General features: G+C 42.0%; 2 protein-coding genes, 1 long non-coding RNA gene and 1 pseudogene across 10 annotated transcripts in view; 3 read left to right on the top strand and 1 right to left on the bottom strand.

Annotated features, from left to right (window-relative positions):
- Window positions 1-10147, top strand: part of MXI1 (MAX interactor 1, dimerization protein) — a 74536-nt gene extending 64389 nt beyond the window's left edge. For all 3 annotated transcript variants that reach the window (XM_045191415.3, XM_053923503.2, XM_053923502.2), the window contains exons 4-6: window positions 2496-2610; window positions 3760-3931; window positions 8015-10147. In XM_045191415.3, coding sequence (XP_045047350.1) covers window positions 2496-2610; window positions 3760-3931; window positions 8015-8178 — 451 coding nt within the window. In that variant the 3' untranslated portion in view covers window positions 8179-10147. The remainder of the gene's footprint in view (window positions 1-2495; window positions 2611-3759; window positions 3932-8014) is intronic.
- A 6359-nt stretch (window positions 10148-16506) lies between these two features.
- Window positions 16507-27049, bottom strand: SMNDC1 (survival motor neuron domain containing 1). 4 transcript variants are annotated; one of them, XM_024555640.4, is made up of 6 exons: window positions 26877-27049; window positions 25560-25679; window positions 21020-21162; window positions 20244-20405; window positions 18042-18195; window positions 16507-17578 (listed from the first exon to the last, which is right to left on the bottom strand). In XM_024555640.4, the coding sequence occupies exons 2-6, from the start codon at window positions 25677-25679 to the stop codon at window positions 17441-17443; spliced, it is 717 nt and encodes a 238-aa protein (XP_024411408.1). In that variant the 5' UTR covers window positions 26877-27049; the 3' UTR covers window positions 16507-17440. The 4 variants fall into 4 exon arrangements, with proteins under 4 accessions (XP_024411408.1, XP_045047439.1, XP_045047440.1 ...); XM_045191504.3 differs by lacking the exon at window positions 26877-27049 and adding an exon at window positions 26768-26788; XM_045191505.3 differs by lacking the exon at window positions 26877-27049 and adding an exon at window positions 26529-26545.
- Window positions 26591-62346, top strand: LOC139440841 (uncharacterized). 3 transcript variants are annotated; one of them, XR_011651100.1, is made up of 5 exons: window positions 26591-26867; window positions 42779-42907; window positions 52670-52844; window positions 57602-57771; window positions 60299-62346. It is a non-coding gene; the product is annotated as an uncharacterized lncRNA (long non-coding RNA). The 3 variants fall into 3 exon arrangements; XR_011651098.1 differs by lacking the exon at window positions 60299-62346 and adding an exon at window positions 58899-59127 and having other exon boundaries at window positions 26592-26867; XR_011651099.1 differs by lacking the exons at window positions 26591-26867; window positions 60299-62346 and adding exons at window positions 27270-27559; window positions 58899-59127.
- On the top strand, window positions 39722-40626 carry LOC112300454 (small ribosomal subunit protein uS2 pseudogene; annotated as a pseudogene).
- Window positions 62347-71681: the final 9335 nt, after the last annotated feature.

Raw genomic sequence — 71681 nt, 5'->3', positions numbered from 1 at the left:
CATTTTTTTAATAGAATTGCAACTCAGTTGCTTTCCCTTGAATGAAAAAGAGTAAGGTATTTTTAATTTTAGGATTATACTTGGTCCCAAATGTGAACTTGAATTCTTTACTCTTATATTAATTACCTTGAAGATCCTTGTTTCTTCATAGACAAATTCACTATCCCTGAAATCCAAGGTCAAGTTTCAACCTTTTATGTCTACCTCCTCCAGTTATAATCTATTTTTTATTAAGATTCTGTTGCCCTTGCTATCTGTATGACTTATTTCATTATGAACCAAATGAAACAAAACAATATATTCTGTTCTCCAGTCTAGATTATACAGTCTTAAAGTTTAATTTTTTTTTTTTTTTACTTCTTCCACTTAAGCAAGCATCTGGTACATTGCTGAGTATACAAAAGTCATCTAATAAGTATACAGCTGAATGATTAAGAGAGAGAGAGAGAAAATACAGACATTTTAATATTATGTTAGTTGATTTCTGCCCAGATTTTAATGACTTTAACTTATGTCTCACAAAATAGAAAATTGACCCACCCATTTTTTCCTTGATATAGATATCATTGTGAAGTTTCTTAAACTAAAAAGTATTTTCTATATATACACTGAATTTTTTGTTTAGAGCAATTTAAACAAAATTGGCAAGTTATTCTTGTGGCAACATAGTTGTTAACTTTACTAGTTACGTTGCTTTAACTTTTTTAGATGACTTAAGTCAGAGCCCCTTGGGAGCCTCTAATCATTAGTAAGGCTCCCAAGACAGCAGTAACTCTCTCTAACCTCCAGTCATGTCATCAGTGTAGTTGTTGGGTATGTGCTATAATAATCCTAATGAAGAGTTTAAAGGCATTTTTTTACTGTGGGTTTTCTTTTGTTTTTAGTCTGCTCAGCAAGAGCACTCACTCTGTGATCATGTGAGAGACCTCACCTAAGAGGTTTTCCAGTTAAAAATGAATATTTTGTCAAAGGGTCTGTTATTTGAGGTAGCACAGCAGGGGAGGAAAGCAACTTTTTAATTATCAAATCACATTAAGGGGGATCTGTTGATTTAGGGAAAATAAAAACTCTTTTATCCACATCAGGTATGTTAGGTTTCAGCCTGGAGCTAATTATTAGAGTTGAATTATTGAACTCAGTAGATTTGGAGTGGAAATACTAACAGACCTTTATAGCTAGGCTAGTGGGTACTGGAAGAATCTTAATGATTCATTAGCCAAATTTCTGATTTGACTGCCTTTAATCATCCTTGCTTGTGTTACCCCTCTTTCAAAATGCTAGCACTTGAGAATTTCACTTGACACTATTTTATGTGTATTAAGACAGAGAAAGCATAGTTTGGTGAGCAAGCGAATGAAACCATTTTTGCCCTCTTTGAGGAAAAAGTAGAAGATGTGTTTGTTCCTGGTATAGTTGAGACCGTTGTTAAATGTTCAGTTAATAGTTTTTTAAGAAGTTAGGGGTAAACTGTGAACACATTTGTGAATATTCTTTTCAGATATATTGTTAACTGCCGAATTGTTATGCCTTGTGAAACACAGGTCTGAAGATGTGGACTGGTATCATTTTAGGGTGGAATTATGTACCCAGAATTCTCATCATGGTGATCATAGTTCCTTTAGGGTACAGGGAAGGTAAATCCCGAAGGCTGCCTGCTAGCATTTCCAGGAGAAAATTCCCCTAACTTGCCCACAGGATAGGTAGATTAAAGAATGCAATGACTTTCAGTAAAGAATTTTTCACCTGGCTTTTTCCCATATGTAGAAAATTGCAAGTGGGTAGAAAGAGAGGGAAGAGGGAGAGAGATAGAAATAAAAATTAAAAACTAATGAGCTGGTACACTTAGATGTTAGGAAGAAGGGGCTGTTTTATAAGTTGTGGTTTCAGTGGCTAGAATTGATCACAGACCCATGTATTTTGCCTAATCCTATTTTCCTAGCTGGTCGCAGAATTTTGCTGTTTCTATTGTGTTGGCTCACATGAAGTTGTCATTTTTATAAGTGAGAAATGGTTGAATGTCATAAATTTCATATAGTTCATCCTGATACATAATAACATGTAACACTGTAGGATGGCTCTGTGTGTGTGTAAAAGATGGAAAGGAGGAAATGGAAATCTTGAGTTCAATAAGTCTACTTGTGGTACCCTACCAACCCCTATTCTAGCCTGTAGTTTTAGGCATTCAGGATCAAATACAATTGCCCTAGTATGCTTTCCTACTTCCATCTGAGATAGTTTATGGGGTGGGTTCAAATTAAATCATCTCTGACAGAGATTACCACCGGGATAATAATCTGAAGTGATCAGTAGCTGTAGGGCACACAGAAATGGCAGACTGGAAATCAGTAGGCATGTCTGCACTTGCAGGTATGAAAGAAGTAGGGGTGTAACATGGTGATAGACTAAATAATGTGCAGATTATTATTTGTCTTAAAATAGGTTTTAGGATGTTTCTAGTGGACTATTCAGACTGTGATTTGACTTTTTTGTCTTAGACGAGCTCATCTGCGCCTGTGTTTAGAACGCTTAAAAGTTTTGATTCCACTAGGACCAGACTGCACCAGGCACACAACACTTGGTTTGCTCAACAAAGCCAAAGCACATATCAAGGTGAGAATTTTAACTTTCATGTTTGCCCGGGATTCTTTCAGTCTTGATTTCATTAGAAACAATGATTCCTATTCATATACATCAACTAGCTCACCAGAGTCCTCCTTAAAAACTAACTCAAGAGAAATCTAAAAACTTGTTAGCTAATCTGATGGGAGGGAGCAACGTAGCCTGATCAAACGAAATTGTTTTGACATCATGGTCATTTGAAGAGCTGGGAAGACTAGAAAAATAACAATTACTCTGATGATACCCAGAAACAAGGCAGTTGTGCCCTCTGGTGGAGATGACTTCATTTGGCTGTGTCCCTTAGTATTTTTCCATCAAACTACACTGCAGAGCAGGTTCTCTTTCGTGGAGATAACTTTACAGACTTTGGGAATTCCGTACTGTTCTGGTAATGTGGCATTCATTATACACAAAAAAGGTGAAGAAAAACTATTTTTGATATTTAAAAATATGTATTTATGTATGTTTTTATATGCACATACACATATATATGTAGGGGGACCTCCCAAAAAACAGGTTATCTTTTGGAGGGTAGACCCTTTGTACTAACAGCTTCCCCCACTAGTTGAGTGTTCAAGTAACCCATCTGTATCAGTGTACCATCTGGCATTGTTGTGAGAGGCTGCGTTTGACTTCAGTGAATTTTTTTTGGAAGACTCCTTCAGTGAATTTGCCCGTTTTATGATGGGTGATGGGAGCGTACCTGCTCACACCGTGCTGAGTGTTCAGCAGTTTTTGACCCAAAAAGGCATGACCCTCATGCCCCACCCTCTCTATCCACCTGATCTGGCCCCCAGTGACTTTATTTTTGTTTCCCTGGATGAAAAAAGTCCTCATAGGGAAAAATTTTGCTGATGTGGAAGACGTGAAATAAAAAACAGTAGAAACACTAAAAGGCATCAAAATTGATGAGTTCAAAAACTGTATTGCATCAAATGGAAAGTACTTTAAAGGTGACAGAAGTTTAAACATGTAGAATAAATACACAATTTTTTACAAATAAATTCCGGGTTTTTTAGGGTCCCTCCTCATACTGGTATATTCATTCATGTTTGCCAAAGAAATCTTTTGAGATGTTAGGTAAAAGTCAGTTTTACTGTTTGTACTGGACTATATACACAAACCTAAATCTCATTTTAGAAACTTGAAGAAGCTGAAAGGAAGAGCCAGCACCAGCTAGAGAACTTGGAAAGAGAACAGAGATTTTTAAAGCGGCGACTGGAACAGCTCCAGGGTCCTCAGGAGATGGAACGAATACGAATGGACAGCATTGGATCAACTATTTCTTCAGATCGCTCTGATTCAGAGCGAGGTAGGCAGTGTGCTTCTTACCTAATAATATACTGAGAATCCCTGTATCTGGATTTAGGGAGGGTAGGTTTGGAGGCACTGTATTTGCTCTTTTCTCTTTGGCCAACACTGTAACATTCTAGGTTTTATGCAATCACAACATCTTCTAGTAATGCCCATATGAACTATAGAACTTTTTTTATTGATTATGTATATATTTTTAATTTTCTACTTTAAAACAGTTTTAGACTTAGAGAAAAGTTGTAAGTTTTCTGCAGAAAATTAGAGTTCTCATATGCATATACCCTTCACCGAGGTTTCCCTAATGTTAACATCTTAAATAACCATAGTGCAGTTATCAAAACCAGGAAATTAACATTCATGCAATACTGTTAATCTATAGATCTTACTCAAATTTCACCAGTTTCCCTATTAATATCATTGGTCTGATCCAGGATCCAAGGCAGGATGTCATGTTGCATTAGACAGTTCTTCAGTATTTCTTTCATGACCATGGTATTTTTGAAGAACATTGGCTCATTATTTTATATAGTGTCACTCAATTTGGGTTTGTCTGATGTTTACTTTTTTTTTTTTTTTTTAAGATTTTATTTACTTTTAGCGATAGGGTAAGGGAGAGAGAAAGACAGGGAGAGAAACATCAGTGTGCAAGAGATAGATACATCGGTTGGTTGCCTCTCACATGCCCCTAACTGAATACCTGGCCCGCAACCTACGCAAGTGCTCTGACCGGCAACTGAACCAGTGACTTTTCGGTTCACAGGCCTTGGCTCAACTCACTGAGCCACACCAGCCAGGGCTGATGTTTTGTTATTTTTAGATTGAGGTTATATATTTGGGGGAAGAAATATCAGGGGGAAGTGATATTGTGCCCTTCTCAATTTATTGCATCAGGAAGATACATGATGTTGATATGTCTTATTACTTGTGATATTAATTTTTTTACCTATATTTTAAAGTGCCACACCCTTCATTTCTCTTTCCATCTGTCCCAGAACACTTATCTTTGGCAGGATTTGAGAAGAAAAGCCAACCAAAAAGAAATTGTTTGAATTTTACTATTCATCTGTAGCTTCTACTATATCAGGCCTCACACCACAATAAAGGATCCCAGAGGTAAACTCTGGTGATTTTAAACTTTACATTTGGGAAAATCAGGCTCATGAGATTCTTGAGAATTCTAAAACAAAAAAATTTTTGCAAAATTTATTTTGACTTTTTTTTATGGAAAATTTCATACATCCACAAAAGTGGAATAGAATAATGAACTCTCATGTACCCATCATTCAGTTCGGACAGCTGTCAACAATTCTATCATTTTTATTTCATCTGTTTTCTACCACCTTCACCCTCACCGTTGCTTTTGGAATGTTTTAAATCAAATCCCAGATAACATTATCGTGTTTTCCCTAAATACTTCAGTATGTATCTTAAATAAATAGAACTTTAAAAAGCATAATCATATTATAATATCTCACAAAATTAATAAAATCAGATGATCTTATTTAATGTCATGACAGATTTTCTCAAAAATGGCATTTTACCAATGGTGTATTTGATTTAGAATCCAAAGTCCACATTGAATTTGTGCCTTTTAAGTACTTCTTAATCTATACATTTTCCCTCCCCACTTTTTTTTTCGGTACCATTTATTTATTGTAGAACCTGAAGAACTCAGTCATTTTTCTTACAGAATTTCTCACATTTTAGATTTGGATGATTCCCTCTTCATGGCGTATAATTTAACAGTACCTCATATTTCCTGTAAACTGGTTGGTAGATCTAGTTGCTTAATTAAATTCAGGGTGGTTTATTTTTTTGTTTTTTTTTTTGAGGTAAGAATAGGTGGTGTTATGTACTTCCTGGTGCATCAATATTAATGTCTAGTTGTCCTACTCTAGTGAAAACACTGGTTAGTAGGTTCAAGTGTTGTCATTTGGGTACTTTTATGCAAATATATAAACCTTTCACTTAATTGTTTTAGCAATCATTGGCGATTATCGCCCTGATCATTATTTCGTTAGGTGTTAACAAAATAGTGATTTTCTAATTCCATTATTCTTACATTTAGCTTTTTCTTCTATAAAGAAGAGCATTTCCTCAAGTTTTTGGTTACTCTGAAATAAAGTCAATACAGGGAAGATGGGATAAATGCTTGTTTTTGCTTTATCAGTTTTCTGAGTAAGTTGGTGCCTTGGCAACCTCCAGAAGTAATAGGGCTTTTTGTTCTGCATTTTCTTTGTGATTATCTTATGAACTCATGTTTTCATGTATTGAATGTGTTCAAATCTATTGTAGCCTTTCTTTTTAATATTCAAATTTCCTATGCTCTGTAGGAGCCTTTCATACTGGTTTTTGATCCCTTTTGACACACATCGGGAGTTCTTGGGTTTATTAGTTTTATTGTTGTTTTGCTTATATGAAAGTTTATTTTTATGTGGCATTCAGTTTTGAAGAACAGAACTTTACCAGGGGCAACAGCAAGGACCTCTGGGACATGCTACGTTTATGAGTGACAGTGAGGTGTAGCAGAAATACCCCTGAATTAGGAGGCTGTCTTTGATCCTAGTCTCTTTTCTACTGCTTACTAGCCATGCATCCTGTCAGGCCTTCAGGCATCAACTGCTCTTCCTGCTGTTATCTCCTCCTTGTACCTACCCACCTCCCAATTTTAGGGAGGGTATATCTTCATCACTATAGTTTTTTTGTTTTTGTTTTTAGTACTCCCAGTATACTAGTACCTTATCTAGTACTGTTATTGTTCTTATCTGGCAGCCTTCTTTCCCAGTAACTTTCAGTAACATCTCTAATCCATTTGGCTAGAACAGTCTTTCATTTTAGTTTGTTTTGATTGAGTTCACCATGCTCTATTAGATAGGCTGTCTTCATTTCATTTCTCAATTATAGTTTGGATAAGTGTTCTCTGATACTGGGAAACACTAAGTAGCCTGTGAAGCATTGTGGGTATGAAACAAATAGTTATGAATTCATAGGATTATTTGTACAGCTTGTTTGGACAGCTGCCTGCATTTTAAGAACATATTTCTAAAACTTTTTGAAACAACAAGCCCTTTTGAAAATTATACTCTTTGAACTAATCTACTCCGTCTTCTTGGGCTCAGCAAGAATCCACTTCTCCGAAAGCCATTGCGATCAGTGTGAACCCTTAAAGTCAGTGCCAACTATGAAACATCAGGCGTTGAGTTTGTTTTAAGAGAATTGAAGAACCTTGAGTTCTTTCTAGCTGTTATGGGAGAAAACAGTTTTCCAGCTGCTTTTATTTTTCAATTGTGTATTGATTTTTATTTATTATTGGTGATTGTGTATGTACTATTTAACAAGATATCTATTGATAGCTAGGTCATATGTATTTAGGGGTTTTTTATCATGTTTGATTTTGGAAGTAAAGTTAAATACCACCACTGAAATAAATGCCTTTACTATAATCTTTACTATAGAATTCACTACAGAGACTTAAGCATCAGGCCATCATTTCAAGCTATATTTGATGTGAGAAAATATATAGAGTTCACTTTATAGTGACTGGCTTATTTTGGTTACTGAATACTCAAAGATCATTTTGATGAATCCTAGAAGTCTGAAGAGCTGTCTGTAGAATGATACCACCAAAGGCCTGGATGGATAAATTTTCTAGTTTGCCTATATGAAGTTTATGCTTTTCTCCCCCTTACAGGCAACTCTGATTAATAAACAGCACTAAGAATTAGTTTCTAGTTTAATGCAAAACAGATGTCGTTAAACCACTTGGGGTTGGGATCTTTTAATATTAAGTACTAATTCCCAAATAGGCCAAGTGCTTTTGGTGGGAGGTCCAGACAGACTGGCGTCAAAGGCTTTAGTAAACTTGCTGCCTAAATTGAGACCACCACTGTATACCAGACATTCCCTTTTGCAAAATTATCCCTGTGTCTTTCCACCTTTGGTTCCTTCTGTTCTCTAGACATTACTGATAATAAGTTTAACAATTATTTTGTACTATAAAAAGTAATCACTTTTCCTCTGTTAGTTTTTAAAGTGCCTATATACTAGATTACTAATGTTCTTTCTTTTTCCCATTTGGCAGAGGAGATTGAAGTGGATGTTGAAAGCACAGAATTCTCCCATGGAGAAGTGGACAATATCAGTACCACCAGCATCAGTGACATTGATGACCACAGCAGTCTGCAGAGTATTGGGAGCGACGAGGGTTACTCCAGTGCCAGTGTCAAACTTTCGTTCACTTCCTAGAACCCAGCATGATATAACAGTGCAGGGCAAAACATTCACTGGGCCAATTCAATCCAAACAATCTCTTAAATTGGGTTCATGATGCAGTCTCCTCTTTAAAACTAAACTAAACAAAATCATACTTGAACAAAAAGGTTAGAAGACCTCTTTTTAAGCAAATACTTGGCAAAAAGTGGGGTAGAGCCTCCCCAGCAGAACAAATATTCATAATATTTATTTTTGAAAATCACAATTTCTAATGGCAGCAGAAAACCTGTGTGAAACTTTCTTGATTTGATTTGATTGGAAATTGGAAATTCCATCCTTTTTTCTTTTCTAGTTTGCTACTAGTATGTTGTGTAGACATATTTAAGGATGGGATTATGAACCAACCCTTCCTGAGCTTTATGGTCCTAAAAACAAAATCAGATCTCTAGTGATGACAAGACAAAATAATCAGGCATTAATCTTGCATAGCTAAAGAGCTATTAAAACTCAGCCTGGGCCATCTTATCATGAAGCCTGTGGATGATCAATTTGTTAATTAAAAAAATAAATAAAAGCTCATTTCATGCTCTGCAAAAGGAGAGACTCCCATGAAGCCTTTTGAAAGGGATCATCATGCAGCTCAGCTTTCTGTTGGATTCCATGCTAAGCAAGCTAACCTTATCCTGCCTTGTTAGCACTAGGACACCAACCCAACCGCCAGCTCCGCCGTTAGCCACCCTTTAGGCCCTTGGGCAGCATGGGGGCAGTCCATGCATGACAGCCTCTACCACACAGGGCCTATGCATTCGGATTGAGGGGCCAGAAGGGACAGTTCCGCGTGCCTCTTTGTCTGCGTGGGCCAGAAGAGTTGTGCACGCAGATTAGCAGGCCAAGGTCTGAGCCATGGCAGCATTTTTATTTCAGATTTTGATAACTGTTTGTATGTGTTGAAAACCAAAATGACATCTTTTTAAAGCTTGTCCATAAAAAAAATAGATGTCTTTTGTAGTGGAAAAACGTGGGAAAAAATCATCTATTTTGATGCAGCATTTGATAATGATAAAACACCTCACACCTCACTCTTTATAGTGCACAAAATGAATGAGGTTTGGGCTAGGTAGATAAAAGGTCAATGCTGTTTTTGTTTTCTTTTATAATCATTATCTTTTACCAGCTTTTAGCCATTTCATATCTATAGTAGACACACTATCATAGTTAACATAGTTAAGTTCCACACTTCTCATTTTAATGTAAAAATTTGCTTCCGTTTTCCTACAGGCAGTCTCTCTCCTTCCTCACAGTCCCAGTGTGCAGGTGCTATGGTTGCTCTTATTAATATTTTCATAAATGTTATTTTCAGCAAAATTTCTAGCCTGCACTTTGATGTCATGTATTCCCTTTGTCTTTCAAATTCCCAAGCTTTCCCCTTGGCCCTCTCCTCTCTCCCTTATCCCAGGAAGCCGCCTTGGAGACCTTACCCCTGGCTCTTTGAACTTTGTAAAACTTTAAATAATTTAACTACCCTTAATTACTTAAAAAAAAAAGCTTTATGATTTTCATAACTTATTGCTGATTTTAATGTGTTGTTAATTTCAGTCCTGTAGTTTTATTTTGTTTAGATAGGGCTGGGCAAGGAAAAAGAAAATAAAGACAACCTTATTTAGCAGTGCAGTTGAGTTGTGTGTGTCATGTCAGACTATCCTTTGTAAGTAGCACTTTAACAACTTCCACGGCTTCTATATATGAAGTGCACCATCTTGGTCATACACAATGCCTCAGCATACACTTACTTGTTCTTGTGTTCTTCCTGTGCCTCCAGAAATTTTATCCTTGACTGTGCTATGTTTGAGTGGAAGAAATTCTTTGAAGTAGATGTGTGAAAAACTGCATGCCTTTAGAAGCCCGTAATTAGAACTTGCTACTCAGGTGCTGGAGACTTAAGGAAAAACAAATTCATTTCTGTGGCCCAGGTAAATTATTTCTGGTTTCATTTAAAATTACTCTTGACTGGGTCAAAATATTGCTCTCTGTATTGTAGTTGCTTACTTTGACTTTCCCAAGTAAGACAGTCTGAAGACTGCTAACTACCGTGGAAAGTAAACAGAAGCCAGTGACTAAGCTTCCATTTTGTTATTCCCATGACATTCACTTGCGTCACTTGCCTGGGGCTGGAATTTGGGACTTCATTGAGGTGAACTTGAGGTGCTGCCATTTTGTTGTATATGTATTGGATGGTGGGCTGAGAAGCCTTTGTCACACACTTACAGTATCTATTTCAACTGCCCCCTAAATTACTCCTTCCCTGGGTTTGTTTTACTTGGGGGAGGGGAGGTGGATTGTGTGAGTAAGAAGTATTAATTTTTTAAAAGACAAATCGACTTTGAAGAAACAAAAGTTAATTGCAAGAAATAAAAATTGTGAACGAAGAATACCTGAGTGCTTTTTGTACCACCCTTCTCTATGAAGGAAAAAAATATATAAACAAGCATCCACACTTCGAGAGGCAACTGTCACCTACATGTCTGTCGATACTACTTCAGTAGTTCAGAATTAATGGCAATTTGAATCTTTGCCATGTCCCTTTCTAGAATTGAAACAGGTGCTTTCTTGACTGATAAAACTCTTCCTAACATAACTGCAGATGGTTTACTGTATGCGGTAATCTTTAACTGCTTCAGGTAGGACACAAAGCCATTTGTCATTCTTAGATGTTCTCCAAATACTTTTTAAGAGATCCCTTTAGTAGCACATATTCACATTGAAAGAAAACAAGTCTGAAGTTCCTGTTGAGTCCCAACTGACCTAATAGGTATGTATCCTGTATGTAAAACACCTGAGCGATGGTATAGGTAAATCCTATCTCAGTGCATATTACCAAAGATTCAGATGATGTCATTGTTTCTGATTAGAAAAGCTCTAACTCCCCCAGTGACAATGATAGCTTTTAGGATTATGAAGGCAGTTTTAGTGATGATTATTGAGGCAAAGCTTCTAACCTAAGGCCACACAGCTTCCTGGGTCATTTCTAATGAGCAAATTGTTTAGCCCCTTATGGAAGGTTTTCTGCTGAGTTTTTATTCTACTCGGAGCAACTAAGCTGCCTTTTTCTTTTACCTTCCACCTAAAAAATTTCATACTCTCTACCAAAAACAGCATAATATGGTAAGAACAAGGATTTTGGTCACTTTAATCCCCAGTTCTAGTATTTGCTAAGGACCTTGGGCAAGTTACTTAATTTCTTCATGGAGACCGTTTCTTCCTGAAAAGTTGTGATAAATACTACCTCTATCTCAAAAAGTTGTAAGGATTAAAATTGATATATGTAAATTACTACCCGCTCTTCAATCTAGGAGTTTGTAGCACCAAAATGATTATTAAGAGGTATGTACTTCCCCTACTTTCACTAATGAATGCGATCTTCTAATTTCCCCATCCTTGATCATGAATTTTATTCTGACTATAGGTCTTGCAGAAGACAACTGTCTACTAAATAAAATGGTTCATTTTCACAAAATTCCATGGCAGGTTATACTTTGTAAGAAGTCAAGTTTGATGTCGTATAGAATTTTTTAAATAAAGCCTTTATAAGATCGATGTATCATCGGTGTTAGTGATTACCTGGTCTTTCTAAAAGAGGGTAGAGGGGACTAACTTGAGCTTGTCATTCACTGATAGTAACAACTGCATAATAATTGAATGTTCCAGTTAATATTTAGTGCTCATCTTGCCAATGGAGGAGGCGGGGGGATCTTCCTGGTTTATGTAGCAGATCTAACAGGAAGCCAGTTTTCTTGTGGAATACATCTGATTCTATTAATCAATATAACTCAAAATATATGTACTGGCTGACAACTTACTTCTTGGTTCTGTTTTACCTTTATATAGAATCATACATTATCAAGGGAAATGGCTTTAAATGAAACTTTTAAAATAACCAGCTAATTTCCTAGAATTTTGCAACTTTTTTCATTTCTTCAATCTCTGAGCTATGGAAGAACGCTTAACATCTGTATTGATAGGGCAATACTGGGTTAGCCAAAAAGTCCTTTTACTTTCTGTAAAATAAAAGAGACTTTTTCCATTTTCACCAGTAACTTTATTGATTTGGGTATTGTGTGTTCGCTATTTCCCGCTATTGGCTTCTAGTGTAGAGGTCATTGGTGCTCTGAACATCTTCTAATGCCTAAGCCAGCCCCACAAGAAAGAATTATTTGGCCAAAATGTCAATAGTACCAAGAAACTTCACAAACCACTTTTGACATGTTCCATTAGTCACGGCACCTTCCCCACACATTGCACAAATCTTTTTTCCCGTTTCACTTGCATTTTTACCTTTCTTGAAATAATTAAGCATAATAGGCCAAAAATGTTGTATATTTTCTTCCATCTTAAATATTAAAATGGCTGCACAAAAATTCACCAATTTTGATGTTTTTTTAAAAAAAACACACTGATATGACAGTTGTTACAATACACTCTAACAGAACTATTTCAAAGTTAAAGACAACTAAGCACTGATCTAGCCATTGTATTGAAAAACTAAAACTTTTTGGCCAACCCAATACCTGGGACATTTATTTTAAACTTTCAAACTAAGGCACAGAATAGCACTGTGAGAACAAATAAATAAAATGTCTATAAAGTGTATATAAATACTACAAATTTAAGTCATTGGTTTCTTCTAAATTACCAGCTTTATCACACTTTGAAAGCTAGGCCAACTAAACCTGACAGTGCTTTGGGAGGGCAAAACTGGGCAAAAGGAACCAAAGGGATACTTATTCCCACTTCCTGCATACTTCTGAGCAATGAACAATTGGACAATTACCATCTATTAAAGACTAGCCTAGCTGCAGCTCTCAGGCTTCAACCCTTAGTATTCCAAGGACTTAAAAGATAAAAGAATCAAGTGTTTCCTCCAGGCCTAAATTCTTTCTCTGGTCAGAAATTCACTGCATCTTGCTAAAGTGAGTACAGGGCTTGAAAGGGGGCGGGGGGGGGGGGGGTGTGGGTGGACAAAAAGCACATCAGTTTCACCAAGAAAGGGAAATCATGAGCCAGCAATCATGACTTTTGCCCTCAAGCTGAAAAAGAGCTCTTCAAGCAAAAGGTAAACCTTTTCTCGTAAGTATAACCATGGCTTCTTCATCTGTGCTCTTAAAAAAGACTGAGGATACAAATTATAATTTTAATATATCCAGTAACTTAAGTCTGCTCTGGTTTCATAAAAATGAACTAGTGAGGTGTTTGGTGGAAGCAAATTACTAGTTTTTATTTCCTGCGAACTGAAAGATAAGTATCTGTAATTAGTTATTTTTAGCTAGTTCAGCTGTCAACTACCATAAGCCCAGTGTTACTCTCAGATCTACTTTACTCCACTCAAAGGCCACAAAAGAACCATCTGTGTATATATAAGCTGAAAGGCAGAAAAGACAATTGAACTTCACAGAAACCTAACACTTTCCATCTTGTGTTGTCTTTTACTCTTATTTTTAGCTACGCCAAAACAAATTCTTAGCATGCCAATATTGGTTTCTGAACCTAAGAACATATGTATACACAGATACACTTTTTAAATATAAGGGGATTCAATTACTTGGGTTTCTGTTCGTTTCAACTGCTGTATTACCTGTTATTTTGCCTGCTTTGCTCTTCTCCACTGCAGTAAAAATTCAGCTTAGCTTGCAATTCAGAAATCCTAAAGAATGTTCATGTTTACTTGTAAATTACCATTTATAGTAATTGGTTGCTTCATAGTATATTTAACACAAATTGGTCACATATTTACTGAACTCTAAAGATTTTAACTGTAAAACCTTGGTTTTAATTAATTTTCATTTAATATCCAAATTAAGGCAGAATCAAATCAAAGCTTTAAAAGTATTTTTTGGCTGAATTTGCAAATGATTATTTGTCACCTTTTATAATTACAATCTACAGACACGCAATTTATGAAGAACTATGATTTTCCTTTGTTACTTGATGGTTTTCCTTTGCTTTATTAAAGGCACACACACTCAAGTTAAAACTGCATTGTAATGGAAACATGGGCACCCTTGTGTGAAAAACATTTTTTTAAAATAAGTTACAATAAATGGGTGCATTTCATTTTAGTTTAATGCCTAGTGTTCATAACTGGGCTAAGAAAACTGCCACTTAAGGTAATTTTTCCTTCATTTCAAAACTTAAACTGCTTTTACATGGCATGGGCAAAAGTAGGTTTACAGTGTGTATGGAAAAAGACATCCAAATTATGATTATTACAAGAGCTTTATTAACTCAGAATGTCACAATGGCACAGTAAACTTACTTTTGCCCACACTTGTATTTACCCCAAAACGTGGATCTCAGCCAGGAATGCACATCAGAATCACCTGTGGAGTGACAGCTACACCTTTGCTGACAGGTCTGGGGTAGTACCTAGGAATCCCTCTTTATTTTTAAACAAATATAACCTGTACTCCCTTCCATTAAAAATTGTGCCCTAAGATATTCTAATATAAAATTTTTAACTTTTACTAGGATCATCTACTTAGAAGTTTGGTAATTTGACATTTCAGTAATGTTCCTAATTAGGGGCCACAAATTGTAAGCAATGGGTATTACTCATTTTAATATGAATTACTGTTCAAATTAAGGAAAAAAGATCAGATACTCACCATTAGTGCTTACCATATGCCAGGTACTCTATCTACTAAGCACTTACACATAGTAACTCACTCATTCTTACAACTTAATGAAACAGGAATTATTCATTTTACAGCTGAGAAAACTGAAGCAGCCAGGAATTAGGCACACAGGTAATAAGGGAGCCAGGGCTCAAACACAGCAGTCTGGCTCAAATCCTTGCTAATATGGCTTTCTACATGTTAATTTTAAAAGTATGTTATTTATGATTAATACAATTTTAAATTGTTTATTTGGGGGTGGTAGGACTGTTCTTTCCTTGAACTCTTCAATAACAAATGTCAAGTTTTGAAAAGATGCATGCAATCATAGCTACTTGGGGGCCCTAAGTGACTAACAATTGATCTGTCAGTTACCAATACCAAGCTTGTCTAGTCTCCTTTCTTAACAGAACTCTAAATTTTGTAACAAAACTTTGTTAAGACCAAGTCATACTTGGTTTCAGGACACTGAGAACTTAATCACCTTCATTTGTAAGATACTATGGGTATCATCAGATGCTTCTCATTAAGCATCTTCTCAACTTTAACACAAGACAGGTACTCTTATCACCCCAGGCAACTTCACCTTTCAGTCCAGACACTGTCATCCTGACACCTAAGTCTTTGACACAAAGGCTCCTGATCTCAATGTGTATATGCCTATTTTTTAAAAAAATTTCATAGAATATGATCACCTTTACTCCTTCCTGTCCTCTAAAAAAGCCCTCTAAAAAAATTAATATGCAGAAAAGGTCCATAGGGTCAAACAAGGCATAAGTCTCAACACAAGAGTCTTGCCTACACAAGCACCAGGTGAATGACAAACACATTACAGTGATCTCACCAAAACCCATTTTGTGTGGTCACTCAGTTATACCAAATGCCTGTCCTATACTTTTTAATTAAAAGGGTTCCACTGCAATCCTTCAAGGATATGATTATTAGCACATTACAACTAGTAACAAGAATAGTAGTATAAGTTTTTCAGGCGAAGTGGCCAATTTTTTTTACTGTAATTTGTACCTTGTATTTGAAATACACTTCACCTTTTATTCTATCCCTGTGGCCATAAACTAAAGTAAAAGTAATCTCCTGGTTTGGGAGGTGAAGGAGCACGATGAAAAATTCTACCTCTCACCACTATCCTCCTGAAAGTTTCAATTTACCAAAAAATTTAAATTCATGAAATAAAAAGTTCCTCCCTTTACCTAAAACTTATCAACTCTATACAAGGCTCAAGTCCTTGAAATAAAACTAGTTTAACCTTTAGAATCCAATTTCTAATGTCTAATGGAAGAGGAGTACACAAGGATTTATTGAAATCTTTATCATACTCATTCTCTTCTGTGGAAATGATGTATGCAAATACATTGAGGCTTAAATCATTATCATTGCTGGCAGCCAAGACTTCACCTTTCTGAGGACACACCCTGGAGATTTTTAAAACATTTTATTTAATAAAAGTTAAACGTACAAAAACTGAAATTAACACATCCTAAAAAATCACCATCTTCCATTAATAGGAAGATCCTTTTCTACGCATATATTTGGCTTAAACTCAACTCAGGATAACTGTGATGTTCACTTACACCAGCAAATGCTGACAACTTGATCTAGTTAACAAAAATTCCAAATTCAGCTAACATGAACATAATATACAGGGGAAATTATGGTCAGATTAATGCACAAGAAATACAGTAAATTTTTAATGATGAAACATTCAGTACTCTTGTTCATTAATTTAGCCTTGGTTTATGTTTTTTTGTTTTTTTTTTACAAAAATAGTATCTACACTGTATACAGGGCTATACATCAGCTTTTTGTTTTCTCATATAAACATTTCACATCCAAAAAATGGTACCACTACCGTAAGTGAAAAACCAACACAGGAAAAAAGCAAACGTACAAAAAAGAAAGAAAGAGAGAGAGAGAGAGAGAGAGAGAGAGAAGGAGGGAGGAGGAGGGAGAAGGAGAGAGGGAGAGAGAAAGACATTAGAAAAGGCAGCTGGTCCTAAACATGGTTTCTTACAGAAAACTCAAATGAAAAGAATAGAAGAGCTGGATCAATTTTAGAGATGGCCTAATAGGCTTGGGAAACAAGTTATTGAAGGAAAAACCTCAAAACAGACTTTGCCATTTATAAATTAATCTATTTTTAGGTTGAACTGGCCAACAGCTAAATTTAAGATAAGGAAAAAAAAAATCTCTGTAAAAGTTTGGTGTTTTGCCTTGATATTCCACTGAATTGCTAGAATATGTGGCAAGTTCAAAGGTTCTGAAAGTTTAAGGTTAGGACTTTACAAAAAGTATATGCCATCAGGTAAGTGGGGGCCTGATATTAGGAAGATCAACAATTCATTTAAGTGCTTTATTTAAGCAGCATCTGTCTAGAAGAGTTGCTCTACCCAACAAACTTTGAGGAAACTGTGGTGGTGGTAGTAGTAATGAAGAAAGTTAAATGAATAGCAGTTATCAAATGCAATTTCTTCAAGTTTCATTCTATTGAAGTCAAACAATGACAAGGTATCTTCCTTACTTATCTAACAAATAATTTACCTTTAGAAAAATATAAGGATAAAAAGGTAAATGTAAAGCCCTGCAGAGATGAATTCCAACAGTTTTTCTGATTATTGAGGCATCAAATGCCTGACATTATATTTAGAGGTATCTTGATACTGTGTCATAGGTTTATCAGCAATTCCACAAGTTCCTACTCCAACTTTGCCAGTTACACTCTCAGGTGAAGCAAAAATACTCCTCTTTACCTAGGGGAAACACAATAGAAATCATTCTTGATTAGTTTTGGAAACAGTAAAAATTGCAAAATACACTTAGAAGGAAAAGTATATCAAGGGAACCTGAGTGCTCTTTTAAATAAAATCTACCAGTGATGTCCAGCATAGGCATGCTAACAAAGCAGGTATGGTTCAACACACTCCCTTGTAAGTGGTAAGACAGCAAATAATTTTTCAAATTTTAGTTTACAGATTTTTAAAAAACTAGATCTTTTGTAATTCTTGATATAAACTCATTCATAGTGTTTCTACTGCAGACAGTGGCTAATGAAGATTTCTTCAACGAGCCAAACTGAAGATTGAAGAGGATTCTGAATTTAAGATCCAGTTATGTATTTTAAAAAACCTATGTACCTCCTTTTTCATTTTAAAGTTATTTTAATGACAGTTGCACTTTTCAAATTTATAAAGTATGATGAAAGGATTTACTAACCTGGCCTTTTTTGTTTTTAGAATAGGCTCTGTTGTTAAACTGTTGCCATTTCACTTTCTGGTCCTCTCTCTCCTGCTCAAGTTCTTTTATTCTCTGTGCTTTTTTCAAAGCTTTCTTCTTTTTATATTCACGCTGCTGGGCAATCATTTCTTTTCTGTGTGGATGTAACAACTAAATGTTAACTGTTAAGATTTAAAAGATGACTTCCTTGGGTATATTTAGGAGTACAAAAAAAAAAAAACCCAGAAAACTAAAAAACTTACACACACTTCTCCCCATGAAAAAAAGCAGTAATATCAGTGCCAATCACTCAGTGCTAACAAATGTTTTTTGAAATAGCATCTTTGGAAACTTTGAAATATAACTGTAATTTCTTACCCACTACAGATATTTCAACTATGACTTTTTACCTGATGTCTACATAGTTTTTGCCACTGTTTTACAAATGCTTGTCAACAGATGTCTTAAACCTTCTATCAATTTCTAAATGGACAGTTAGCAAATGTAATAATGCTACATCTGGAAAAAGTGTACGAAGAGATCAGATGAACATAAAACTCATTTCACTTAGATTGGAAGAGCACAGCAGCACAAAGGGAAATCACAGTTAACAATTATTAAAAACAATTGGGGTTTTCCAAAAACAGTAAGTAAGATCAGAGCTTAAAGCTCTCACAGTAAGTCTGCTCAGTCAACTGACTTCTCACCAAAAAAGGATGAAGAAAGAGGTCTGTAAAAATAGGCAATAAGCCCTGGCTGGTGTGGCTCAGTGGACTGAGTGCTGGCCTGCAAACCAAAGGGTCACCAGTTTGATTCCCAGCCAGGGCACATGCCTGGATTGCTGGCCAGGTCCCCAGTAGGGGGTGTGCAAGAGGCAACTACACATTAATGTTTTCCTCTCTTTCTCCTTCCCTTTCCCTCTCTCTAAAAATAAATAAAATCTTAAAAAAAAAAAAAAAAGGCAGTAAGATCTAGACTCTTTTGAATCATATAATCATCACTATGAAGCTAAGTGTGACTTTTTACAGATATCAAAAACTAAATATAGAGATGTTATGTTGTTCTACAACCTGACTTTCTTACTGGGATGCTTAATCAAATGTTATTCTAATAGACGACAATTTTCATAAATTCAAATACATTTATGTAGCAACTTAAGCTGTGAGAACTCTTGACAAATCCAAGACAGCCAATTGTGGCATATATGCAGAATTTAACCAAAATATTGTTAATTCAGCCTCTTGAATACCTGTCAAACTGTACACTTTGCCATCTTTCACTCTACTATTCCCTGGGTTCAGGCCACCACCTACACTTGGGGATTATAGCAGTAGCAGGCTTCTCTCTGCTGCCAGGGATCAATGGAAAGCTCTAATCTGATCACACTGTATCTCCTCTATCTGAACTGCATCAGTGGCTTTCAAGCTTTTTATCTTTTGGCTGCTACCTCTCTAACCACTTCTCTTGTCAAACCACCCATCCTCAAGCCCCAAGTTTTTAGCATAGGAATTTCTTTGTTACCTCTGTGTTTCCACTTTATTTTCCTTCTTTAAAAGTAAACATTACTGAGATCTTAATACATGTCAAGAATGCTGCTGCATGCTTTATTAATGCTATTTAATCTTCACAAGCCCATCTAGATACCATTGTCTGTTGTACAGATAAGGAAACAAGATAAGCAGCTTGTTCAAAGTCATGTCTTCTAGGTCTTTAGCTGGCTAACTCCTTTTCAAATCTCTAAAGTTCAGATGTCATTTTCTCAGATATTTCCTCTAATGACTAAGTGCAGTTTAGGGACCTTGCCTGTTTCGTTCCCTTGAAGTACCCACTGTGTTTCCTTCATAACTTCTATACTTTACTATTGAAGTTCTTTAGGTATTTTGCTGTCTAGACTATAAACTCAGTCAGAACAAGGCCAAAGTTGGTCTTCACTGTGATGGAACCTCAGCATGTGGGTTAGTGATAGTATACATAGTATCTAAGGAATATTTATTAAATGCCTAAGTGGGAACCCCAATGTCCTTACCTTACCTACCTAAGCACACAAATATAGAGAATGAATGACCTTATATTGCTAATTTTCAAAATAACGGTAGATAGTATTATAACCTTCTTACCCTAAACTAACCTGCATAGATTCTGCAGCCACCTCAAATACCTAATTGGGGAAGAGTACACTCGAAATGCTAAAAAGTCACTTACTTTGACATGGGTTTGCTGCCACTGTCCTCCTTTGCCTTCCTTCCTTCTTCTACAGGCTTGAGGTTCAACAGCGGAGTCACTTCAGCATTGCCATAGCCAGCAAAGGTGATTGCAGCAGTGCCGTTCTCTTCATCTATCTCCTCAATCTCCGCTTCATAACACCTGTAAAGATATCATGGCTGTAAGCAGGTGAGTAAAGGTTTAGTACTCAGCCTACAAGACTTATACTGCAGTGACTCAACTATTATACGTGTCTAAAACGAAAGTTCTATAATCAAACAGTCCTTAGACAAAGCTAATGCAGAAGAGTGGCTGGAGTTAGCCATCTGCTACCCTGAAAGGAAGTCCTAATCAATGCTGCCAGGGAAGTCTCCTACATGTCTACTAAACGTGCTTTAGTCAATGTCTTTGACAAAAGATATTTCTTTATAGGAATAATTTCAGTGTATGTACTTCACAGACATCTAAGACAGCCAACCATTCACTCGATTTTCAAGTTGAGGAAAAAAGAATTTAGATTATTTTTTTAAATATCCATTCATTTTCCTCTGCTTTTAGTTTTTTTCTCTAGAATCCTAGCCATTCTTCTGCCCCAAAACTTAATCCAAAGCTAAAAACAAAATTGTATTAATTGTAACCACCCAAGAATCACATTGGCTCTATTAACCATACTGGCTACATAGAAAGATTAAAATAGGGTAGTTTAAACTGAATAAAAACATCTTACCATTGTATTTTATTATTTCATGTTATAGTTAGTTTTTTTCTACACTTACTGTCCATCTTCACTCCAGACTGCCATACACTTGTCCCCTACTTTCCATGAATGAGTAGGCTGAGCGGAAGCAAAACAGTCCGAACTTGCAAGAGTTTCTGAAGGTTGAGTTGACAGAAGATCTTTGGTTAGTTCTATAACTTCCTAAAAAGGAAAAACAAAAACCGTAACACTATTTTTATAATTCACATTATCACGTATTTTCAACAAGCACGTTCTTTCATTTTTTTGATGACAACTCTCTCACCATATAGCACTTATACTCTACACGTTTATTTGCAGTTCGTAACAATATTATAATGTAGGTACTGTGATTATCCCCATGTAGAAACTGAGATACTGTTATTTTATACAGTGGTGGACCTGGGATTTCAACCCAGACAGCTGCCTTTCAACTTAATTAACATCAAATACTAACAGAAATAGGACAGACTTGAGCTTGTACCATGCATTCTTTTCTAAGTGTTAATTTTAGCTAAATACATCTCTGTAAAGATGAGCAATGGTAGGTAACGAAGGACTGAGCTAGAGTCAAGATCACTTTAATCTCATATCATTATCACATATATTTTATGTAATTGCTGTTTTATAGGACATTATATTACTATAAACTGCCTAGCCAACATGTCACACAGCCCCCAAAACCCCAAAACATTTGAAGCAGCCTTATTAATAACAATGTTCCTGCTCATACACATTTCTACTAAAATACTGTAGGCATATATAAAAAGCCATTAGTCTTCCTATTCATTTACTGTAAAGCTTACCTCATCTGGGTAAGCAAGTTACCAGGTTATATTTAAAATATCCCAATACCTTAATGTCAATAAGCACATTAGCACAGCTTCATTTAAAAGGAAAAATAAATGTTCACACACATAGGCAAGCGATATCTTTCTGCGTGGCAAATATTTTTGGTAATTCAGGCTTACATTTATTGGCTTCATTTGAAGGTATTTGGCAGGACTAGTTAAAAAAAACGTAAATAGTACAAATGACAGATCTGCTACCTAGCTGCTATATTTTTACTCTAATGAAGACTCATATTATGCACCATCTTATTTAAGAACCTATATACCTGTTTCCTACTACTGCACAGAAAATACCTTAAAACATCACCTTGTATGTTTGGGGAGAAAAATGAACTCTGTACTGAGTTGTTTCTAGCTCCCATTGAAGTTTTATAAATAGTAGTTCTGGTTCGGTAGTCAAGAATATCAATTACCTCTTGCCTAGAGTGTAAAGCTTCCTGGCTACTTCTGAAAAACTAATATTTGAGCCTAAAAAGAGAAGGATGTTAAACCCTTGGAGAAAGGTCAGTTTTGTTAATTAAAACATTTTGTGGAAAAAAAGCAAAAATGGAAGACTCAAGATTTGAATTAAAAATTTAGTCAAATAGTACCTTTAATGAAGTTTTATTAGGTGCCAAGTAGCCATTCAAATAACTTTTAATTTGATGTTCCTTTGCAAATAAAGCAAAGAACTTCCAAATAAATATATCATGTACTATATAAAAGAGAATAAATTATCTAGTCTTGTTTTTAATTAACCACTTTAGGGCCAGGATTGTAATCTAATGTAAGCCTGACTCAAGAACCCATACAATCTCCTGAAACGTTATACATGTTATAAAGCATTTTCAGAGCCCTGGACTGAAATGACTTTTTTAAAAAATCCACAACATTTATCCCTAGTTGTCCTCTGCTATATTTTACATATCCCTCCCAACAAACTATGAAGACCCTTCTGAGTTTTTTCTTCACATGTGCATATGGACCAAAGAATCAGAGAAATTATTTTATGTATGAGGGGGTTCTTAAAGGTACATACCATTAATTACTTTTCCTCCCCCAAGTCTGAGTTCTGAAACTGCTCCTTCACTGACAGATGGGCAGCAGTTACAGTAATCGGCAATTCCAGGAAGCATCAGATGTTGTGATCTACATATCAGCAGGTCAAAAGGGATGCACTCAAGCACTCTGCTTACTGAAGGAAGGCGTTTCGGGGATGCAGAGAGCCACTGTAATATATGAGACAAGTGACTTGACCCCTGCCTCCTTTAGAACCAGTTTTATTCAGCAAAACAGCTTAATAAATTGATTATTTTTGTGATTATCATAGACTGCCTTGGGAGCTCGTCAGCTAGCTAGCCTGGATTTTACTATACCCACTCTTTTAAGTAAAAAATAAAGGCAATTAGAACTTCGGTAGATCAATTTGTTGCCTGCTAAGTAAATTTATTTATAGGAAAAACAGTATATAAGAGATAAAAATGGAAGCCTTAGTGGCAAAATGAAAGTCACTGAAAAAGTACAGAAAGAATATGTGTCATAAATGAATGGCCAAACAAATTCACAACCAGAGTAAGTATATTCCATAAGAGGAACACAAAAAACAAAGGAGGCCACAAACTCAATGAGTCTGAACAGACTTTTTAGCAAGTATAAACGCCAGAATTAAATATCAATGACCTGAAGTATAGCCCAGGAAGCAGAGAAGAAAAAATGAAAAATTTAAAATCCATTTTAAATAGAAGCTGTAACTGGAGACAACAATTACTAGGTAGAAGCAGATATCCAAACACTGTTCAGCGTTTAATCTTAAATGTTGCCTTTCATCTTTGTAGTTTTTAGTTCAAAACAGACCTAAATCTAGTAACCCAAATGAAAATTTTTTTCATGATAGGTTACAAGGAAAAGAAAACGTGCTCAAGTTTGGTCAGGAAAACATTCTGTATTTAAGCTTCTAAACCTGTGCCATCTAATAAGGTAGCCATAGTGGCTATTAAATTAAATAAAATTAAAAATTCAGGTTTTTAGTTACCTTAGCCATATTTCAAATATTCAATAGCCACATGTGCCTAGTGGCTACAGCACTGCATAGCAGATACAGAGCATTTCCATCATTACAGAAAGTTCTATTCTACAGTGCTATTCGAAATGGTTATAGAAAGAGAAGGTTTTATAGATAAATGACCCCCAGGGCATTATTAACTCAGTCCTAAGTAAGCCATTTATGTGCTTACTACAAGGCCTACCACATCGGTCTCTCTCTCTTCCACTACAGATCATGTCATTATATGGCAATTCTACCTAGGCTCTGACAATCTATTTTAGACACATTAAAAAAACCTCATAATCATGATGCTGTTTCAACTTTCGCTCACAACTCTGCCTTGACCAATGCCACACAGACCCTCTCTCCCCATATACACATTGCACACAATCTTTCATTTTCTTCAAAGAAAAAAAGAACTGCTTTTTAAATGGTAAAAAATAATAGGAGCATGCCCAGATCTCTCTTCGAGGCAAGAAGAAAGTTGGCATAGGAGTGGGAAAGCTTTCCCCAAATATCTCTTCCTTATTAACTAGCACTCTGAAATCCACTGGCCTGACTTCCATATATTGAAAAGGGGGCCTGTTTTCTGTGTTTTTAAAAATAACGTACCATCACAACTTCATGAAACTTTATTCTAAACCTAGAATTTGAACCTGAAAATATTCAACATCTTAATCATGCCCAGATAAACTCTTCCAGAACCCTGAATCTGGACCCCCATGCCAAATAACTTTCATTTGTTTGAAGTTCTATTATCCCTAAAACATTAATAATTTTAATGGCAAAAGATGATAAAATAGAGAAAAAGATTACTTAGATAAGACATAGATGATCAAAGTTCTGTTTTGGCTCAGTAAAGGAAGATAATCTAATCAAAACACTTTTTTAAAACTTTCCAAAACATCAGGTTCAAAATTTTAAGTTCTCAAAATTTGTTAAGATGAAAAGTCATATATATTTACAAATGTTATTGTATGATGTTTTTATTAATCAACCTAGTTATAGCTTTGTCTTGAACCACCCCCCCCCCCAACCAGCGCAGGTTTTTAAAAGTAGATGTCACACTTCCTGAACTCCCCTATGACAAACAAAACAAGTTAAGATCCCTTTTAAATAGATTCAATTTAACTTCAACAAATGTCAACAACTATACTGTAAAACCTGTACTAAAGTTCAAATAGTATGCGATGTTTATGCAGAAAACAAGTATCTTTCAGATTTTTTATGTTTTCAATACAAGGTGTTAACCCACTAGCTTTGACACACACTCTCGTTTTCAAAGAATCTTACAGCATTAAAAAGAATCTTAAGCAGGTTTTATTTTTCTCCTTCAATTTTAGTTACTCTTTGAATTAAATCCTTTGCCAGGTCATTAGATGTAAAAGCACTTCTCACTGTAAAACTGTATGTACCTCTTCTCTAATAAGTTTGACAGACTTCTAAAATAAACTTATTTTAAAAAATTGTAAGAATACACGACTTACATAACAAAGGACAATGCTCCACTCACTCTGATGTCTGCAAACTGAGGAAGCAACCCTACTTCTACAAGCCACATATTCTGTGGGAATATACACAAGAGGGGTAAATACCACCTTCCAAGGGATGCTTTGGATATCCAGAGGATAAGCAACATAAATCGTTTGAAAACCACAGAATACTCTTTTTGAATAATGTAACTATTAGTGTCCCCTCATACTTACTTGTAAATCTTTCTTTAATTTTAGTAAATCTTCATTTTCTCCATTTCCAGACAACGCAGCTTCAACTTGCTGGAGTTGAGCTTTGTAGCTTGCCAGCTGTTTTGCTAGATCCTCTGACATCTGGAGGGACAAAAGGGTAAGGCCATGAAAACTGGGCAAAACAAAACAAAAACACCATGAAGAACATAATTCCCTGTCTGCCTAAAATAACCTTACCAATTTTGCTCCCAACTCCCAACTCACTGCAGCTCAGAGAGTCACCATCCCCTCTACTGGGTAGTTCAGAGAAAAGCTGTCTCTCTGAGCCAAACCACAAACTTCAAGGGAATGGATTTTGAATATTATGGACATGTCAGATAAATTCTATACAGAAAGAGAAAAGAAAACACTTAGTGATGGGGGGGGAGAGAATTTCTAATCGTCTTAAAACTCCTGTAATAAGGAAGGCACGGTGTTAGGCTCAATTAACAGAGTTGTCATACCCCCCCCCCCCCACCGCAAAGCACTTAAAGCACTAATCTGTTGGAAGAATCGAGACTCCAAAAAAATATTTGTAAGCACTAAAGAATACTTCCAAAACCAAATGTAAATGGCTTTTAGATTAACTACACAAACAACTTTCTACACACGCTTTTCAATTAATGAGTGTGCTTAGGTGCTCTTCTCCGAACAGATGCCACTTCCTTCCATAACAGAAACAGCACAAGTCCTCTCCCATGTAGGTACCCTAAGGAACGTGCCTGTCACCAAATCCGGGTCGTCCTCCTCCGGAGAACAAGGTAGGAGCGAACCCTTTGTCAACGAGTGCCACACGCACCGGGTTTCAGAGCACCCGTTCCCGTCTTACAGTTCCCGTGCACCCACAGCCCGGAATCTGGAAGGGCTCCAAGGCGGCGAGAGCAAGCCGGGCTGCTCCCCCATCCACCCAAGCCCTCAAAGCCCGCCACAACTTGGCCGATTATTTCAGACCTCCAAATTCAAACACCCGCTTCCACGGAAGCCGAACCCACGAAGCGATCGGACGCCCGCGGGGCCGGGACCCCACAGCCCCACACAGGCTCCGCCCGAAACTGCCGAGGTTGTCCTTCAGAGGCCTCCCGCGACCCGACCCCACCCGACGGCTTCCCCGGGTTAGCCAGGCTCTCCGCCACGGCCCGAAGGCCCCGACCGCGGGTGGGAGAGGGGGCCGGGGCTCCCAACACTCTCACCGGCGCCCAGGCCTTTCCAGCGCGGCCGACAACTCCGCCTCGGGCCTCCCACGACTGGGGGGAGCCGCGCCCGGCGAGGCCTTACTCTCTCCCTGACCGGGTTCGTTACCTTGCGTGGGGTTGGGGGCGGGGCGGCGGGAAGGGGTCGGGGCAAGTGAGCCCGGGGGTGGCAGCGGCGGCAGTGGCGACAGCAGCAGCAGAAGAAATCTCCGCGACAACAAGGCGACTCGTCGGAGAACTCGGCCGGCCGTGAGGGGGAGGGGAGAGAAGCCGGGCACTGGCAGGAGGAAGACGGAGGCGGGTGAAGTTTCGCGAGACGTTAAAAGCTCTCGCGAGATCTCGCTTGACTCACGTGACTCTTGGCGCCCATTGGGCCGCCTTCCCTTCTTCGCGTTGTGGACACAGTGGGCGGGGCTTAGTAGAAAGGAAGTGGCGTAGCTGGGCTGCGCCGGGGCGCCGGGTGTAGGTTCGTTTTACCAGTTCCGGCAGGGGAGGGCGGGTGTCTGAGTTTGTTGTTTTGGGAGTGGGTGTTGTCGGTCCTTTCTAGAGGTTTCTGGGGAGTAACGCTGTGTACCTCCTTAGGCGGGCAGTGCGGGAAGATGGGAATTACGGGGTTTAATGCAGCATTTGTACCAGTTGTTGGTTCTCAAAGTGTGGTCCCTTTACAAGCAGCATCAGCATCGCCTGGTAAAATACTACAAATGCAAATTTTCAACACAACCCCCAGACAGAAATCAGAAACGCTGGGGATGGGCTCCGCAGCCTGTTTTAACAAGCACTCCAGGTGAACAGGTAAACCCGGTGTCCGCTCAAGTTTGAGAACCACCGCTTTTTATAATAACCTCAGTAGTAGAAACAAGAAACTAAATTGTGGCAGAACCTATTGGAAAGTGATTTATTTCAAACCTATTTTGTTAGAACCTATTTAGTTTAAATTAATTATATAGGTTGATCTCTCTTGATAGGGAACAATCGCGAAGTTATAGTCCTGAGTGATAAACAGTGGTGTAAATACGTAGGTTTATGTTTAAAAGAAGTTTCTGTTAATTTTGTATGTTTCTAATGATATATTACTTATGAAGGGATAAGTTCACAAACCTAGCTAGAGATTTGAAGTGGAAACCAGATGTTTTCAATGATTACCCTTTTTACTGATTACCATTTTTATACGTACATTTCCCCCCAATTAAGCTAGTTATAAAAAAAAGATACAGTTATAAAAGAGATACTAGTTATAAAGAAAAATACAGACTTGTGACACAGGCTACTATATGCATGCCAAGAGAAGGGATCTTAAGAAGATCCCTCCTCAGATGGACTAACTTTTGGACTGTGACAACAACATCTTGCCTTAGTGCCTTCTTGGTTTGTTCGTTTGTTTGTTTGTTTGTCTTGAAGGAGCCTTCCCTTTTACACACACATATCCCTCCTATTGAGTCAGATGGAAACCAGGTTTGCAATGACCGGAGTGACAATTTGCAAGAATTGAAAATGCTGCAGAGGGCAGCAGTGTGTAGCTAAAGGGGGAAGACAAACCAGAAAGATGAACTTTTTCTTAATATATACTAGAAATTTGTTTAAACTATAGTGTTGTTTTTGACAATTGCTCTTATTCTAATTGTATTTATGAAAGTAATCCCAGGAGGATCTTTCTTGAATACGAAATAGTATTTACAGTTGTGTAAAAATCTCTCAAATGAGAACTCTTCATGAACCCCCATAGATCAGAAAATAGGAAAATATTTGTTATAAGCTCCAGTATGGGATTTTTTAAAAATCATCTTGATAGTTTTTGCTTTCAGGATTGCTTTTAATCTCTTATTCTGTGCAACATAGATTATACTTGGGAAGAAAAGCTATATTGAATATTAGTTCCTCACAGAGAGATTGTGATGGTAACAGTTGTATACCAGGTACCATTTTTACATGTATTCATTTAATTTTCACGATGATTCTGTGTGCAGTTAAAGACACCTGGAGCAAATACAAGATCTGACTTAAGAGTGATACTTCAAATAGGTATTCTGACTTCCCACCTCCTTTGAAGTGTCAAAATATACTTTAAAGTGTCTAATTTTTAAAACATTCTCATTCAGATTTAATCATGTTTATTCTTCAAAAAGAGCAGTATTTAAAATCTCTAGTTCTTTAAGCCTGGTATTTATTTAATTGAAACCCAGTAGTACATGAAATTTAAAGACTCCAAATTATCATTAAAATACACAGGTATTTCACTTTCACTTTCCTTCTTTTCAAAGAAAATTTTAAACTGCTAAAGAAAATTAAAGTATGGCAGCTGCCTTTGGAAATGTGCCAACCCACTGCAGGGCACAATAAACTAATACATGTTGTTTAAATGGGAGATCACATTCTTTAATTTAGCTTTTATGGGATTCCTTCCTAACTAAGAGTGGCCCCAGATTTGCCCACATTGTTTGCTCTCCACAAATGCCTGAGATGAATTAGAGATGTGTTTGTAGTCATAGTAACTGGCTTGTGCCCTTTGTCCCCTTTAGTCAGAATAAGTATTTTGAATGTCTGCATGGAGATATGCTGCAGGGCAAGCTTCTGGCTTTTTGTACTCACTGAGTATTTTGGGGCACGGTGCACTGAAAACATACCCTGGGATGACTCTTACAAGGCATTGTCCATTTAAGGCTGATGGAAAAACCACCTTAAATAGATGCTGACCAGTGCAGGTGCTCGTCAGTCACAGCATTCCCGATTCTGTTCATGTGAGTCTGCACTGCTTTGCTAGTCTCCGGAAGTGCATTTTCTTCTGTTTGTGTGTACCATTATAGAGGAGGAAAATGGGCCACTAAAAACAGAAAACAAGGGTTCTTTTAGTTTGGAAAAGATTATAATCGGAGACTTTACAAAGATCAGAGATGATAGACTCACTCAAAATTTAGACCTATTTGGAAGTGGTGTTTAATAGTGCTCTTACATGCATTCTTTGTGGGATATATTCTGAGGGCATAAAGAACAAAGAAAATGCCGTCACAGATGTATTGCTAATAGAACTGTTGGTAATGTAATTTTGAAACTCACATCTAGTATAGATAAAGTAAATAATATATCTTGTTTAAAATCCTTAAGAGGAAATAAAAAGAAAATAAAGAGTTTGGCGGGGGGAGTGTTCTGATGACTTGTTTATGTATATACAGGGTCCAGCACAAATAATGCCCCTTTTTTATTACAAAAATCTTTTGTTACAAAATCATAAATATGTAATTCTGTAACATAGCAATATCATGCTCAAGCACACCATACGACATTTTAGGTGAAATGCTCAAATTGCTGTCCATCTCATGCGTGAGATTCACACACCCCACCAGCACTCAAGCGAGCCTTACTTCTACTGGACCCTGTATATTTCTTAGCTGTGATGTTACTCCAGTGGAGAGTGCCCATGTCTTTATATCTAGATGCCATCCCCCACAAAAGAAATAGCATGCCTCGGAGAAATGGTTGATTTCAGGTCTCAGCCCCAGAAAGTACAAAAGTGAGCCTAGAACATCTTGCCAGGAAGCAAGGAAGTGCCCCCAGGCTAACAAGATCAAGTCAAAAGGTCACAGACCAGCTAGAGGGGACTCCCCTAGCCAAATGTGAGTCAATATGAGTCTTTAAAGAATAATGACTGCCATGTATTATCAAAGCATTGAGTATGTTTTTAAAATCCTAAGTCCAGAGTGATACTCAAAATCAAAGGTGGGGGAGGGATTTTTTTCCTTTATAGAAGAATGCCAGCCAATAAATGTAGACGAAATAATAGAAATGGAAAAATTACCATGTGCAGTCCCCAGTGATTTGGGCGCAGGTCATCCATAGAAGCCAGAATCTATCTTGTAAGAAGAGGCAGGGAAAAGCTGACTGTTCACACTGTCAGAGTATTACCCCACAGAGTACTTGATTACAAAGGGGAAGACACACCTTATAATGAAGAAATTCAGCAGTCACCAGCTTAACCTAGAGATCGCACCACCACCAGCGGTGGGACAAACTGACTGCATAGGCCTCATGATTTGATGCAGGATGACGTCTCGGCATCACCTATGAAGAGAACTTGCCAAAAACACTTAACCTGAATACAATCAAGCCTTTTATTTTAAATATTTTATTTATTTATTTATTTTTAGAGAGAGGAAGGGAGGGAGAAAGAGGGAGAGACACAAGAGATGTATCGATTGGTTGCCTCTTGCACGCCCCCAGCTGGGGACCCAGCCTGCAGCCCAGGCATGTGCCCTGACTGGGAATCGAACCGGTGACCTTTCCATTCACAGGCCAGCACTCAATCCACTGAGGTACACCAGCCAGGACCAATCAAGCCTTTTGACCCAACTTCCAGTTTATAGGAAATACAGGGATAGAGGAACAAGTAAAATGACCCTAAGGGAAACTCAGGCAGATCCAGAATGGGGCTATTCTGAAAGAAAACTGGTCTAAATTATTCAAAAGTCAATGTCGCTAGAAATAGTGGAAGACTGTTCTAGACTGAGACAAAGGACAGCTCAATTAAATGCAATGGGTAAATCATGATTGAGTCTTGGTTTGGAAAAATAAAACTGTAAAACTTTGAGGACACTTTAGGAAATTTGAATATGGACTGGGTTTTGGATGATAATTGAATTATTGTTATTTTTATTAGGTGTGAAACTTACCTAGGTTACTTAGGAAAATATCCTGTTCAGTTATTTAGGGATGAAGTGCCATAACACCTGTAACATACCTTCAAATGGTTCCGCCAAAAAATTAGATTGTACAATATTCATGTGTGTATGAATATATATGTATTCATATGTGTACATTATATATAGAGAGAAAATTAAAATGTGGCAAAAGGTTAAGTGTCATTATGGAAGGACATGTGTTCATTCTACTAGTCTTTACACTTTTCTGTATGTTTCGGAGTTTTCAAAATAAAAAGGAAAGAAGTATTCATAGGCTAGATTAGAATAGTTTTGAGGGGTGTTGTATGTTTGGAGAATGGCAGGGGAAGGCAGCAGATAGTTGAGCGGAACTCTAGGAGCAGTAGCTTAACAACTGAGAAGTAATATTGAAGATTACAAAAGCCTATGTGGTTGTCAGGAACAAAAGGCTGTAAAAAGCCAGATGGGCCAAGGCCTAGCAGGAAGATGTGGGCAGTGGAGGCCAAAGCAGTCACAGGATCTCTTTGAAGGCCAGGAAGGAAAGCATGAGAAAGAATTACTTTGACTTCCCCACATACAGGAGAGATTCCAGTGGGTCTTGCTGTCTGATGTGGTGACGGGCTTTTTTCATTTTTTTGGCTTTCTCATATAATAGCCTTCAGTGGTAGTCTTAAAATGGTCTTTCAAACCGGAGTTAACTGGATTCATCTGCAGCACAGCCCCTGAAAGTACCTTCCTGATTATTGGGGTGTTTCCCACCCGCAAGTGCATGTTACCAGTTTACTTATTTATTCTAGAAAAAGTTTATTGCAGAAAAATCTTGGAACATTCCACATCACCTTTATGCACAGTGGGTAATAGAATGATCTTCTTTTTTAAGGGTACTTATATCCAACAACAGGTGGTATGGGACATACATATGTTTCCAAATGTAAAGAGGGAAAAAACAACTAACATGACTTTGCAGAAGCCAAAATGAGGCCCAGAGATTTGCCTCATTAAGACTATTGGCCCATAGTTTGATGCAGTCACATTTAGCCATTTTATTAATACAGTTTCAACAGTTGTTGCGGGGGGAGGCAATTGCAAAATAGAGACCTTAATGCTCAAAGAACCCATTAGGTGGCAGTGGGGACACAGGCATCTTTTGATGTCCGATTGTTTTCTGCCCAGTGATGAAGCCTTAGTGAAGGGACATTGCCAAGCAGCTTTGCAGGGCCGTAGACAGGGAAAAACAAACAGCCAAAACTGTGGTTTAAAGTGTCCAAGTAATGAAGACCTGATAGTCATCTGTACTCCTTCTCTTGGTTTTAATATACACGTTTTCATTTGCCCTTGCTATGATTCTTTTAATAAAATACCTTTACATCCAAAGTCCTCTAGATCATCCCTTGTGTGTTGTTTACAGCATCTCTGTGTTGTCCGTTTTAGAAAATAAGTTAGAAGTGTGGCTCATTGTGTTTAAGACATCCTCGTTCTCTATAATTAGTGCTCATGAAAGGCTGTTTGTGGACCTGGTAGGAGGCATAGGTTGTGTTTCCAGGGAAAAGTACTCTGAGATTTCTGTGCAAGAGGTTGGTGGGGAATGCCCTTGGGACCATCACCTGTGAGAGGTGACAGAACAGCACTGGGGAGAGGAAAAGTTGCTGTGATGCAGTTGCAACAGAAACCTCAGCCCAATCCTCTAGGGGTTGTGGAGCTGAGAAGGCCCTTCAGAGATGCTCTGCCCTGCCCCCCCCCCTTACATTAAGGGAGCCAGGGCTTTATACCCAGCCCCAAATGATCAGTCAATAGATGCAGGCTGCCTTTGTGAGGGGGCTATGAGCAATTCAGCTGAAAAGTATCAGCCACCAACTCCCCCTAGGTCTGGGAGGATGGGAACCTTGGTCCTCAAGGGGGAATCTGGGCAGCCCACCACAGCATCCCCTGTTTTTGGCATCTCTGATGCTGCCTTGCTCATAGAAGTTACTCATATTAGAAACTGTGAAACTGTCGCCTTCTCAGTATTGTTTCCTTGCGTTAAAAGCTAGTGGAAAAATGCCTCAGTATTTCCTGCAGATACCACATTTGTTTCAAGTTGATTTCTGATATATACATTGCTGTAGCAGAGCTTGCTGAGGCATGGGCAGCTCAGGTACAAAGACTAAGCATTTTCTCTTTTGAAGAATGCTCCAGAAATTTTTGGCACAATTGGTGATTATTTATTCCAACACATCAAAAGCCTTTAGGGTGAATTTTATTTCTTTTTAAAAAGAAATAATATTTTCTGAAAATAGCCTCTTTGCAGGAAGAAAAATGCATCATTGACTATTTGTAAAGAAGTTTGTTAATCTATTTTTTTGCCTGACTTTGTCTCCTTTTGTATTCTGTGACACTGAGGCTCTTCCTAACCTTTTTTCAGTTTCAACTAAAGAAATCATTTCCCCCTTATACAGCAGTCACTGGATGAACTCTGCTGCCTCAGAATTTTGGGTGTATTCCCCCTTCTTTGTGCTGCAGACCAGGCTGTCATCATTTCTTGGCTAGCTTGGTGCAGTAGACTGAGAATGGGATTCTTTTTCTCAGATGCATCTTCCACGCATGGGTACCAGATTGATCTTCTGGGAACACTAATATAAACTTGCCTACACGTACCTGTTAAAATCTCCACTTGTTAGCCCTCCATATAAGGCCATGGATGATAGGGCCACAGTCTGCCTCTCGGCCTGACCGCTGACCACATGCACATACTCCATGTACAAACCCTCCATGCTCTCTCTCGCCCTACTGGTTAGCCTCTCATGCTTTCTCCCACTTGCCTGCCTAGAAGAATATCTTTAAAGGCCCAGTTCCAATGGATCATTGATGACTGCCCACCAGCCTTCACAGATAGAGCACCCTGCTTCTCTCTCCTCCCTCAGTACTTCTACATCTAGTCAGGGTGCCCTGGACCACTGGTGTTTAGAAGAGAGCTCCTCTAGGCGTGCTATCCAAAAGGCAGTGATGACATCTTGTTCTTCTTTGCATCTTTACCCTTTGGCAACGTGTGCCTGGCACTAGTAAAATTGAAAACTTGGAAGAAGCAAACTTTTGATAGCAGTGAACATTATATTTGATTTTGGAAAGTATTCTAAAGATGTCTTGTAATTAGTGTTATATTTCTGACATGTGGGCATATGATATCAGTTTATTCATAGGTTATTACTGTAGTAAGATATAAGTAATTAATATTGGAAGCATTTTCTTGGAGAGAACTTTTTTTTAAAGATTTTATTTATTTATTTTTAGAGAGAGGAGCGGGGAGGGAGAAAGAGAGGGAGAGAAACATTACCTGTGGTTGCCCTCCTGAGTACCCCCCACCCATGACCAGGCATGTGCCCTGACTGGGAATCTAACTGGCAACCCTTTGGTTCTCAGGCCGGTGCTCAGCCCACTGAGTCACACCAGCCAGGGCTTGGAGAGAACTTTTGATTGATCCTAAATAATGGTGTGTCTCTTTGCAGGCAGTTAAAAGTGATTTTTACATTTGTGTTTACTGGTAAAGATATATAGATAGGAAAAACAGGATTGTAATAGCGTGATTATGAGCAATTTAATCAATGTATTTCTGGTTGTTGTTTTCAGTGTTACTGATTAGCTGCCTAATTTGATGATTTCTCCACAGGCAGAGTGAAGAAGAACCAATTAATCCAAAAGTCAATGGGAGTGCAGCACTCATGCAGCTGAGACAAGAAAGTGGCTACAATTTATAGATCTATGTGGCCATTTGTCATTGAACACAGAGCCCATGTTTATTTGCTCTCTTTTATTATGACTGGTAAAAGTGTCATGTTAAAGTCAACATGGTAAAGTCATGTTAATTTTTTCTGTGCTATCTGAAAGAAAAAATGAGAATATTTCCCTGTATTCTCTTAAGACAGACAAATTAATGTGAATATAATAGCTGTTTCTAACAGTTTGTGAATCTAGATTAAATGGTCATGGGCTTTTTTGGTTGTAACTGACATTCTGTTTTGTCTTACTGTTTTTCTTTTGCCTTGGTCTCAGATCTCTATTTTATGGTCAAAGGAAGGCAAGTCAGCACGTTTGGCCCTTGAAACAGTGCGCTGGACCTGGGATCTGTAGCTCTAGTGTGGATCCTGCCTCTCGCTAGCTGTGAGACCTGCAGGAGGAAGATCTTAACTTCAGTGGGCCCACGTTTCCTAATCTGTGTTTCCTTGCAGCCCTGAAACTGTGATTCTTAAATTTGTAGGAAGTCAAGAAAGTTGACATACAGTTTTCCCTAATTAACTGTACGTAGATAATTACTTGATCCTCCCCCCATCTATCCTTCCTGTGACTTTCTACTGAGGTATAGCAAGGCTACATTTTCTAACCCGTATTAGTCCTTTGATGCTAAGCTCTAATAAGGGATTTCCACGTATGAAATCCCATCGCATCCCCTCCCTCCCCATCCCACCGCAGCCAGCTCTCAGACCTGGGCATCTGTTGTAGACTCAGTACATGTTAGCTAAAGGAGGAAGCGCAGGGGCTCTATACCTGTCTCTTCAGTGTTGACTTCCCTTTTACTTTACAGAGAAAAGAAAGGTCATTTGGCAACAACTTCCTTTGATAATTTCCCCCTCCAGCACATGTACCTAAAAATTATTTGTGTTGATTCATCCTTGAAAAGATTTTTAGATGACTATATTAAAATTTAAATCATGTATACAATCAAAGCATCATTAAAAAGTTAAAGACAAGCCACAGACCATGAGAAGATATTTGCATAAAGAATTAGTAACCAGGATATTTTTTAACATCATGTCAGTCCTGGCTGGTGTGGCTCCGTTGTTTGGAGCATTGTCCCGTAACCAAAGGGTTGTGGGTTGGACTCCCCGTCGGGGCACACACCTCGGTTATGGGTTCGATCCCCAGTCCGAGCATGTACAATGTGTGATCCGGGTCTAGCACGTATGGGAGGAACCAATCGACGTGTCTCTCTCACATCGGTACTTCTCTCTCCCTCCCCCCTCTCTAAAAAGCAATGAAAAAATGCCCTCAGGTGAGGATTTTTAAAAATCCTGTGTGTCAGTAAGAAAACATACCCAATGGACAGCAAGTTGACCTTCTCTAGTAAGTGGAAGGTGGGCACCAGCACTTCCGCTCTGAGAGAAGCTCTTGCATGTGTAATAAGGAAACACATTAAATTTATTACAGCTTTGATTTTAAAAACAAAAACTTAAAAATCAACCTGAATGTCCACCAATAGAAAAATGGACAAAAATATGTGGTACATTTAAGTCCACAGATGAATAGATATTCATGAAATTAATAAGTGGATGACTAGAGGTACATGTATGAACATGGATAAATCTCAATAATATTCAGCCAAAAAAAGAAAATTGCAGGATAATGTGTACAGTAGGAGACCACTCACACAAACTTTAACGTCATGCAAAAATATGTTCTTTGGGAACCCATGCAGAGTGACGGCATAGACCAGGCAGGGAATGAAAAGCACCATGGTGTCGTCTTTGGAGGAGGAGGAGGGGTGTTGGCATCAGAGATTAGTATGCAGGAGGCTTTCCACTACGTGTGTAATACTTCATTTTTAATACATAATGTTTAATACGTATTTATGTAAAAACATGTGGTTTCTGTGCATGGCCTCTTTTTTACACCTTAGGAAAAGGTACCCACACCACAGAAGCATGGCTTGGACAGCGACATTTTTAGTAAAGGTGCCTGCACAACCCCACATCAGGACTTAGGACTTGGAGGGCAGAATGGCCCTCTCAGTCAGCGGCTCGCATATGGGACAAAACCTACACAGCCATCTGTAGCAGCCTTGACTGTGTATCTCACTTGACTCTGTACATCAAACAAAACAAACTCACCTTCCTCTGAGCTCAGAGTGAGTGAGGTCTCCATCTTCCCACCCAAGGCAAACCCCTGAGCAGGGCAGAGCTCGTCTCCCCCTCTCTTCTGTCTTTGTCCCATCATTCCTGCAGCTTCCACCTTGCTTCCCCGCTGCTGCCCCCGGTCTCTGACCCGATGTTTCCAGTTGCTGCCACTCCATTCCACTGTGGTCTGCTTTTCTCTTCCACCACGTCACTGCAGTGTCCAAGGCCCTCTAACTCTCAAAGCCAGGGATCCACTCCTCAGTTCTCACCTCACTTGATCTTTGCAATGTTGGACACCATCCTTCTAAAAACTCCTCTTGTGACTTCTGTCGCATTTTTCTCTCTTGAGTTTCCTGTCCTTGGCTGCCAGGACCTGGGTCTCTTTTGTTGGCTCTTGTTCTACCACTCAGCCTGTGAATGCTAGTTTTCCTTCCTCATCCATGTTTTCTCTTTGCTCTCTTCTACTCAAGTAGCTTCCACAGGTACTTAACAATTATTTATCAAACACTTCCTCCGTGCCAGGCTGTTTTCTCAGTCCTGGGGATGCAGCAGGGACAAGCCTTGCCCCCATGAGCTTATATTCTAGTGAGAGGAGACTGACTGCCAGTCGGAAAAGCAGATCTGTAATACTTACATGGTGATCAACTCTGTGGAGGAAAAGGAGAGTATGGGGAGAGGTAGTGCAAAAGGAGGGGCTAGGCTGTATTCATTTTATAGCACATGGTCAGGAAAGCCTCGCTGAAAAAAATCGACTCTGGGGCTGAGCCCTGAAGGGAGTGAGAACTGTGAACCATGTGGCTATCTAGTAGAAGACCGTCCCATGCAGAGGGAATGGCCAGTGCAAAGGCTCTGCGTTAGGAGTGTTCCAGTTTGGGACATGTTGCGTTTGAAAGGCCTACTATACATTCAGATGGAAATGCCAACAGGTTCATTGAATGGCCCTACATAGTTGTATCTATCCATCTCATTTCCCATCACTAGAATACAAGCTCCATGAGGATAAGGTTTTGTCATCGCTGCATCCCTAGCACTGGCGTGGAGTAGGTGTTGGATAAATGTTTAAGTGAATGTTGAAACTACTTAACTTCTGGGTCAATATCAAAAGTTAGAGCATAGGTATAATTGTAATCCCCAAAGAAGATAAAAGATAAAATAATTCAGAAAAGAAATTTAGAAAATAATGGCTAAAATTTTTCCAAATTTGATAAAAGGCTTGAAATTATACATTCAAGAAGCTTAGTAAACCCCAAGCAGGATACGTAAATTAAATAAACAAACTAAACCTAGACACATCATACGCAAACTGCTAAGAGCCAAAAGATTCTTGAAAATACTTAGGGAGCCCTGGCTGGTGTGGCTCAGTGAAATGAGTGCCACCTGCAAGCCAAAGGGTTACCGGTTCTATTCCCAGTCAGGGCACATGCCTGGGTTGCGGGCCAGGTCCCCAGTAGGGAGTATGCAGGAGGTGACCACACATTGATGTTTCTCTCCCTCTCTTTCTTCTTCCCCTCTCTCTAAAAATAAATAAAATCTTTAAAGAAAATACATAGGGAGCTCTATGTGCAAGTTATATTTTTGGCCACTAGAATAAAAAAAAAATGCACAAGATAGTGTAGTCCCTCTACTTATAGCCAATACATTTCTTAAATATCATATTTTTAAATATCAACTGACAACTACCTGGATGAGCTACCTCTCATACACATGTCTGGAATGGAATTTATATTCTTTTCTCCAGAGTTGCTCTTCTTTTTTCATTCTGGAATATAAAGCTCTTTTTAATTCAAGTACAGTTGACATACAATATTATATTCATTTCAGGTATATAACATAGTGAGATTTCACATTTATGCACCTTTCAAAGTAATCACCATATTGCCTATTTCAAGAAATTATGCCATCTACCATTCTCCTACAAGAGGGAAGCCTAGAGTACCTCTGGGCTCATCCTTCCTTTTCTTCTCTACCTCAGTGGGGTTATCCATTACATCATTATATAGCTCAAACCCTTCCCCTCCTCACAGATGCTATCTTAGTTCAGTCTTTTATCATTTACAGCCTGGAAGCCTCCTGAATTGTTATCTTGCTCTCTCAGCTGCCAGAATCCTTATTTTGTCAAGTCACTTTCCAGTTCTTAATTTTCCTGTGGTTTTCCATCCCTTTGGAAGTAGTTTCTGTAGCTTAGCATGACCTAGAAGGTCCTTCAAGGTCCGGGTCCTGCTAAAATCTGCAGGCTTAGTCATACCAAATCACTTGCAGCTTTCCGAATGAGCCATGGTATCATACCTCTGTGGCTTTGACAATCTTTTTTTTTTTTTTTAAGTAATAACTTATCAGATCAAAGAAAATTGAATCCTACACTAGAAGGTGAAAGCCAAAAATCACATCACCAAATCTCCTGAGGGCTCCTTTTTTTTTTCATTTAAAAAAAAATTTTCTTTTTGCACTACTCAGAGAAGGGACCACACGGTGTGGGTCTCAGTTGCCATGTAACTTACAGGGAAACTTTCACAATATCCAGAGCCCCTGATGCCCTGCAAGTCCTCAAATTCTGTGCAGCAGGAATCCATTTAGGGGGCACCAACCTTGACTTCCAAATGGAACGGTACATCTACAAAAGGAAAAGTGATGGCATCTACACTACAAATCTGAAGAGAACCTGGGAGAAGCTTCTGCTGGCAGCTCGTGCCATTGTTGCCATTGAAAGCCCTGCCTGTCATGTGGTCCAGGAATACTGGCCAGCGAGCAGTGCTGAAGTTCGCTGCTGCCACCGGAGCCACTCCTATTGCCAGCCACTTCACTCCTGGAACCTTCACTGACCAGATCCAGGCAGCCTTCCAGGAGCCAAGACTTCCGGTGGTTACTGATCCCAGGGCTGACCACCAGCCTCTCACCGAGGTGTCTTATGTTAACCTGCCTACCACTGCTCTGCGTGGCACACTCTCCTCGGGCTATGTGGACATCGCCATCCCTTGCAACAACAAGGGGGCTCACTCAGTGGGCCTGGTGTGCTGGATGCTGGCCCGGGAAGTTCTGCATATGTGTGGCACCATCTCCTGTGAACACCCATGGGAGGGCCTGCCTGATCTCCGCTTCTACAGAGATCCTGAAGAGATTGAGACGGAAGAGCAGGCCACTGCTGAAAAGGCTGTGACCAAGGAGGAATTTCAGAGTGAATGGACTGCTTTGGCTCCCAAGTTCAGTGCTGCTCAGCCTGAGGTCGCTGGTTGGTCTGAAGGCACAGGTGCCCTCTCAGCCTGCTCAGCAGTTTCCTACTGAAGACTGGTCTGCAGCTCCCACTGCGCAGGCCACGGAATGGGTAGGAACAACCGCTGAGTGGTCGTAAGCTGTTCTTCCACAAATTCTTAATAGGATGGGAATAAGGTTGACAGAAAATAAAAAGTTTCTAGAAGTTGAATTCATTGAAAAAAAATTGAATTCATTGGTTAATAAAATTATATAGGTTTTAAGTGTACATTTCTGTAATATATCATCTCTATATATATAACTTTTGTTGAATGTATTGGCATGACATTGGTTAATCAAATTATATAGGTTTCAGGTGTAGTTCTGTAATACATCATCTGTACGCTGTACCGTATGTTCACCACCTCAGGATGAGTCACCGTTTATCCCGCCTTCACCCTCTTCTACCTTTCCCACCCCCTTTCCTTCTGGTAACCACCATTCTGTTATCTATGAGTTTGTTTTTGGTTTTTTTGCGTAGTGCCTTCACCTTTTTCACCCAGCTGTATAATCGCCCTCCCCTCTGAGAGCTGTCAGTCTGTTCTCTATCTATGAGTCTGTTTCTATTTTATTAGTTTATCTTGTTCATTAGATTCCACATATGATTAAAATCATATGGTACTTGTCTTTCTCTGATTGGCTTATTTCACTTAACATAATGCTCTCCAGATCCATTCATGCTGTCACAAAGGAAAAGATTTCCCTTTTTATGGCTGAATAGTACTCCATTGTGTAAATGTACCACAGCTTTTTATCCACTCATTTACTGATGGGCGCTTGCTCTGTTTCCACATCTTGGCGCTTGTAAATAATGCTGCAATGAACATAGGGATGCATATATTCTTTCAAACTAGTGTTTCGGATTTCTTCATATATGTTCCCAGAAGTGGAATCGCTGGGTCATAGGCAGTTCCATTTTTAATTTTTTGAAGTCCATACTTTTTTCCATAGTAGCTAGGCCATCTGCATTCCCACCAACAGTGCATGAGGGTTCCCTTTTCTCCACATCCTTGCTAATACTTGTTTGTTGATTTTTTTTTGTGATAGCCATTCTGTCAGGTGTGAGGTGAATCTCATTGTGGTTTTAATTTGCATTTCTCTGGTGATTAGTGATGTTGAGCATCTTTTCATGTGTCTGTTGGCCATCTGTATGTCCTCTTTGGAGAAATGTCTATGGGGGTACCTTGCCCATTTTTTAATTGGATTGTTTGATTTTGGGGGGTTTTGAGTTATATAAATTCTTAATAAATTTTGGATATTAACCCCTTATCAGATGTATCATTGGCAAAGATGTACTCCCATGGGTTGTCTTTTCATTTTGTTGATGGTTTCCTTTGCTATGCAAAAACTTTTTAATTTGGCCTAGGCTTTGCAAATCTTGATGTGTGTGTGTGTGTGCATGTGTATAAGATTCTTCTCGCATTTCCCTGGCTAATCTGTACTAATCCTTGACTCCTCAGCTGAAGGATAACCTTTTCTTAGAAAAGTTGCCTGACCCCTTTCTCCAGGTGGACTCATGTCCCCATACTCCTCCTTTGTGATGTCATGGCAGCCTGTGCTTAGTTACCTCTATTATACCTCGTGTTCCACTGTGCTCTCATCATTGATTTTCCTTTAGGGCCCTGTCTTATGTATCTGTAGGTCTCCAGAATTTGCCACATAATAGGTGCTTGATGTTTGTTGAAGGAGTGAGTGCCTGAATGAAATATTGTTTGAATTGATTACCTATGTGGATCCTATCCATTTCATAGTCACGAAGATCTTGATCAACTTTCCCAAATATAAATATCCAGGTGAGAAAAGCAGAAAATAACCTGAGGCAAAGGCTCAAGGAGAGGAATTTTGTACACATGCTTAGGCAAGGAGACCTGACAGTGGTGAGGTGTACTGAGCTTACTTTCCCACCAAGAGAACTAAATAATTCACCTCCTTAGATGATCACCTCCTATGATCATCAGCACGCGGGTAGACCAGCTGGCTTAAACTGGGAGAGCACCCTCTTTCAGTGAAACTTTTTTGTACTCTTCCCAGCTATAGGTGATAGACTACCTTTATTTGCTTTTTATACCACCTTTTATGGAATAGTTCTCATGCCCATCATTCATATTCCTGGGGTCTTTGCCTCTAATCTATATTTAGTAGGCCCCCTTGTGATTCTTTGTAGAACGGATTTAAGCAACTCACTTGCCAAATCAAGGCCCAAATTTTTTCAAAATATTGTCTTTTGTTTTCAATCTTTTTCACCTTGTCAGCTTGTCTAATCCACTATGAAGAGAAGACTACAGAGTTGACAGCAGGGAAACGATTCTCTCTGACTTAGAGACCAGCGCAGACCAAGAAAGATGGTACAGCAGAAAGATTTGGGTCTCCCAGCTGAACAGGTGAGAGTCACCTTTAACTTTGTAGGGAGGCCTCTGCCATAGCATCACCCACATGTCAGCTAGCACAGGACCGCTTTTGGTTCTGTGCCAACTTCCATCTTCCAAAGCTGGTTGGGTACAGGGCTGGGAACCAGGTGAGCCAGCTCTTACCTCTGCCCTCACTGGCTTACACCAGTCCTCTTCTCTGTGGCCTGGTGTTTTCTTCCCAGGTGCTCTCAGGCAATAACCAGTCTCTTCCAAAGTTTATGGTCTGACCCCCTACTTTAAAAGTATGCACATAATTGTACTGCTGAACCTAACTACGACATTTGTACTTTCTATAGATACCTCTTGATCTTCCCAGGGTTCTCACCACGAACCCACTTAATACATAACGTATGGAGGGCTCTTGAAACCTGGGAGAGGCAATATCCCACCAGAGCGTCCAGCCAAGTCTGGACACATGGCAAATCTGTTGCCAATTCTCTTTCCATCTCTGAGATACTCCTTTAGTGTCAGGGAGACACCTTAAGAGTTCACAATTTAGATGCAGCAGCAGTAGTAACAGAGAAGGTATGCCAAAGAAGGAAAATAAGTTGTCAAGAACAATGAGTAATGGTAGAGTTTTTTTTTAAATCAATATCTGTCCACATATTTCTATGCATGGGGTGCATCCATCAGAGTGAGTGGGCGACATTTGTCCCAGCCTGGCTGAGCCAGTGCCGGGTGAGTCACTTTCTGTGCTATCAACAAACTGCCGGCCTCTCACCTCGGAGTTCACAAGCTCACTGAAGGAAACTCTATTCTGAATCTATCACTAATTGAATCTTTACATGTAATCCAACTACCAGCCAATTTACAAACTTCCTCCACATTCTCCTGGTTGTTTCTAACCTACCTCCTAATCACTTTTGCAGCCTGGCTGGATTTGATCAGGTTTATCGTAGTTTCCTTTGAGGAGGAATTAAGTGCCTCCTTCTCGGAGATCACTTCACACAGGTTGAGTAAAGCAGAGAGGTGATCTCATAGGGTTTTTCCATCCAGTGATGCTAATTTTTAAAACAAATATGTGAAAGCCCCAATCATTGTTTCTTAAAATCCCCTTTGTGCTCAAAGAGGAAGGTTGGCGAATAGTTCCAGCAAAGTGTCAGGAATATCAGATAGCCTGATTCACTGAGTCCTGGAAACAAACCTCAGTTTCTCCAATCAGTGGTTCTAGATGAGAACACTCTAAAGATGAGAAAACTCCCCATTCTCACGCACTAATATGGTGGCAAACCAGAGATCAGGTTGTGCTCTGGCAGTCATGACACATGAGTTTGACAAGTGTTCCCGTCTTCCTCTAACTGGCTCATGCTGTGTGTGCCCTTCTGGCTACATTGCTCCCTAGGGTTCCCTATTCAAGTCTTACTCATCTTTGGAGGTCCCACTCTCACCCAGTAACCATCCCCAACTCACTGGCTTAAAGGGAGCTTTTCCTCCCCTGAACTCCTCTGGCACATGTGTTAAATTTCTTCATTGACATTTAGTGTAGGCTTTCCAGGGTAGGGGCCAAGCGGAAATCTTATTGGTGGTACTTAGCTTACAGCACTGATGTACAATGCAGGCTGGGCATCAGAATCACCCCTATCCAGGCCCCAGAACAGACCTTCTGAATCAGAATCACTGCTTGGGTAAATCTGACTTAACCTAGGTTGAGAACTACAACTTTACCATTATGGTAAAGATTACATGAGCTGATACATAAACAGACACTTTTTAAAACTATAGACTTCAATTATAAATGCTAATTATGGCTTGTAATGAATGCTAATGCTGCCCCCTAGATCTACTGCTGGCCCCCTGGCTCCTAACTCCCTTTCTTTCTAACAGAACCTCCGTGTGTTCACTGGGCCACCCTTCCTCCACACAGTCCCCTTGCTTCAGGGGCAGCCACCCACCCCCAGTACAAGGTGAGGGACTGAGTGGTCTGAGGTTAAATCTATGGTTCAGGATTGAAACTGGCCTTTGAGAAGCCAGAAGAGTGCTGAAGACTTCTGGGAAGGGTCTTCCTCTTATAGGAAGTTTTACTCTTTCCCTTACTGTTACCCTAATTGTTACTGTCAGCCACCAATGATCTGTCTCCCTCCCCTCTCTGCCTTCCCCAGAGGGAACAAGTCTTAGGAAGAACCTGTGGAAAAAAAATCTGGGTCCTTAATGGTGGATCAAGCAAACCTGAGTTAACCTAGAGCTGGACTTCCCCTTATGAATACTAGTAAATGCCTCATTATTTAAGACAGTTCTATTACTTGTAGCTCAAATATCCTCCCAGATACACTTGTTTTTACTTTTTCAATCCCCAAGTATCACCTGGCATTTGCTCTCTTTAGTAAATGTTCTATAAGCATTAGTTGAATGAATGAATGAATGAATGAATGAATGAATGAACGAACTTGTAGACATTGAGTACTATATATGCCAAGTAACTAAACAAAGTCCCCAACATGTTGGATTTTATATTCTGGTGAGCATAACACTGCATAACACTGCACTTGTGGGTCAGTTTAGTAGCTTCTCTAGAGAAAGAAGCTTTATATTTCTCCTTTTGCAGAAAGGAAATGGGTTCAGCCAACATTAAGTAGGTAGAATGGGAACACCTGTTCCAAAGGACCACTGCTTAGAAATTCACCTGATCACCAGAGTGACTTTCTGCAGTTAAAGGAAAAGGAAACCACAAGTGAGATCATGAAGAATACTTGTCTCCAAGTTTATGACTCAAAGGGAATACTACAGGGCTCTTGTTACCATTTCTCAGCCCCAGAGCCTATGACAGGTAATTGCAGAGGACCAAATGGGGAGTAACAATGTGAAAGAGTTAGGAAAACTTGGTTTTAATAAATGAATGGAATTTGGAGAAGTGAAAACTGATGACATACTGAATGTCAATTTGTGACTGTGAAAGGGAATCGCAAGAGGTAGCGACCAGCTCATCTCCAGGTCTTCCCTCTGCATGAAAGTATTTCCTTAAAGATTGCCCAGTGCCAACTTAAACTGGAAGATGGCCTTCCTTAGAGATATTTTAGTATAGGGTATAGACTCTCATTTAAAACTGCCTTCGATGTATTCCTTGTGTACGTGATGGGATGGTCTCATTACTCTCCTGGGGAAGTGAACACTAGTAAACAGTAGTAGACCCATCACTGAAGATTAAGGAAGGAATCACCTGGTGAGGGAAATGTCTGCATGAGGACAGATTTGGGTAGTAATAGGCCTAGTGATGGAGCCTGGATGGTCAGGAAGCAAATTCAGCAGGGGAGGTAGGAAGGAGCAGTCCAGCAAGATGAAGTGAGGAGCAAAATCAGGAAGATTAACTATGATGCAAAACAAAGGTAAACCCTCTAGACCTAGAGAGATGGGGCCTCATGGAGCAGGGCTCAGGAACTTTGAAGCCTGACACCAGAGGAACAGGAGTCAAGGACATTGACTGTAAGGTGCTGAGGCCCGGCCTTAGTAATAACACTCAGCACCAGCTGAGAGACAGGAGACTGACAGGCACGACACCTCTAGGGCAGTGGTTTTCATGTAGGCTTGTGAGATAAGGTACGTGGCCAGTATGTGTAAATGTTCAGTAAGCTCCTCACTCTGCCCTGTGAGATGGCAGCAATGAGTTCTTCATTCTGAAGCTCTAAAATTACAGGTTCTTCTGGAACTGATTCAGTTCCCTGAAACAAAAAGACAATCATGGCAGACATCGTTTTTTCCCCAACAACTTTCATCTCTTTCCCTGGCCATAGCATTGCAGTTTTCTTTGGAAGACTGTTCCCCTCTGTTCCCGAACCATGTGATTCAGGTGATGCCAACTCCCTCCCACTCACACTCTCCTATCTAGGAATGGGTGACTGCGCTTGACCAATGAGCATATCCCGTCCTTCCAGACACAGTAGTTGGTTCAGGGATGGACATATGATCCAGGTTGGTCCAATGAAAGCCAGTTCTGAGATTTTTGCTGGAACCACTAGGAAGAAGCAACACACTTTCTGTTGGCATTGCTGAACTGTACAATATAGAATGTGAGCCCAGAGCTGGCAGAGGCCACTGCATGGAGAGGGCTTGCCAGCAAGTGGAACCAATCCAGTGGGAAGTGAAACAGAGAGAGAAAAGGAGAAATTGAAAGACAATTCTGGTGATATAATTTGAGTCATACCAGCTGTGACTGAAGACAGGCCTACTCCTGGTCTTCAGTTACCATTGCTAAGCACAACCTGGATTAGGTTTCTAATACTTGCAACTTGGCACCCTGAAATGATAAATAATGGAGACCATATTATGATAAATAACTTTGCTTTCCCATCTTCTCAGCTGAGTTGATGAGATCCAGCCAGTCAGCTTATATTTATGTTATCTATTGCCAACGATAGCTGTAGGCACTGCGGATATAGCCATGAATAAAATAGGGTCCTTGCTTTCAAAGAATTTACATTCTAGAAGGATGAGACAGCCTTTAAGTCAACAGTAAATACATAAGTTTAGCTATAGATAAGAGAGATCAAGAAGGTTAAATAGGATCACGGAGAGGAGAGGTTGTTTTTACTGAGGGTAGCCAGGATGGTCTCTCAAAGGAGGAGGTGATAAGTATTTGAGTTGAGGTCGTAATGGTAAGGAGAGGCAGCTGTTTAAAGACTGGGGAAGAAGGCGCTCAGCAGAAAGAAGAGCAAATGTAAAGGCCCTGAGCCAGGAACAAGAGTGGCGTGTTCGGGAGACAGAAATCAGGTGAGTATGGCTGGAGTGTGCTGAGTTAGGGGGCAGTGGAAAGAAATGACACTGGACAGGCAAGCTGGGGCAGACCCCTTGGCCTTATGAGAACACGAGTTTTATTCTGAATGCAGTGGGCACTCACTGGGGTGTTAACAGGTCCTGACTTGTCTTTTATGAATAAAGACAGTATTCCCATTGTTGGGAGAAGGTTGGACTCAAGAAGACAAGAGGGAAGAAAGAAAGACCTATTAGGAAATAATGAAATACTTCAGACAAGAGATGATGGAGGGACTCGACCACAGTTGAGGCAATAGAGATGGAAATGGAGGAAGGTGGTTGATTTAGGACACATTTTGGAGGCAGAGCCAATAGGATGTACTGATGGCTAAGTTTTAGCTTGAGCAGCTAGATGGCTGATGGTGCTGTTTACAAACTTGAGGAAGCTGAGTTGGGGAGCAAACGGGGTAGGAAAGAATGTATATTTCTGTCTCAGCTGTGTGAGATATCCCAGTAAAGATGTCAAGTGGGCAGACGGTTAGCCACACCTGGAGCTCAGGAGAGACATTTGGGCCATAGATATTCATCTGCAAGTCACAGACATAGGGATGGACTGGATGAGGTCACTCAGCTAGAGAAGAGGGATGGTCAAAAACAGAGTCCTCCCTGTGAATGGGCTCTGCGCCATTCACAGACGGTGAGAAGAAGCAAAGGAGAATGAGGAAGGGCCAGTGAGGTAAGAAGAAAACCAGACACACATGACGTCATGGAAGCCTAGACAAGTGCTTCAAGAACAAGAGGGTCATCATCTAGGGTAAGTGCTGCCCAGAGGTTGAATAAGATGAGGACAGAGAACCAACCTTTGACTTTGGCAAGACAACCCTGATAAGGGGCCTTTCCATGGAGGGGCAAGGACCAAGCCCTGTGGCAGAGCAATGAGAAGAGAGCCAGAGGGGAACCCCCAAGTGGCAAGCAATGTCGGGCTTGCTGGCCAGGTAATGTAGGGCTAGACATGTGGAATGTATCAAACCTTGTTATGGAGGTGCTCTTTTAATTTTTTAGTTGAATATTTTTATTTTTTAGTTTAAATTTATATATAATGAAATACACTTAAGTGACAAGTTTATTGAGGTAAAATTTACATAACATACAATTAACCATTTAAAAGTGAACAATTTATTACATTCACAATGCTGTCCAACCATTGTCCAAACATTTTCATAACTCCCAAGGGAGACCCTATACTGTTTAATGGGTACGGGGCTTTTTGGGTGAAGGTGTATTATATGCCTTCTTAATACACTATGTAATATACTCCAACAGAATAGAAGATTTTTTTTTTAGGTCCACATAGCTAACCTCCACAGAAAACAGCTCTTTAGTGGAAGAACATGAGCCAAGCCGAAGTAGTCTATTGTGTCAGAGGTCAGGATCATGGTTACCTTTGAAGAGAGGAGACTTCGTAGTGAATGGAAGGGGGCCTTCCGGGAAGCTAGAAATGCTCTATTTCTTGACCTGCATGGCGGTTACATAAGTGTGTTCACTTAAAGATAATTATTCAAGCTGCACATTTTTTGATATGTATTCTTATCTGTATATATACTTCAATTTAAAAAAAAAATTTTTAAATATCTAGGAATCAGGAGGCCTGGGCTTCAGTTCCAGCACTGAAGCTGTGTGATTGTATGCAAACCACTTACCCTCTCTGGACATGAAGTCCCCTCACCTGTCCATGGAGGGAATCAAGCCCGAGGCCCTCCATGGTCCCTTCCACCCAACACGGTCCACAGGAGGCTTCCTCCATTTGAAGCCAGGCACTTGTGCTACCGAAATCAGCCTGAAACACTTGCTGGCCTCAGCAGATGGGCAGTCAGGCCTTTTTACATCTTCCTCCTTTCAAAAGCTCACAGTTGCTGCTGACGTCTCTGTGGTGCCACTTGTCACTGGCAAGGCAGCTGTGAAGTTAATGATAGTGCAAATAAAAAGCGCTAGTAATTAGGCGACTGGATGTTCAAGCATTACTGTTATTTTAAAAAATCAATTAGCTGAATAAGACAATGCCACTGAGACAAACATTTATTTTTCTCCCTAGCTTGGTTCCAGCTGGGTAAGAGGATAACGTGGTCAATTCCAGAAGGGGAAAATGTGTTTCTAATATACAGGAACTTAATATGTGTTTTAAACCTGCATAGGGAAAGATGGAGGCTTTTAATTTTTTTTTTTTAAGTTTTTGTAAGGGAGAAAAAAGCTTCACATAATTACCTGTGATTTCGTACCCACTGCTACTTTATTAGCAAGCCTCTCGCGCTGGCAATGACTGAATCATTTCCTCCTTTTAGAAGCTCTTTGGTAACAAAAAAATGCTTCTAGGACACCTGGGGTCATGGATCTTTGTTCCTGTCTCGAGGATAAGACCTGGAGAGTCTATGAATCAAATCAATGAAGCAACAAAAATTTTCCCCTAAACTCCTCTTGTTCATTGTTCAGGTGACGCTGTTTAGCTAAGCAGGCGATACAACATGCAAGTGTTTGTTTAGCGCTCTTTTCTGAAGACTCCTTGGATCTGTGTCCTCATTAGCCGGGTAACTCTGGGCCAGTTACTGAAAAGTCCTGAGCCTTAGTTTCTCCTTATCTGTAGAAGGATGCTGTTAGTACCCACCTTGGGGGGGGGGGGGGGGACATGTGTGCACATACATACACACATGAATTAGTTAACATAATCCACAGAAAGTGCTTTGCTCAGAGCCTCACAGGTAACAGACACTCAGTAAATATTAGCTGTTTTTACTCCGGGAGGAAGAGGTAGTTCTTAGGCCAGTGGGGGAAAGCAATGAGAGGCAGCAGAAAGTGGATCTGTTTTCCTTTTGTGTGGCCTTGGGAGCTCCTGCATGCAAGGGCTTTTGACCACTGGGGTTCATAAGACCACCGGCAGGGCTTTTAGACTTCTCTGTGCTTATCAGTTTTTAGTCCCTGCTTGTTGCGCTTTTAGAACTGCAAATAGCCCTGGAGAGGGAGTCAGAAGCTCTGACTCTTCCCCTGTAATAGATGGTGACCACACCCCCTGCCGCCACAGCTGGTGACACAGGCTTTTAGCATAATGGAAGGCATTTGGGGATCTATTTTTCTCTGGCAGCGCAGAGCATTACTCACCTCACTCCTCTGTGTCACAAGGAAGGACGGGGGGAACACAATAAACTGCCAAGGATGAGTCAAGTTTCAATAGAGCCTCTTTGCTCAGAAGGTGCTGCTGTTGCTTATGCATTCCTGAGATTCAAATTGCAAAGCAAGTCCTGAACTCACGCTCCTTTCCTCCTCCTTTTGTGGGGAGGGCAGCAACTGGCCCTGTGTCGTGGTTGTATTCTTTCTAGGCTAGAGAATGAGGGAAAGAGATACTCTCAGAACTGGCTTCTTTAGGGCTTCTGGGAGTCGTGATCGTGAACACAGGCTGGCTCTTGATGCCTCAGCTCTCCCCTTTCTACCCTTCTCTTCCAGGAGTGGCCCGGGTCACAGTGGCTTCTCAGCCAGCTCTCGATTAAAGATGAGCATGAAGAGGCCCTCTTTCCCTCACCAGCACACTGCTCTGGTCTCAGCAGGTGCAGCATCTAACTGCCACCGTGTTCATTTCAGCTAGCAGGCTGCTCAACTCCTACACAAGGTGCAAGTTCTTCCACCTGTGAAGCTGACCTCCCAGCAGCACTCTCTTCTCAGGGTGGCTGGGGTCTTTCCCCAGGAGGTGTCAAGAGGGAGGAATGCTAAAGAGAAGGAAGAGATGCAACCATTTTTATGATCATTTGGTGTTTAAGCTAAAGGATTTTTCTTATAACATATTGTACTTGCATATATTTTCTTATTTCCGTGGTTCACAGCAATGGGAAGATCAGAGGAAGGGAAGGAATAAGGTCAAGTTCAGGATGTAGGGCAGAACACTGATGAATTAACTAGTCTTCTGTCTGGCATGAGTCATGTTTTGAGCATCTCCAAAGGCCATAGGAAACACCATTGCAGAAAACATTGATCTTTAATGGGATTGGTGTGCTTGTGGCCTGCAGTTCTCAATTTTGGCCGAGCATTAGGGTCACAGGGAGCTTTCTGGTGATACACGTTCTGGGCCCTGTGCCGGGGAATTCTGAGTCCCTGGTTTGGGGTGGGACTCTTCATTTTAGAAGTTCCCCCAGGTGGTTCTGATGACTGGTCAGGACTGGGAACTAAAAAGCTGGGCTGCATTTTGAAGGGAAGTGATCACGCATCATCTGCCATCGATAAGGCAGTTCAGTGCACTTCTGTACCTTTGTTGTGAGATGCACCACACCTACCGAAGAGCACACAGAGCAACACCCGGTGTCCACCTCCCAGCTGAGAAACAGAACTTGACAACAGGTGCATTGTTTGACAACTAAACAAAATCTTGAAAACTTCCCTATTTATAAGTCATTGGAGCTATTCAGTTTCTCTAGCATCTACCTTGTGATCCTTGGGGTTTAGGTGTTTCTCTCACACTCTCTGGCTTTTTTCTGATGTAAGGAGCTAACTTTTCACCCTTCAGAATCTTGCACTTGGATCTTGTAATTAACCAGGAGTTGGAACTTCGGCCTCAAACCCCAACTCTTCCACTTTCCTGTAGTGATGGGTGGAGTTACTTTTCATCTCTGGCCCTTAGAGTTCTCGCTTATAAAATAAAAAGAATAACAACATCTATCTCATAGGATTTTGTGAGCATTAGATTTATTGAGAAAACTAAGTATTATCTGTCAATGTACAATTTTTCTATTAAATCCTGTTTTCACTCTGCTCCTCGCTGAAACGTCTCTTCCCAGGAATTACCTCCTCTCCCCCTGCATCTGGGCCCCGCGCCAGAGGCCCGTGTCATTTCCATCCATATAGAGACACATGCCCTTATCTCTTGCCTTTAAAGGAAACAAGCAAACAAACGAAATCCCCCCTTGACCCTACATCTCGCTCTTGCCGTCACCTCATTTTTCTGCTTCCCTTCATGGAAAAGCTTTTGTAATTACCATCTCTGCTCATTCACATTGTTTCCTCTATGCTCTGCAGTTGGGCTTCTGTTGTCCCTAAGCCACTGAGACCACACCTGTCCAGAAGATCAATGTCTGCATTGTCCCAGTCCATTGATTCCTTCTGTGTTCTGAACTTAGTTGGCCTTTCACCAGCATTTTGACGGAGCTGACCTGCCAAAGGCAGAAGGAATGGCAAGCACAAAGGCCCTGAGGTAGGTGTATGCTTAGTGGGTTCAAGAAACAGAAGAAGAGGCTGGTGTGGCTAGAGCACAAAGAAGGAGGGGTCTGGGCTGAGAAGGCCGAGGGCTGCAGGGGCCTGATCACATGGCACCCTGTCATCTGGAGTGAAGCCTCAGCAGTGGGCCTGGCACAGAACAGGGGCCCAGTGTTAGCTATTATCATTGTTATGAGGAAGAGCTTAGTAGTGCCAAGTGCGAGAGAGGTGGAAAGGGGGCTGAGAAAATGCCAGGCCTTGAAGAGCTTTCCTTCGAGTTGAGGGTCTTATATCCGTGACATAGGGAACTGGACAAGAGCCTGTGAGCCGATGTCTTGATGGTCGGTCTGTTGCCATTGCCCTTCTCCCACCCCCACACACTTTCTTGGTGAAATGTGCCCCATCCTATGATTCTCTCTGGATATTGAAGGGTTAGTTTCTCACTTGAAAGGGAGCAAAAGTGGGCTGTGAGTCCCAGTGAGGGAAGAGATGACTAAGAAGATACCAGCCATGAGATCACAGTGTGGGCTGGGGACAGAGACCAGCCCTGGTGTCCTCTCTGCTCTTCCAGATTACTCAAAGTAGTCTCTTCCAAATAAATAATAGCTGGCCTCTGCTGTCCCGCTTGTGCTGAGCCGCACTTCACACAAAAGAAGGCAGAGGTTGGGAGCAGCCCTTTGGGTTCCTGACGCAATACTATGACCTAACGTGGGTGTGTTTGTATTCTTTTTGCCACTGACATCCCTATCACGGGCACACCTGCAGGCATGTGCACACACACACTCCCAACATATGTACATACTTAACATGCACACTCAATGCACATACATACGCAACACAGACATTTAATACACTTAGACATTCAACACACTCAACATTTAGAACCTGCAAACTCCCCCAACACACATAATTATATACTCAGCACACACACAACCTCCATCCCCACACATACTCAACATACTACCCAACAGGTACACATGGGCAATACGCACACACTCAACACACCCACACTGAGCGCCCACACATTCAACACTCACACCAACATTCACACACACCCTGAATATTCATGATGTGAGTGGACTGTGAGGTACTTCCCATTTCCTTGCTTTTTTTGCCCAGCAAACTGAAAGTGGGACAGTGTGGAAAACTGAAGTGGGTCAGGAAAGATTCAACACTTTCAATGATAATTTTATGCCACTTATGGGTCAGATCAGAGTTGGGAGGAAAGATCAGGAAAAACGAGCACATAATTCTTGCACATGCAGACACAACTGGCATAGCGCATTCGCTCTTCCTATCCCTGCCTGTCTGTTTCTGTCCCTGTCTCTATCTCGATGGAACACTTGGCCCAGAAGAGTGACCCATTTAGAACTGAGTTAAGCCACGGTGCACATTAACTTTTTGCGGCCTTTCAAGGAGACCTGTTTAAAATAGACCATATTCAATTCATTTCCCCAAAGCCTGAAAGTTTAGAGAATAGTCCAGTTACCATATGGGCAAATTAATTGACGTCAGATGATATGAAACCAAAACTTTAGTGCAGAATGCCGTGAACAAGCGGAATAGATTATCTTGTCACATCTAAAATTAATTTGCTTTCATTTCCCAACTCTGATGCTAGCAGACTTCTTCCTCAAAATGATAAACCCCTCGAGCATTCTGATTGATGGCATGTAAATGAGGAAGATCACTTTGTTCCCCGTTTTTGATTCTCGTAGACCGTTCATATGGCAAACCTGCTGGAGAAGGATGTATTCCATCCTTAATCTGGTTGTTTTCAGACTTTTCTGCTCGAGGACATTTTGTCATTACACTAGTCTTTGTTCCTCTTTTTCATGTCTGGTAGCTTGGAATTTTTTTCTGTCATGCTCCATTTTCAGCATTCCAGGCCAGTGTGATATCTTTATCCTCCCCACTTTAGATTCCACAGCATCTGTCGAGTGTCTAAATGTGTCTGGCTCCATACAGGTGCTTCACTTGAAGAAAATCTAGTAGAGCATTAAAAGTCAAAGTCACAGAGATTTCCTTGACCATTGTCGTAGCACTTTTTTGATTTTTGATTTCTAATTTATAGTAATAATCTTATTTTAGAGCATATTGGTGTGCCACTGATAGAGAAGGGGGGGTGGTTCCTTACCCACAGATCTTTTGAGAAATAATGATATATATATAGGCAACATTAAAAATCAAGAAATTCTATTCATGGAAAGGCTCACAAAAGATGAAAAAGCAAGTCACAGAATCGGGGGGAAGTGTTTGCAGCAATTAATGGTTAAGGGAGTTGTAAGATTAGCTCAGAGCACTGCGTGGAGGCTCCACATTGAAATGGGTATATTTTTATAGTTGTTTCTTGTATTTCTTTTTTTATCAGTCTCTTTTAAAAATATAAAATGGGTAAAAATGCACATTGCACAAAATACATAAGGTAAAAAAGGGGTACATGGTGCAAAAAATGTCCTTTTTGCTTTGTCCCTGTTTCCAGCCTCCCAGGCCCCTTCCCCGGAGGCAATGCTGTCACCGGTTTCTGCCGGAGACAGTCTATGCACGTGTACTAGCGCATGTGTATGTGGCCTTGCTGGTTTTACAATGGCATACTACATACAGTGTTTGCCTTTGCACGTGCTCTTTCTTGGGAATCGCACATTTAGCTCTGCCTTGTTAAAAGGCTTCCTACCCCTCCATTATGCAGAGGTTCCAATGGCTGGACACTGGGATTTTTTCCCCTAATTTTTGTCTATTGTAAATGAGGCTGCTGTGAATAAGAACCTCTGTGTTTCGATGTCCTTCTCTAGACTGAGTTTCTGTGAGTAGGTATTAAAATGTTTAATGTTTCATTTCTAAAAAAGAGGATGTGGGAAGGGAGGGGTCTTCTGTGGGCCTGCTGGGAAGTCAGGGCCCTGCTGTGCACTAGCACATCAGCTTGGGAGAGCCACTCCACACGTGGAGATGGCGTGGGAAGACTCTCCTGAGAGTGGTCTGGGTGAAATGCAGTAACACGTTGGTCAAGGTGCTTTAAGAAGCTGAAAACATTGCACAGATACAATAAGGTGTGGCTATAAACTAATGGGGTAGATATAACTGGAATCATGTACTGGAACCAGTCATACTGCTTTATGTTTGGATAGATGGCGTCCAGAATATTGAGAACACCGAATTCAGACTGACTCAGGGAAGCAGTGGACATTTATTTTCTGTTCTAGAAGCTCATGGAGTAGGGCTGGCTTTAGGCGACACTAGATTCAAAGGCTCAAATGATGTCATTAGGATTCATCTTATCTTGGCTCCATCTTGTCGCGTACAATGGTCACCTTTTATCTGTGGGCAATACATTCCGTGATGCCTGAAACTGCAGACCGTACCAAACCGTGTGTATACTGTGCTTTCTCCTGTACTTACATACCTATGATAAAGTTTAATTTATAAATTAGGCACAGTAAGAGGTTAACAACAATAACTAGTAATAGAAGAAAACAACTACAACACTATATTGTAATAAACCTTATGTGAATGTGGTCTCTCTCTGACAAACGGTCTGATAACCGGGGCGGCCACTAAGTGACTAACAGGCAGGTAATGTGTGCAGCCGGGACACACCGGACAAAGGGGTGATTCATGTCCCAAGCAGAACGGGGTGGGAAGGCCCGAGATGTCATCACATGACTCAGAATGGCATGCAATTTAAAACTTATGAATTGTTTATTTCTGGAATTTTCCACGTAATATTTTCAGACCACAGTTGGCCACGGAAAACTGAAACTGTGGAAAGCGAAACCATGGGTGAGGGAGGACTACTGTATTGGCCACATTCTCATTTGTCTCCAGCTTGTGGGGACAAAATGGCCATAGCAGTCCAAGCCTCATGGGCCCTCGGGCTTTTGTACAGCAGGAAAGGGAAGGAATTTTCTGTCCTAGCAACCGAAACCCAAGTCCCATACTGAGGCTCCTTGACTCTAATTGGCCGGTCTTCAGTCCGGTGATCATCCGTGAACCAGCTGGAGAATGTGATTCTCTGGTTGTCTCAACCTTTTCTGGGGTTGAAGGCAAAGTCAACTCCATGGAATCCTGTGGACTGAGAGAAAAAGAGGAGATACATGAACGTAAACCCAACGCTCATCTGGCAGTACGTGAAATGGACATTTTCACTACGTTTGGGGACTTGCTGTCCATGAGCCTATCATTTCAAAATTCTGGCTCAGTCAGCTGAGTTCCCTTCAAGGAAGAGCTCTGCTTTCTGTTTTAGGGGGTGGTAGAAACAAGTAATTCCATGCATGCTGTGGCAAGAGAAATATTTACATATTGAAATGAACTTTAAAAATGTCTCTTCCTTTATGAGACAGAAGAAAATGCTCCCTCCTGTTAGATAAAAGGGTTTGCCCTTCAAAGGGCTAGCAAAATGATTTTAGTTTTTGTTCAGAGTTGCAGGGAAAGCAAACACATGAAGGGCGAGCATCCTTTCTGTGCACGGCCCAACAGAGATCATGAGCAGGAAACTCCTCCACATGTGGAAGGATGTTTAAATCAGAGTGAAGAGGAAAACAGCAATTGGTTTTTGATCCAATGTGTAATTGCTTTTAAGATAAGCTCAGCCATGCATTTATTGTCACAAAGGGAAAATGGAGGAGGTCCCCAAATAAGTTCCCTCAACTTTGAGTTTTGGAAGAACCAATATGAGGTGCAAATGACCCAAAATTATGCTAGGAAATTCACCCTGAAATAATCGATGAGCGGGTCAATTCTCCGATCTTATTTTTTCAGCTTATGCATCTGTTTCATCTTCTTCCTGCATGCTGCTTCTGATTATTTGCCCAATTCCACTCCACCCTCAAATCTTCATGTCATGGGAGCTGGTCGGTCTCACTGAGCTGAGGGGAACCCAGCAGTGATGGCAGCCAGTGGACAGGCCCTTCTCCCACCTCACCATTCAGGTAAGCCAGCAGTTGCCACCCTACCCTTGACTCTGCTTTTGGAGAGAGTGGGGCGACTCTAGGGACAAGTGAGCTCCAATACCAAGCTGGAGGGGCCCAGGGGGCATGATGAGGAGCAAACTATCTGATAGCCACAGGGAGGAAAGAAGGCCCGTAGGGCCCCTTTGCTCTTTTTCTGGTTCTAGGGTCAAGCAGTTAGTTCCCAGCTTTGCCCTCCACATTTTTCTGTTTCCAGCCAAATTGTTCCCTGACAATCAGAAACAAGTTTTAACATGTTTTAAATTTAAATATCTTTGGGTACAGTATACACACACACACACACACACACCCTTTAGTTTTCCACACTCCCCACCACTCCCCATTGGTTTCACATACCTGGTCCATTATACCTTATCTGACTCTGACCTTCAGCTGGTGGTTCACTTTGACCACCTGATTCCCTCCTTTCTTTCTTTCTCTTTCTCTGAAGTAAATAGCCTCAAGGAATGACTCTCAGTCTTGACTGTATGCCCTCTCCCATGCCTCCACTGCTTCACTGGGCCCCACTGGGTCCCACCTTTCACATCTGCCTTTCATGTCTCCCAACAGGCAATCCCCCCTTAGACATTCAGCACACATTCTGCACACATTCAGGGCCCTCTTCATGCCATGACCTCTGCCTCCACCTCATTAATTCATACTCAGACTCCAGAGCTCCACCCAATGGCAATTCCTCAAGAAAGCCCTCCCTGATTGCCCCAGACTGGGCTGGATTCTTCCACATGCTCAGAACACCCTGCACTTCTGCTTCACAGCAATAATCACCTATGAAATTTGCTGTTAACTGATGTCTGCCTTCCTCCCACCTCCCACCCCTGACCTCCCCCATCTCCCAAATGTGACCTCGAGGAGGGCAAGTATTCTGTTTGCCTTGTTCACAGTTGGGTCTCCAGCTCCTGGCACACTTGGAGGGCTCATTACTTATTGATGAGTGAGTAAGTGGATAGGAGGACAGTGAGGGTGTCATTCGACGAGAGGGCAGGGAAGAGAATTTTAGGGGAAGGACAGCATGAACAAAAGGCCCAAAATACCACACCATGGAGCATATGACGGCCCCATGCTAAGTCTAGTTCACTCATAAATTCCAGCCTTCCTGAGGGAGCTGCGTGTCCCGAAGACTCTCAGTGAACCAGAGGCTGTCCTTCCGTCATTCTTTCCCTCACCACTGTGTCCCAAGTGCCACCCTGTGTAGGCAGAAGAGGGTTTCCAGCTCCTGTGGGTCCTTCTACTTGTCCCCAGAAAGTCTTTTTTGCACTCCCTTTGGTAAGCTTTTCTTACCCACTCTGTTTAAACTCCTTACTCCATTTTCTTCTTGAAATAAAGGTCATTTGCCAAGATCTTCCTCAGTTTCTCTTTTCCCGTCTCAATTCTGGCCCTCAGCAGCACTTATATTTAGTGGGGTAGGGAGAGCAATCTTCCCAAGACAAGTTTTTTCTGAACATCTGTGGTTTTGCCTAAACTGTTTTTATTTGAGGTTTGAATGGATCCATCAATTGTTCTGACCATTCAACAACATTGCTACTGTTCAATAAAAAAGGGATGTGCCAAGAAAGAGGAGGCCGACACTCCCTCCACTGGGGAAGGACAGACCACCTCCTGGGGGCCCGTTGAAGCAGTGGAGGGGAGGCAGTCTGGGTGCAGGAGCTCGCCGCTGAGCCAGCTCTGACCCCAGGCCTTGGCCATGGCCCTGCACGGCCCTGGCCCTCTCTGCTCTCTGAGGGAGTTGCTCAGGGTCTGGCTCTCAAGTCCCTCTCTAACACTGATGACTCACCTGGGTCCCCAAGCTCAGGGTCAGTAGATGTTATGCTTTCTCCTGGTACTGAAACCCAGGAAAGCCCCCGAGCATGCGTCACTGTGTGGCCATCTCAATGCACTTGCCTGTGTCCCTGGACAGTCACGGTGACAGTCTGTGCAGGGGGTGCATTTGAGGTCCAATTTACAGGAATGGAAGGAGATTGGAGAAGTGCCTCTTTCCGTGACCTGTGAAGACTCTAAATGCGCCAGTCTCTCAAATCCACCCACTGGGCCTGTGACTCAGAAGTTGGCCCTCATGGTTGGTTTTGTGGATTACATGTTTGTGAAAATTCATGTTGAAATTCTAACCCTCCATATGATGGGGTTTTAGGAGATGGGGTTTGGGGAGGTAATTAGGCCATGAGGGTGGAGCCCTCATGAGTGGGATTAGTGGCCTTATAGAAGAGGCCCTGGAGAACCAGCTCACTCTCTTTCTGCTATATGAGGGTACAAGGGGAAGTTGGTTATCTACAGCCTGGAACAGGGTCCTCACCAGATTCTGACTGGGCTGGCACCCTGACCTCTAGCCTCCAGAATTTGAGAAATAAATGTGTGTTGTTTAAGTCACCCAGCCTATGGCAATTTGTTTTAGTAGCCTGAACTAACACAGCTGGGTTGGGGTAGGGGTTCCCTGCATGGAGGCTTCCCTGTAGTCCCTTCTTCAGGGTTTCCCACATTCTTTTCCCTCCTCCAGGTCTTGCCTTCACTGACTAGAATATGCTGAACACACAGGTGGTCAATTATCAGGTATTTGCCTTCTCCTGGGGAGCACACCATGGTGGAACATAAGAAATTCCTGGAAGAGTCACTGGCCTCGGGACACTTATGGCCTGGACAGTTAATAACAAAGCACCAGGCTAATGCATTCCAGGACTGGAACAAGTAGGATCCATTCATCTCAGGGCCCCAGGAAGCAATGGCAACCCTCAAGTCTGGTATTGGTCACCAGGAGGAGATGTGGGTCAGGGGCAAGGGAGAGGACTAGGACAGGAGACGGGCTCAGGACTCCCTATGCTAGGTCACATAAGCACTGCCACCAAGTCATACTCCTGTGCCTAACAAGGTTTACAGCACAAAGCATGGCTGGTCTTCTGGTTCCAGTTGACCCATCCAGACCCTTCTGCTCTTCTTAAATGCCTTTCATTGGCCTCTCCCTGCTCAGGAAATTTCATAAGTCTCTTGTTTTCTAAAGCAAGACAAATATGACCTCCCCTGCCAGGCCCGTGCCCAAGGCCCTCTGGGTCTTCCATGATGGCATCGCTCCAGCCCTTTTCCACTTCTACCCTCTGTAAGACACCTGGGGGGCAGTGAGGCACAAACCTCCAAGACCAGAAACTGGTCTTTCCAGAAACTGGAAAAGTGCCCTTTTCCACTTCTACCCTCCGTAAGACACCTGGGGGGCAGTGGTCAACCTCCACTTGACCACTCCTTTTCCTCTAGTCCGTGTTTCCTGAAGCCTCCCCTAACTACCTGGTCCCCCCGAGTTCTGCTGTGGAAATGAAGTGCTGAACTCAGTTCTGATCCACTGGCTTATACGCTGTCTGAGGGCAGTGACCGTTTCTGTGTTGTTTACCAATGTATAATAACCACCATCTAGGATAGTAGCTGGCACAACACGTTAGCTGATATAATGAATTCTAGTTTTTGAATTGTTTGTCTTGTTTCATGTATGCAATTGGGTTGCCCCAAGTGGACTGCAAGCTCTTCACGGCTTAAGCCTCGTCCATAACAGGTATTTGTAAAATTCTTGTCTATTGATTAAGGTGGACAGCAGGGCCCAGTGAGAGTAGTTACTGTGTAGGACCGGGTAGGACTGAATATCTTTGCTGATGCTTTTATTACAGGAATGCAGTTAGACAAAACAAATCAAGAACCTTAAAACTGTCCACAGCCCTTGATTTGGGATAGTATGTCTATAAATCCAAACTAATGAAAGTAACTGATATGTCATCAGTGTCAATAAAACAATAGTGGCTACAAATTACTGAGCACTTATAGTGCCACACTCTGCTGCCGGCCAGTTTACACACATTCTTTCACAGGATCCTCCAAGTGACCCCATAAGTATTGTGATCCTCCTTTTACAAAGAGGCTCAGAAAGGTTTGTGAAACTTGACCATGGTCACATTCCTGGTAAATGGAAGAGCCGGGATTTGAACTGGGAATGTCTGGCTCTAACACCCATGCATTGCATCCTTATTATGACAGTGGAGCAATGTAAGTGTCTAGCAAGAGGACACTTGGTTAATTATGATACATCCACAATATTGACTATTATTAGCCATAAAAATAGTGTTTTTGAAGATCTGTTCAATGACATAGGAAATACTTTAGATATGAAGTTGAGTGAAAATGATAAGATACTCCAGTGGATGTTAATAGTGGCCCCTAAAATATACATTTTTGCCTAAACCCTTAGAGCCTGTGAATGTGACCTTATTTGGAAAGAGGGTCTTTGTAGAAGTAATTAAGGACCATGAGATAATATCATCCTGGAACGCCCAGGCAGGTTCTAAGTCAAGTGACAGGCATCTTTGTAAGAGGCAGAAGAAGACAAGACACAAAGAAGTGTGAAAGACAATGTGAAGACAAAGGCAAAGGTTGGCGTGATGTGGCTACAAACAAGGGATGCCGGCAACCATGAGAAGCCAGTAGAGGCAAGAAACAGTGTGTTCCCTACAGCTTTTGTAGGGAACACAGTCCCACTGACGCCTTGCTTTTAGACTTCTGGACTCTAGAGTTATGTGCGAATAAATTTCTGTTGCTTTAAGCCACCAAGTTTGTGGTGATTTGCTGCATCAGCCCCAAGAAACTACTGCAGATTTCTCAACATATATGCCCAACCCACAGCTCAAGTTGACAAGCATTCTGTAATTTCTGCCTTAGGGGTGGCCTAAATCCCGCCAGCCTCCTGTTTCTTTTTCTTTTTTTAATATTTTATTTATTTATTTTTAGAGAGAGGGGAATGGAAGGAGAAAGAGAAGGAAAGAAACATCAGTGTGTGGTTTCCTCTTCCACACCCCCTACTGGGGAACTGGCCCACAACCCAGGCGTGTGCCCTGACTGGGAATCGAACCAGCGATCCTTTGGTTTGCAGGCCAGCACTCAATCCACTGAGCCATACACCTGTTTCTAAATAATGTTTTGTTAGAACCTTATTTAATTCTTGCTCATTCATTTTCATATTGACTATGGCTGTTCTCATGCTACCACAGGAGAGTTGAGTGGTTGTGATAGGAATTGTGTAACCTGTGAAGTCTGAAATATTTACTATGTGACCCTTTGCAGAAAAAGCTTGCCGAAAACTGCAAAGTAGATGGGTCCATGTGTGTGGAAGGAGCTTGGGAGGGTAGAGGGTAAATGCCTATAATATAAGGAAATCCAGTTTCTGGTAAAAAGTAACATTCAACTCCTTGGAGTAACTATCTTTCCAGTCTTACTAATAATAGCAAAGACTTATATGGTACCTATTATGTGCCAGGCAGTATTTTAACTGCTTTATACATAACAACTGTTTAGGATTATTATCATCCCCATTTCATAGATGAGAAACAGGAACAGAGAGATCAAGTTGCATGCCCAAGCTTGCCCAGCTAGCCAAGTGGCAGAGCCAGTGGACAGAGCTGGGCACACGCCAGAGGCTGTGTGCCGAACTGCCTCCACACCGCTTCTCACACCCGTAGGAATTCTGGGCATTCATTAATTCCTGTGACAAGAATGTACGGAGCCCTGCTGTGATGCCGGCCCCGTGCTAGATCCTACACTGAGAGCCAACTGTGTCTGCTCAGGCATTTTCCTGACAGCCCTCCACACCCTGCCACTCACTGGGAGCAGAAACACTATGTGCAGAATGGCGACTGTCTTTTGATGCACTGGCCTTGGGAGGTCAGGGAAGCTATGACAGAGCAAGTGCAAGCGGTCTGCCAGAACAGAGACAAAGTGCTACAGCCATGAGGCAGTGATCAAAGACAGAGTCACCCGCTGAGTAAGCGGGGGAGGGAGGCCTCAGGCCCAGTGGTGACGCCCTCTCACTCTGGCCTTGAGGATGTTTTACATCCACCGGGGCTGCAGGACTCTGCTGAAAGCCACAGCGTGATTAACTGGAGAGGATAAGAAAGATGGGCAAGTCAGCGAGCTCTGGCATTGCACCCCCACCCCCCAGCACCAATCAGCTTTGTTCAGCAGCCCAAGCATCCTGGGGTGGCTTGTTTCTCATCCCCTGCAAAGGTGATTGATACAAGAAAATAAGTATCTGGCATCTTATCGGGAAACAGAAAATTTCCTACTGATTATTACACCTGAGGTCGGGGGAAACAAGGAGGCCACTCTGCTGGAGTATGTCTAAGAGGAAACAAGGGCTCACTGGAGCAGACACCCACTTGCGAAGCTGAATTCACCAGTCCCTGGCCTCTTGCCACTCCACCCCCAGATGCTGGGAAGCTGGGAGGGGGAAAAGAAACTGCCTGCAGTCGGTATCAGCTCTTTCCACCCACAGCCACTGATCCCCAGGCAGCAAGTCTAGGAGGAGAAAAACAGGTTGTACCTCAGTGCTTCTCAGCCACATAAATCCTCCTCCCCCCACCTCACCAGCCCAATGCTGAAAAGAAGCAGAAAGAAGAATCGATGGGGGCTCCCTGGCTCTTGGGAGGATTGCACACAGCATCAGTCATGGCGTAGTGGGTGTGGAACTCAAAAAATAAAAAAGAAGAAGAAGAAGAACACATTCTACCCAAAATTAAATGGAATGAAAGGAAAAAGCACTTGGGTCTGAGTAACAGGCTGCCCTCTCAAGGTAGCACCATTGTTTGCAGGCAGGCAGCCCAGAAAACAGGAGAGGAAACTGTTCCTGAGCTGCTTCGTTATTCCCAGTGCTGTAGCCTTTGGAGACATCTACCTATGCCATCTACCTCTGCAGGTGACCTCAGCTGGCAGCCCCTGGCACAACTGCTGGTGAGCTGGCTGGCTGGGTGTTTGGGAGACCCACACAGCTCAAAGAGGTGGGCCCTGGAGAAAAGGGCAGAGCACCAAAACCCACTTCAAGGACACCCAGAGCCTGGCTTGTGCCTCAGCACCACTGAGCCTGCTTGGCTGGTGCTCCTGTTCTGAGGGGCCGGGCGCCTGTCTCCACTGGCCACCTGCTCACATGCCCTTTGTGTCAGAGCTAAAGGCTCAAGCAAGCTCCCAGCTGTAGGGAGGCCTGGCCAGGATTTCAGGAATGAGCGGGCCAGCAGGCGATTTTTGTTCCAGGTGCCTGGTCCAAACCAGCAGATGCCACCATTTATTTAAATCAGCCAGTGACTATGGAGAGTCTCCATATGCCACTCAGAGGCACCGAGGGCCCAGTCTCTGCTCACACAGCACTGAATGTCTAGTTGAGGGACACGAACCCAAAACAGTTAAATACAACACTGTGTGCTCTAAAAGAGAAGAACCAGGTGCTGAGACGGGACGTACCAGGGCCCAAAGTTAGTCGCAGGCTCAAAGGGACTGACTGTGGAGGCAGCTGTGCAGCCTTGTGGCGGGTGGGCTGCTGAGGCTGGGGGAGGGGCAAGTTGTGCAGTCAGAAGAAACCACACCTGCGAGCATGCAGCTTAGGCCACCAAGAGGCCACCAATCACCCAATTTGGGTACGAGAGAGAGTGACATGAGAAGAGGCCAGGAGCTCAGTCATGGCCCAATCTGATGTGACTTTTACTGGGTTTCCCCGGAGTTCAGGTCTCCAATACCAAACAGTGCAACTCCCCAGTTCCTTGCTTTCTCTCTCTTTCTCTTCTGTATTTCTCGTCACACTTAAACCCAGATCCTGCAGCCTTTTGTTTTTTCCTGTCTGTCTTTCTGCTTCAGTGCCATCATTCGCCCTCTCTGAGCTATACTGGCAAAAATACATGTCTACGAAAGAAACCAGAAGACAGGAGAAAGACTCTTGAGGGGCCCTAACTCGGGGGCTCCTTCCCTGGAGACCCCATTTCTGTCCAGTGCTGAAGGCAAGGCTGTTACAGTGCAGGAGGAGAGGAAGCTCAGTTCCAGTCCTGACTCTGCTCCCAGCTGACTGTGACCTTGAGCAAGTTGCTTACCTGTCAGGGTGTTTGTTGCCTCATCTAGGAAATAAATGGATCACACTAGATCAAGGGGTCCCTACCTGGGATCCATCTAGGTTTTAAAAGGATCCAGGAATCCCCAGAATTGTACATAAAATTTAGTGGGTGTGAGGATTATGCATTTTCTGGGGAGAGTCCGTGGCTCTCATTCAATTCTCACATGGGACCAGGACCCCAAAAAGGATTACGAACACCCACTCTGGGTGACGTCTCTGAGCCCACAGCTTTCACAGTTGTCAGCCTGTTGACTCTGAAGTCTCGCCAGAGGTGCACTTACTGTAAAACTGAAGACACTTGAGCTTCCAGGCTCCTGTGAGAGCAGGGGCATGCTGGGAGTGTTGGAAGCAGGGGAGGGAAGCCAGGTTATAAACAGGAAGCGTTTCTACGTGCGCATTTCGGGTAAACTGAAGAGATCTCTGAAGAAACACACCTGAACTGTCGGCCTCAGCAAATTGCTGTGATTCCCCCTAGTCTATAAATATTCACTTTGTATTTAATCTTGTTTTCATAATGTTGTACTTTAAAAATTATTATTAAGGAACTCCACACTGCAAGTCTTTGGATTTGTTCTTGGGTCTAGAATGTAACCAAGATGACCCATGGGTGTAACCACTATCCAGGCTGATGGCAGACAGACACCTGGGGGTTGGGGGTGGGGGGATCCCACACTCAGGTGCTGCTCCCATTGACCAGCTCTCTACTTACTTGGCAACTTAGCCAGCCTGAACTTCCCCTTTCCCTTCTCTTCCCTTCCCTTCCCCTTTCCCTTTACTTGTGGATTCCAGGGAGTGTGTTGGAAATGACCTGAATGAGGGGCCAGGCTCTCTGGGACAATGGCCTGGTATTTTTAATGTGGGAGTGGCGTCTGCTGTGACTCAATCCTGCACGGGCCCAGAGATGGTGACACCTCCTTCAGAGTCGCCACTGCGTTTCGTTTCAGGCAGCCCAGCTGTGTTCTGCATGACCGCACTGGACACCTCTCACTTCCTCTGCGAACGGAACTTGGTATTTGGATGACGCGTAGGCAAGCTGGTTGCGCAAAACAGTACATCTCCACCTTTGGTCTCCCCCCACCCCACCCCACCCCCAGACCTAAAAAGGAAAAGAAACAGGAAAAACAAAGTAACACCTGAAAGGAGCTGCCAACAAGTAAAGACGTTTATTAGCCACAGGTGCCGCCCTCGGGACTGGACAGTGCCCAAGGCGTGCGCTCTGGGGACCTGCTCAAATGGCAGGTCAACGCCTTCCGGGCCACGTGACCACCTCCTCCTGCAGTGGCCAGAAGTAGCTGGGGGTATGGAGCAGCCCCTGGCCCTGCCAGCGACCTCCGTCCGGCACCATCTCCCACCCAAAAGGCAGGGTGGGGCCAATGGTCCAAACTTCCGGCCATTCCCAGAGTGGCCACTCCCTCCAAGTCCAAGCGAAGCCCAGTGTCCTCGTGAGTCACAAGAGTCCCAGCTCCCCACCTTTACAAGACACACAGGGGACAGCTGTTTTGGCCTCTGGACCTGCCCATTTCCTTCCTGCTTGCAGACTTGGCAGCGAGACCATGACATATGGATGAACAAATCGTCCAGGAATGATGCTGCTTTAAGGTTATTGAGTTAAATAAAATAAACAAATAAATGAAAATACAAGTCACGTGAGGCAGCGTTGGTCGGAAACCTCTGATGATGAAGTGGGGTTTCTGTGGGGCCGGACTCACACCACACATTCTACAAGTCTCCTCCCACAAGTCTGGTTTGTCTCAGGATGAGGGAAGATGAACCCGCAGTAGAAGTCACAGTACAGGAACTGGGCAAGTCCCCGACGCTCTCAGGGGCCTCACTCTTCGCAACTTTAACGCCCACATCAGAGAAGTGTTTGGAGGATGAAAGGACTAAGCTAAACTACTTAGCTTAGTGCCGGTACGTAGTCAGTAGCAGTGTGTGTCGTTACCCCGCCTCCGCTTTCCCTTCTTTCTGAGACACTTCCCTTCCTCTGGCCTCAGTCTCCAGGTGAAGATGCTCACTCTCGGGGTCCTGCCAGCACTGGAGGCCTGGCGCTCCCTCCCCACCTTGTTCAGAGGCTGGTGGGTCCTCCTATATCTGCATCCCGCTCCTCGGTTTCTTCCCCACCCCACTGCTATGCCAGGTCTCTTGTCTCTGGTCTGGGCTCCAGTAACCACTCCCCACCTGCCCAGGGTGGCTCTGTGCCCCTAAACGGGACGCTATTCTGCCAACTCATGGACTTTGTTTTCATTCTCGCCCTCCTCCCCTTGTACCGGGAACTCCCCTAGGGACCTTCCCAGCTGGGGACGGTAAATGTAGCATGGGGTCAGGTCCACAACAGGGACCATTAAATGTCCCCAGCAAAGGATCAGCCTCCAATGGCCTGCCCATCACAGCACAGAGACTCCAGGAGTTTTCAGTTTGCCAGGAGAGAACAGGTGTCGAAAGGTCAGCTGGGCCTCCACCTGCACTCCCACCCCCGGTTACTTCCTCATAAGAAGGAGGAGGAGCAGGAGGAGGAAGTCACAGCTTTTGGAGGCCTGTTCCTGAGATGCTCTGATGGAAAGAACCAGAGTTCTGTCTTCAGGAGCTTTGTGTAAGACTGGGGGGCCGGGGGGGGATCGCTGTCAGCCTCCACCCTCAGCCCCTCCCTCTGCCCCACACCCTCTCTACCTTGAGAGGGCCTGGAGTTCAGTCGAGGCTTCTGCTCGCTCTCCACATGTTCATCAGGTTAAGTCTGCGTCATAAACCTCGGGTTTGACATCTGGCATGGCGTCTGAATCTGCCTGAGTAATGTCTTCCTCTGTTTTTGAAGTTTCTGCCAAGGAGGAATACTGCTGGATGCAGCTTCCACTGACACCTGGGCTGCTGGGCCTCCACCACGAGGCTGACCCATGGATGATATGGCTTCCCAGGGTGGGCCACGGAATCTCTGGTGCACCAGCCGCCCTCCCCCAAGGAGCATGTCCCCAGGACAGGCAGCTCAGGATATGGACACAGTCTGTGGCTAGGAATGGTGACAACAACACAAAAATGAACAATAGTAGCTACCCTATTGAAGCCCGTCCAATATACCAGTCTCTGAGCCAAGCACAACCTATGTGGGATCTAATCCAATCACCCCAGACAACCCAAGCAGACGTTACTATCCCCCATTTTACAGAAGAGAAAACTGAAGCTCTAAAACCAGGCAACTGGTCCGAGGCCACGTAGTGGCAGAGCTGTGCACCGAGCAGTCCAGAGCCTTTCTAACCACTGTGCTCTGTTGCCTCGTGGAAGTGGAGTGAAGCTGATTCTGAGCCCACACAGAGGCTTAGAACAGCAGGTTTAATCAGCGTGAATGACTGTGTGTGTCTGAGCAAGGCTGCCAGCAACCGGTGAAGGGATTCCCCTCTGCTAGGGCTCCAGGTGGAAAAACAATCAGGAGGGACCAGCCACTCCTTGCATGCCCCTCCCAGCCTGCCCACTGCAGCCCACTTCCTTCTCCCACATGTTTTCCAACCACCTCCCACCATCCTCTGATGTCTACCAGAAAGGAGGAGAGAGATTTTTTTGAGCACCTACGACATATTAGTTTCCCTTTGTCATCCATGTGATCCTCATCCTAGCCCTGGAAGGTGGGGTGTTATTCTTCTGGTGTTATCAATGGAGAAACTGAGTCTCCAAGAAGGCAGGCGGCTTGCTCAAGATCATTTCATTGGAAGAACTGGGCTAGAGACAAAGCTAACCCTGACCTAGAACCTGTACTTCGGCTGCCACACTTGACAGAAGAGAACCTCTGGAAAGTAGTTGAAAAGATGTCAGAAGCTTGGAGAGCAGGGCTGGGCCTGACTGGGGAGGAAGGGGTGGTCAGGACAGGAGAGATGTGCCCTCCTCTGGTGAGGTCAGCCCCTGACCTCTCTTGCTCAGGCCAGCTGATCAGCCAGCCCCCTGCCAAGAGACGGTGGCCCTGGGCCCTCAGGAGACAGGTGTCTGCGGAGGAAGCTGCCTGTCACTGGCCTCCTATGTAGTACACTTAACACAAAGCAGTGGGAAGCACCAGACCCAGAGACGTGACTTCAGATGCCACTGTCCACAGGCCACTCATCCAGCCTGGGAATGCTCTGCCTCCTAGGACCTCAGATTGCATACTCCTTGTCCACCAGGGCCCCAGCAGCTTACCCCACTGCAGACCAGAGGTTCCCACGGCCAGGTTGGACTCCATCACTTCCCTTTAGGGGGACGCTTTACCTGGGGCCACCCAGACCACAGGCTCTGATGCACCTGCCGGCTGCCCCTCACTGTAGAAACAGAGGTGGGCGGGAGCAGGCTGATTGCACAGGGCTTGAGAAACTTCAGGGAGGTGCAGGTAGCCATGGAGCCAGGCAGCCCTGGGGGAAATCCCAGCACCTCATCCCATACCCTGCGCAAGTTGCGATGCCTTGCTAAGCCTCAGTGTTCACATTTGTAAAAAGGTGTCAATAATACCTCTGCAGTAGTTTTGGTTGAGGCAGAAACTGGGGGATCTTTAAATTAAAGCCTTTAATTTTTATTATATAATTATGTATCTTCAAGATGCATGCAGCCAGAAAGAAGAGCTCTGGAATAATCCCATTTGATGGAGCCAAAAGCCACAGATTGAAATGTTCTCTGTGACTAAGAACTAAAAGATGGTTACTTAGTCTGGAAGTAAGAGTCTGGTGATGTCAGAAGAGGAAAGAGGACAGATCCCTCTTAGGTGCTGCGTGTGGGCGTGCGCACGCACACGTGAGCTGGAGAGAGAGAACCAGCTGGAAAGAGGACACACATTCAATAGGCTAAAATTTAGTCTCCATCTTCAAAGCATTTATGCCAAACTGGAATAAAAACAAATTTAAAAAATTGTCAAAATAGCCATTTGTGAGGTGCAATGTGCCATAGCAATGTGCCACAGATAGGTGGCGTCCTGAGTGATCGCTAATGCTTCCTGGAGGGGTCGAAGGTGGCGATGGGGGTGGGAGGAGAGGGCAGCACGAGAAAGCAGAGGGTGCTCAGTGACTCTCAGGTAATCTGAAAAACAATGCCAAGTACCAAAATATCCATACTAGTTAGCTCTGTGTGGTGGGATTGACTTTTTCGTACATTTCTGAATATTCTCAATTCTCTAAAATGAATATGGGTGATTTTTATATTCAAGAAAAAAATCATTTTCAAAGTCAGCATCAACAGCAAAATCAGCAAAAAGATATTTCCTTTTGAGGCTGAAGGTAAGGGAGCAAGAATTTTCACAACTCCAGGAAAGGTGGCGGTAGAGGGGGGCTGGCGTCCACTTGGGGTCTCAGCCTCAGCACTGTTGACTTCCTAGGCTGGGTCATTCTCTGTCCTGTGCTTGTAGTGCCCTGGCCTCTACTGGCTAAATGCCCCACACCCCCCTGTCCTAGTTTTAACAGTCAAAACTGTGTCCAGACATTTGCCAAATGTCCCCTGGGGGTAAAATAGCCCCTAGGTAAGAACCGCTACTTTAAGCCCTGGATTCCTTTTTTTTATAAAGATTTTGTTTCTTTATTTTTAGAGAAAGGGGAAGGGAGGGAAAAAGAGAGGGAGAGAAACACCAATTGGTTGCCTCTCACATGCCTCCAACTGGGGACCTGGCCCGCAACCTAGGCATGTGCCCTGACCGGGAATCAAACCAGTGACTTCAGTTTGAAGGCCGACACTCAATCTACTGAACCACACCAGCCAGGGCTAGAACCTTTTCATTTTCCTTTTTATTGAAGCTCTGGTATCTTTGATGTGAAGGAAAAGTCATCCTTATCTAGTTCCCTCCATGGTCTCCTGAAATGCTTCCTTCTTGCGTCCAGTCCCACCGCAATCCAGGAGGCAGAAAGCCTAAACTGAGGTCTCAAGTCTTAACGTCACCTACCTACATGACCTTGGGTGAAGTAAGTGGCCACTCTATACCTTAGTTTACTTACCTGTAAAATGCCACTAAGTCTTTGAGCTCTAAGTTTCCATGAGCCTTTGTGTCAAT

This window comes from Desmodus rotundus, chromosome 4 (assembly GCF_022682495.2).
Source record: "Desmodus rotundus isolate HL8 chromosome 4, HLdesRot8A.1, whole genome shotgun sequence".
NCBI lineage: Eukaryota > Metazoa > Chordata > Mammalia > Chiroptera > Phyllostomidae > Desmodus > Desmodus rotundus.
This window is presented reverse-complemented; position numbering and strand designations above follow the sequence as displayed.

What these genes read in the sequence shown, in the direction of transcription:
- SMNDC1 (XM_024555640.4), bottom strand. Translation starts at nt 25,679, where the DNA reads ATGTCAGAGGATCTAGCAAAACAGCTGGCAAGCTACAAAGCTCAACTC. An exon ending in AATTAAAGAAAGATTTACAA is followed by an intron (nt 21,163 to 25,559) that starts GTAAGTATGAGG and finishes TTTCCTTTTTAG; the next exon opens with GAAGTTATAGAACTAACCAA. An exon ending in GGCAGCAAACCCATGTCAAA is followed by an intron (nt 18,196 to 20,243) that starts GTAAGTGACTTT and finishes ACATCCACACAG; the next exon opens with AAAAGAAATGATTGCCCAGC.